Source organism: Lycorma delicatula, chromosome 5 (genome assembly GCF_047948215.1).
Source record: "Lycorma delicatula isolate Av1 chromosome 5, ASM4794821v1, whole genome shotgun sequence".
NCBI lineage: Eukaryota > Metazoa > Arthropoda > Insecta > Hemiptera > Fulgoridae > Lycorma > Lycorma delicatula.
Genome location: NC_134459.1, coordinates 33188780 through 33249727, shown reverse-complemented (window position 1 = coordinate 33249727; position 60948 = coordinate 33188780). Strand labels below are relative to the sequence as shown.

The following is a 60948-nucleotide window of genomic DNA, read 5'->3' as shown; positions in this document are numbered from 1 at the left end:
AAAATGTATAAAAGATATAATTTTAAGATATAATTGAGCTTTGTTAATATTAGTATATCATTTTCAAATAACAATTTAAAAATACTATATTTTGGATTTGTCAAACAAATTTTAAAAAATTTGTAAAAAGAAAATGAATTCAATTTGTAAAATTATTATTATTTTTTTAATAAGTTTTGAACTGTTTAATACTATTTTGTAATCACCGAACATCGGTGTAGAGTGGTAACGTTCCTTTAATCTGGAAGTCGCCGTTTCGAATCTCGGTCAGAAATGACATTTTTAATAAGCTAAAAAATTTCTATTTCACGCATGTATGGCATAGAACTGTGGGGTACGACGAGAAAGAGTAACATTGAGATTATACAACGTTTCCAGAATGAGTTTGGCGAGATCCATTGCAGAGGCGCCGTGATTTGCTACGCGTGAAGAGATTCACAACTACATATAATTAACTTATATTCACAGAGTTCAAACGGTTCGGTTAAAATTATAGACAGAGGTTAGATAATCATGTGAACTTTCTAGCAGTTAATCTCTTAGACAAAAGCGTTTCTAGACTGAAACGCCTACATGTGCTGGACTTTCGTTTTCTGTTTAGCCTCCGGAACTACCGTAAGGTATTACTTTAGATGATGAAAGAGTTTATGAATGTAAATGAAGTGTATAGCCTTGTACAGTGTCAGAACGACCATTCCTGAGATGTGTGGTTAATTGAAACCCAACCAACAAAAACAGGTATCCACGATCTAATATTCAAATCCGTATAAAAGAAACTGCCTTTACTAGGATTTGAACCTTAGAACTCTCGACTTCGAAATCAGCTGATTTGCGATAATGAACTACCACTAGACCATCCCGGTAGGTTACATGTGTTGGGGGGATCTAAGTGACACTTAAGCTGGTTCAATATCAGATATTTGATGAGCGTTTTTCTATCCCTTGTTGAGGAATCTAGCCTCTTTCTATTTATCTCCATAAGCTTGTATGGATATAAATATTACTTATTTGTTTGTCTTTGTCTACTATATATATATATATATATATATATATTCATATGTTCTTTTTGAGCCTCATAACAAATTGTGGATATTTTTTACAATCGAAAGCCCTAAACGACAATTGAATATGGGATTTTTATACGAAGACAGGCCCATTTGTAGATCCACTCCCCGCTACTTAACCAACATTTAGCAATATTATACCACAAAAATAATTTGTTGCTGAAAAATAAATTTTGAGAACATTCAGTGTCACTATGAATTTTATTGTTTCTATGTATTCCACTACCTATGTTCGGATTCGAAAAAATTATTAAATGTCATCTCACAGTATTTTAATTTTTTACTTAAAAATGTTACCTTTGTGTGTGTGTGTGTGTGTGTGTGTGTGTGTGTGTGTGTGTGTGTGTGTGTGTGTGTGTGTGTGTGTGTATATATATATATATATATATACATATGTCTATAGTAAACAATAAAAATTTATACTACGTTTTCCTCGTAGATGGAAGGGGATAGTCCAACAAAATTTCATCGGGTTACCGAGATTGTTGTCAGATAAACAAACAAAGCTAAAATATCAAACACCACAGTTGAAACGTAAATTTTACTTCGTTCAGTTAATAATAATAAATGATAATGATGATGGTGGTGGTAGTGGTGATAATTAAACAACAGGAGAGCATAATATTAATAGTAACACTGGAAATAAAAAGTTTTATTATCCCCGTCTCTCTCTGAGTTCAACCTTTCTCATTCTTTCACAATCTGTTTAGCACTAACGCAGACGGGATTGGTTTAACTGTTCACCAATAAGATGCAAAGGGGCGCGGCTAGCAGCGACAGAACGGCGTCGTTCCGCTCACTATAGATCCGCGGGTCAGATAAGGTAGGACTCTGCCGGTTAGAGCACGTACGCACATGCACGCACATATGTACGCACGCACATTACATACGCATTGACTGACGTCAACGTCCGTTCTTTTCGTTCGAGCACGCCGTTTTTCCGATAAAGTTTCACCGTTTATCATTTACTTCATCCAATTAGAGGTATTAGTTTTCACTTAAAAGTCAACGACCTGAAGAAGCTCGGCTAGTACGAAAAATATATATCATCAAGGTAAAATTTTTTATTATTATTATTATTATTATCAAAACAATTTTCATCGCTTAATAATAATATCTAATTATCACGTTTAATAGTTAATAAACTAAGAGGTTCTTTATTCAAAAACAAATAATATTTTATACAGATTACGTAAAAGATGTGGCATAATGCAGCGTAACTGTAATCTTAATTTATTTTTCGTTATTGTAGCTACCTAATAGTTTATTAAGTACAATAACAATAATTTTATTATTGTATCTTAAATAGATTGTATTCATTATCCTGTAGTCTTATTTATAAAATTATACGTCTGAAGTAACTGTAGAAAATTACTTCAAATTTATTAAGGTAAAACATAAAACATATAATCTATATAACGTTTATTATAAAATTATAACAATACAATCTATATTTGATAATGTACCTTAAAAAAATAATTTTTAATGTATAAAATATTATAAACTATAAAAAATTTGTTAAATTTAGAACACAGAAAAATATATTCTAGAACATTACTGAATCGATTAAAATGAATTAATGCTGTGTTGCCGATGAGAACCATCATGGTATTATGTAATCCAACCAGTATAATTTAACAAAAAAAAAAAAAAATCATGTTTTCTATGTTCATGTCTAGTACTGTTATCTGTCTGCTTGTAATAGTTAAAATAATGCAGAGTGTGGAAATGTGTAAGAGTACAGAATGATTCGATGAGTATTCAGTATTATGATTTATATTCTGTAAAAATTTATTGTAACTGCAATGTCAATGATATATATTACTTCTTGTCATATATTAGACATTCCGGGATGTTTTTGTAGGCAGTTTATATGATATATTATGTCATTTTTTTTTAAGAAGCGGAACTTCTTAAAATGGTTAAATAGATTATTTATTTTTATGATTATCTATGCAAAAAATGTTTATAGTTTAAAAAATAATTTACGATAGTTTTTTTTCATATAATAATCTAAGGCCGTCATTAATTAATAATTATTTAATATAAGCTTTTTGTTTAATTGTTCTGAAATAGTCGTCTATATTTAAAATTAGGGCACTAGCATCCATCATTTATGAATCATTTATAAAACAGATTACTACACAAAATAAATTTTATAAAGTTCGCAAAATTAAATTAAATTAAACTTTATAAATTAAACAAAATAATAGAAAAAAATAAAGAAGAATAAATTGTTAATTACTATCTACGTAGGCCTTCACAGAAAAAAAAACTTATGAATTATGTTTGTTTTGAAGAAATCCACTGATGCCCATTTCCCTATCGAGTTAATCTTTTAGGCTAGATAGAGTTAAATAAAATAAAAATATGTACGTTTCTTTTTAAAAAAATAATGATTAAACGTTTTTAATATTTATTTATTTAAATGGATCTTCTTCATTACCGTTGAACATTTATATAATTATTTTATATTTATTAGTTATATTTACTAGTTTACTTGATATTTTTAACTGTTTTTACGTTATCTGATAAAATTTTAATAAATAATATATATATATATATATATATATATGTTATTTTAATTATTTAAGATTATGTATAAGCTTTTTCTGTATAAACTGTAATTTTTTTAAAAAATGTTTCCATTATGGAAAATAAAGATTATGAATCTCTCAGCAAGTATGAAATTTGGAAGAATAATGATCTAAAGTTTCTCTGTTAAAGTCTATAAACAGTACAGACTGTAGACTATTAGATAATTGGTTACCAAGTGAAATTCATGAGATAACTTACCGTAGCGATCTAAGAAAAATTGAGATCCACCCTAAATAGGTAGTTAACATCTGAAAAAAATAACACAAGAGTATCAAAATTTATAGAAATTTTTTTTAAATTATTTAATTAATATGAATAATTTTATAAAAAAATATTGACGGTTAATAAAAATCTGTTTAATCTATTTGTAATTGTAACTACCGTCTGATGGCCAATTGTAATTAATTACATGGTTATCGCTTAGAAATTTTTTTTCAGTTTCAATGCATTAGCATCAGAAGGCATAAGTTACTTATTTAAAAAATTTTTTTTTAATAGTAATTTTATTTCGTAATTTAATAATAACTTTGTAAGCGTAAAACTATGATAGAATCTTGGAAAATAATAACCGATATATAAAGTAATACGATAGTTAGTTTATAGAAGAAAGTCATTATTTAATCTTATTCTGATCAAATTAATTTTTTTCTTTACACCATTCTCCTTGTTTAAAATATTTCCTACTGAATTAGGTAGTTGTCTTGCGTTGAATAGTTTTGTGTAGATTTTGCTTGCTTCGGTAAGTAAAGGTAAAGATTCTATCATCTAATATAGATGTTATTTCGAAAGTATAACAAAGTTTCCGTAAATACAAATATTTTATATTTGTTTACTTTTGTTTGAATTTTACTTTTATAAGGAAAATATTTGTAAGTATCTTCGATGAAATAGTACAAGTAGAAATTATAATAATTAATTTTTAGAATCATTTTTTCAGAAATAATTTTTTGGTGTTGCTTAAATAAATACAAAATAATTTTTTGTTTTTAATTTTGAAGTATTATTGTCTTTTTGCAAACGCCAGTCAAGTTTCTTAGTGTAATAATACAAAAATACAACAGCAAGGCTGATTAGTATAATTAGGCTTAACTTAATTACGAGTATTTAACTTACTTATGAATAATTATTCGAACTAATTATTTATAAGGTTAATTTATATTAAAGAAAAATAATGAACTTGAGTCTAAGAACATTACTTCTGAACTGCCGAACCGAATTTGATGAAACTTCCAAATGTGATTCTATCTAGACCTCGGATGGGTTTAATGCCATTAAACACTTTGAAAATATGCCCTGGGGTCCCAAAAAAGGAGAAACAAAATAACAAAATTTTTTTGTATAACTATGACAAAAATTGTTGATTCTTACATTTTGAACCCATCAAATTCTCTGGGTCAAAGATTTAGAGAGCAGGATTTACTTTAAATAAAAAAAAAAAACTACTGGTTGGCTCTGAAATAGTCGTCTGGCGTATGGAATAGTTTAATAAAATATTACCCGAATTAAATTTATCGTTAAAACGCGGAAAAATTTCAAATCATAATTTTCTTGTCGGCAAATTGATTCAGACATTTCAAATTTTTTTTATGCGAGTTATGTCAGTTGTTACTTGGCTTTCTAACTGTGCAAACATATTCAAATTTGTTATTTTAATGTGATTTGATTATTCTTATTGAGCGTATTAAGGAAGGCTTTAACTCAGTCCAGTTTAACGAGAAAACTTTTAAGAATTCATAACAATATTTGATTTAAAGTGAGGGTCAATGCGAGTGAAACCATGTTTGAGCTGGTTATTTATAAATCTCGGAGGCGTTTAAAATAAATAATATACAATAGGGTAAATCGAAATACAGTAATGTTTTTGCCCTCTAAGTCGATCAGTATGCTATAATTTCCTTTCCTTTCTGTTTTTGTAATAAGTTGTGACTTCCGTAAAGCTGTAATTCTTTTCAAAAAAATCTGATGTGGACACTACATGACTTCCTTGTACGCCTATTAAATTACGTACCGTATACACATTTTCGTAAAATGAAAAGTGGGCTACATAAAATTTAATTTCATTAATAATTCTGATATTTTTCATTTTTTTTTTATTCTTATTGAATTTATCGTAAAACCTTTTTTACAATCAGAGGTTAATAATTATTAATAAACCAATATATTTAAATAAAAAACCAAAAAGGTAAAAATAGAAAAGAAGATGAAGTCTTATTCAAACCGATGTGCCTTCCCCTTGTAAGATCGAAATATTTCATTAATTAAAGTTTTATTTGGCTATAACTATTGAACCGATGAAAATAAGTACCACTTATGATATTTCGTTAAAAGCTCTCAATGAGGGCTTATTACTGCAGTTAAAAAAAAAAAAAATCCAATATTTATTGTTGTTTTTTGGATACTTTTGGTTCAGTCAATCGCAATCAAAAGGGGAGGTGCACAACCAGATGTTACAACAGTCCTAAATCAAAAATTTCAACATCCTACGGCTAATCGTTTTTGAGTTATGCGAGATACACGCGTACGTACAGACGTCACGCTGAAACTAGTCAAAATTGATTCAGGGATGATGAAAATGGATATTTCTGTTGAAACCCGGAAACCGACATTTTTCGCGATCACAATACTTCCTTTACTTCGTACAAGGAAGTAAAAATAATAAGGAAAACAACGAAAGGGCTAATTTCACGATTTTAAAATTTTTAAATGTTACAATCAATACTAAATTTTTACTGTTTTATAATTATACAAAAAAATTACTACTACTTTTGTTTTCCAGAAAAGTTTATAGAAATCTTTTTCGAAATTCTAAAACATTTTTTTATCGTTAATTCCAAAACAAGTATCGCTGTGATTACAATTAACTAATGGATTTAATTCATAACTGGCCATTTTTTTTCTCACTACTGCTTTTATCGTAGTATTTGTAGTGGTTCCAGAGAAAAGCCCAAATACTTTCTTTCGCCTGAGATGTTAGCATTAATCAGCATTTTTATTATTTATTTCAAGGAACAATCAAAACACGAACAAAAGTTTTTTTGACAAATAATCCATTAACCATTCGACATAAATATTTTGTTTTTTTGTTTTATGAGGGGGAGAACTAACTCACGGAATTTAACTGATAAGTAATTGGCGAAAAATAACCATAATGACATCAATATGGGATACTATGATTGGCTTCCACTTCTACGTCATTTACAGAATCGGTTGGCTGTACCGTTTATCTGAGGGAATATTATCTTGCCCTAATTTTGCCTAACCAACTTCGTAATATAAGGAAACCGTGTGATATCTGCTCTGATAACCCACATCGGCTGATTCAATTATAGTGCGTTTGGAAAGTCGCTTTGCAGTTTGCTTTCTGTGGTGTATTCTATTCTTTCGGTGTTAGGTTGGTTGCCCTGTGGATTCGTTATAAGAGCAAGATATCGGACTTGCTACTTCACATAAAGGTGTAAGAAAAGAACTGAAACTTTTCTCCTACAAAGTAATGTGTGTTCAAAAACTGAAACCTACAGATCATGCCAAAAGACTAGATAATTGGCATAATGGTTTAAACGTTTTATTGAACAAAATTTCGTAGGTATCCTCTACATTACTTTTTTTACAGATGAAGCATGACTTCATCTGGAAGGGTATATTAATTGGCAAAATACACGACTGTGGTCGAAAACTAACGTCCATGAATTAACACGAACAATCTTTACACGAAGCGAAAATTGGAGTCTGGGTCGGTGTAAGTAGAACACGCATTGTGGGTCCAGTCTTTTCGAAAATACAATTAATAGTGATCGTTATTGTGCTGTTCTAGCAAACTTCATTATTCAATTAACAAAAGTGGAAATCAATCACGGTTGGTTCCAACAAAATGGCACCACAGCGCACACAGCTAACAGGTTAATGACTTTTTACGAAGTGTCTTTGGTAGACGAATCATTTCGAAGGGTTTGTGACCTGTACGATCACCCGATCCGACTATCACAGATTACTTTCAATGGTGGCAGCGAAAAAAACAGTGTATCGAAACAGACAACGCACGATTGACCAATTAAAAACCTCAATAACGGCATACGTACGATCAGCGGCGGTTCGTAGCTAAAATTAATGGGGCTGCTGCTCCAGAAAGTTTTTTCTGGGACTTTTCAAGGCCATGGTTTAAGTTACCTGTAAAATAAAAGAACCGAAAAAAATGAATCAAATAGAATATCTGGAAGCAGGATAATAATCTAACTCTACCCTTTATCTCACATTCAAGAATACGGTACACGGTTTTTAAGCACAATGTGCTTAAAAACCGTATTCGGTTTAACCGAATAAATAATAAAATGTCAATACAGATAATATTTTTTAGAATTATTAGATAATAACTTAATAAAATTTCCGCTTAAAAACACTGCAGTCCAATGGTGTTTAATTTAAATTTCTATATAGACAAAAACAAATATATAATTCGTTTTTACTAATTACCTTCTCTTTCGCCTTTCCAGCGTGTTTTTGGGCAGATTTGGCGATCAAAGAGCCATTGCTTTCCACCATCTTGTGATCACTACTGAAAAAACAACTAAACCACTTTCATATTCCTTCCACCGACTAAACTAGAAAAGGGAATTAACAAGGAACGTTCCATCACACGCGGAATAAAAAAAGAAAAACTACCTTCCACCAGCACAGTTTACATAAACTGGGGGATGGATATTGACATTAAGCTTAAGGATTATATATTGTACAAGTATAAAGAAAGAATTAAAGAAAAAAAGGATTCATTATATTAAATGCTATCGATAGTAGAAGTAGGGGTGCTACAGTTCCACAGTGCCTATACGTGAGCCGTCACTGCGTACGATACATTCCAATACATCAGTTGGTTAAAGTGTTTGAAAACAAATTGAAATGTGTGCAGTGTTATATTGATGTTGGGGGAGGTTAACACCTTTTATAAACTATTCTAGTTATTATAATATCCGTTTCTATAAAATAATGGAATAATAATTCAAAGTAATAATTAAAAAAGTTTTGTCATTACACTTCCATAATACTTGTGCACAGCAGCTTTCCGAACTCGCTGTATTAGTTATGCTGTATTACTCTGAAAAGTAATTAATGCGTTTAAGGTGGCAACTGTACCAAGTCTATAGCTTATTAGTGACAAAAAAATATAAAAAATTATTAATATTTGCTTTTTAACACCTTAAACGCTAAGTTTATCATCGTTATTAAATATTTTGTTAGGCTTTCTTACATTCCCGCTTGAAATATATATTTTTTTGGGACTCCCTTAAAAACGTCAAGACGCATTTTTAAAATACAAAACAAGTTGTGAGATCATTGCGTGTGTGGTGCCCATAACTAAGAATCATCTGAAACCATTTTTAGAAAATTGTAAGTGTAAACTTATTTCATGAATGTGCAATTTTTTTTTAAAAACAATAGTCAATTATTATTTAAAAATATGAATATCCACCTTTATCAAACCAGACAATAGAACTATTTTCGTGTAATTCATCACTATACTTTGGCTTAGGAGAAAGGGCCTTATTATGCTTCCGTTGTCATTTTAAATTACCGAACCATTTAAAAAATCTTTCTATTAATTTATTTAAAACACTAGTTAAATACTTATTTTATTTAAAATACTATTAAAAGAGTTTCTTTTATGGAAAAATTCATTTTCTTTCGAATTTTCGCTGAATTTTTAAATAATACTAATTGGAATGTTAAAAAAAAAAAAATTGAATTTTCTGCATCTCTTTCAAAATGTACATAAATATGAAATTTTTTGACATTTTCTTAATGTGGTTTATTTTTTTTAATATTTAGTATCTTCATCTTTTATATTCTTTAATTTTTTATATTATAATTAATTGTGGGTTTTGTGATGCTTCTCTAATCAAGGTTTTTCCATGGTTTCCTTTAATCCATTCAAGTAAGGTTTGGGGCTGTTATATTTTATCCTGATGTAGCATATCTACCCATTCTTGATGTAAACTGAATAATATTTATTATACTGCGATCAGAAATAAAAGGTTTATTTTATGGAAACGTATTACATTTAAACTAAAGTAAGACTGGTTTTTCTGAAGAAAACAAAATTGGGTAGAGGAGAAGAGAATAAAAAGAAATGAATACAACTCGCTTTTAAAAGCAGAAAGTAATTTCTTTTTATATTTGCTTGATGATATCGCTACGTAAGCTTGAAGCTTGTGCGTGGATATGAAAAATGAATTTTGTAGCGTATGAAAAATGCCATGCTTGACCGGGATTCGACCCCGGACCTCCGGATGAAAGGCCGAGAAGCTACCACTTAGCCACGGAGATCGGCATTATTATTGTGATAAATGTAAGCTTAATTACTATTTCTCTGGTAGCTACAGATTGCCTACCTCTCATTAAAGTTAACATACTCCTTTTTACAATAAGATAAATTCTGTAGCAAGCGCTAAAATAATGCCATGACTGACATGTCTTGGCATGTTTCTGCCTTGTCGCCTGGAAGGTCAGCGGAATAGTTAAATATTTGATAGAAAATAAAATGTAAGTATATAATTAAACATTTAGTACCTTCTAATTATATAAAGTACCTATAAATATGTAGGTGTGTCATACTTTAAACGTCATACTTTATACAGATTTGAAATGTTTTAATAAAATTCGGTGTTTGCGTTTAAAATAATATTCTCTGTGAAAAATATGCATGTTAATTATTACTATTATTGTATAAATTTACTTCGATAATTTTAATTAGTTAAAATTTAAATATTGTATTGTGAATTAAATTATTTTTTTTCAAGTATGATTTCAAATAAAGAAATTTTTGGCAAAGGTCGTTAAAGAGATTAAACGTTTAAATTCAAAAACGAAGAAATAATTTTATATAAATAAATAATATTTTACTAGTTTTCGTTTACTCCAAAAGAAACAAATATTACTTTTACAGCTGTTATCAAAATCGTATTTAGTATTATAATATAATTTATAAAAAAAACTGACTGTCCAATTGTAGGACTTTCCCGGAATGCACAATTGTTTCTGATACACGGTTTACACATACAACTTAGTTTAAAATATTTATCATTTTATTTAAATATATTTTTTCATTTATTTAAACGAATGATTCTAACTAAAGCGTGCGCGCATACGGTATTTAATTCGCGCGGGTGTGACAGTACTAGCCGTGACGGTCAGTACTAAATAATTTAATTTCACAACTTACATGGAACAAATTTTTCTTGTACGGTCGGCAACTGGTGTAACCGGGAGGCTTAACGCACCAATTACCGAGTAACCGGGCGATCGAGTTCGAGATCCAGCCAGATCGAGTTATTTTTTTACACTTTAAATATTATTTATTCATTTATTTAATTCTACCGCTCATCTGTGACATCACAACATAGCAGTAGTTTGAGCATTTTTTATTTTGTGGGGTGCAATTTTACAAAATTTGTTTGTGCAAATATTGCTATTTTTTAATTTTTAACAAATGTGCTTAAGAAAACTATGACCTTAGTTAGGCGAAATCTCGAGATACTGATGGTAACATTGCTCTATAGCCTCACCCCCTTCACCTTTTATGTTAAAAATTTATTAGCATCAATATATAGAAGTAATCTGACCAAGTTTAGTCAAAATCGGTTCAGTAGTTCTAGAGATGTAAGGTGATTTAGAAGCCAACACCGAACACACACGTACATTCGAACATTAACATCCGGAAAATTTCCATCCGGTTTTTTGGGTTCCTTAGGTGACAAAACATCAAGATCCGGTGAAAATCGCGTATGTCCTAATTTGATCGACTGCAATACTTTCCCTTTAAGAGCTATAGCGCTATCTAGACGAGAAATTAAAAAACAATCTGTATTTACTTTTCACACATACAACGAAGTTACATGACATCAGTTATGTTAAATTTCTTTCTTTCTCGAGCAGCCAGATATGACTTAGATAGTTACTACTTAGACGAAGACAGATACTAATGCTAGTAACATTTTAATGGTGTATTATTGCAAAGCTGCACATATCTTGTAAAAAGTTATTAAAACAGATAAAAACCAAATCACAACAATTTTATGGTTTTATTATTTTTTTTATTAAACTCATTTATGTAATCAAAGAAAGCAAATGGAAATTAAACAAATTATTGATTCAGAAAACAGTATCAATGTTGGATGGGTACTGATGAATTCGATTCCTAGCCAGAATCGAGTTGTTTTCCTTATAATTTTGTAGTCATCATCATTAAGAAAAGTATAAATTATGAGTTTTGTAATCGGGCATACGAATTCTTGCACACAAAATGAATGCTTTGTATAAGATCTTAGAGTCAGTAAACAAAAACTGGCATCAGTTTTACAAGTAATTCGAATGAGTATTTGGAGAATATTTCATTGATAGTGTGAGTGAAGGAAATTGGATCTTCCGGATACTAATATTGGACATTCCAGTACTAGTTAGTTGTAGTTTGTTTTATCAGAAAACTGGAAATCTTGCGTTTATCAAATCACTGACTTTTTTTCTGATGAAGGTAGTTTTAACAAAATGGTTTAGCCAATTTTCAAAAGCAACATCAGTGATAGATAGTATTTTCAATGTACACTTAAAATTAGATACCAGCAAAAATATAAATCATGTGATTCGGTATTGTACGTAGATGACTGTTCGTAGGTTGCCGTGTTCTATTTGGTAGATTTAATTGTAACATATACTTGATTTTCTCGTGAAAATGGGTAGATACTCCTTAACGATCCTAGTTAAGAAAAAAACCTTCTTCACGGATTTGTCGATCCTGTCTTAATGTGAATTTATACGTTTTCCAGCCTTCTTGTTCCGGGAGAAACTATATATCCATTCTACCTGTTCTTAACCTAATCCTATATGTTTTCTTTTCGGGGTAGACAGAGCTATGAAGCCTCGTGGACGGAGATTTATCTAGGGGCGTAACCTAACAAATCCTGAAGGTTTTGAAATAATTCGGTAGCAGCCCTACACGAGATTTATTGGGTTGTATCGGTAGGTGAACTATGGTATTTCTCATATTATTAAAAGTTCATGAAGGAAAAAGCTGGAGGGATTAGCGTATAATTTTCTTGCAAGTCTTCAAATGAAGTAAACAGTGAAAATTTTGGTTTCTATATTAGAAGATAATTTTTATACAACACTATCTATGTATGAACAAGGCTTACTAAATTATTTATTTTGATGACGTATGATGATGACTAAAATTGAATAACTCTCTTGTTTACATTTTATCTTGTTATATTTTTATAAATATTAATTAGGCTTTTCTTTCTTAATATTAATTTTCTATTACCCTCTGTTTTTTTATCGTTAAATTTATATTATAAAAAGATTTAAGTACTGTAAAAATCAAATTTGGCTGTTTTTTAGAAATGGGGGGGACTGTTATTAATCAACAAAATGTCATTAATATTCGTCATTCAGGATCAGAATTATACGAGTAAAAATAAATAATTTTTTAAACATATATTTATAGTAGTGAGAGTAATGCATTTATTTGTTTATAAAAATTACCTGTCATTACAATGTTAATAAATTAACTTTCTTAAATTTTAGGAAAACAATCAAAAATTTCAAGCTCCTTACATCTTTATAAATATATTAGCATCCCTTTCGCGGTTTCTCCCTCGCTATATAGTTTCCTTCCTATAGTTTCGCTCCGTTTCCTGTCGTGGTCAGGGGAAGCTTAAAAATGTTTAACCAGGGTGCTCTCCCCCCTGGATCCCACCTTTTTCATTAAATCCATGTTGTGAGAATAATAATGATAAATAAAAATTAATTGCTGGCCTCAGTGGTGCGAGTGGTAATGTCTCGCCTTACATCCGGAGGTCCCGGATTCGAATCCCGGTCAGGCATGGCATTTTCACACACGCTACAAAATCGTTCATCTCATTCTCTGATGCAATACCTAACGGTGATCCCGGAGGTTAAACAGGAAAAAAGAAATTAAAGGCTGTTCAATTTCTGTGTATCGTAATTTCTTAGAGCAACAGTTTGGTCAGTGGAGGATACTGATTGGTTTTTAGATTTTTCATCGCGGCTTCGCTCGCGAAATATGTAATTAGAATTATAAACGTAAATTACCGTAACAATCTCATAAAGATTGATTCAATAGTGGTAGCACAGAACGGCTAAAATGTAAAAAACATCAATTTATGTTTTTTACCCTTAAAATATTAAAATTCAAAAAAAGAAAATAGTTTTCAGGTATTTATATAAAGAGTATTTGCAAGCCCAAATCAAGTGAATATTTCGTTTAGTTTAATCCGAAATGGGGAAAGTTTGCAATCATAATTTGGAATTTTTTTTGCCTTTCTTCACTTCTTGCAAGGTCGAATTTAAAAAATGTAGAAAATGAGTTTTAGATATTTATATGAAGACTACATAATCAAAAATCAAATTGATATCTTCATTTGTTACAGATAAATTCAAAAAATAGTAAAATAATGTTATCCCATTTTAACCCTTTAAATTCGATATTTCAAAAAATCTAAAATTAGGTTTTTAGATACTTACATGAAGATTACACACTAAAACTCAAGTTGATATCTTCATCTGTTACTGAGAAATTAAAATAAAGGTAAATTTCAATGCTATTTTTAACCCTTTAAACTAGGAATTTCAAAAAATCCTTTCTTAGTGTGTACTTACACCGTAAGAACATACAAATTTTCAAAAATTTATCTTTAGTAGTTCTTACGGGACGTTGATGAATCAGTCGGTCAGGACAAATTGCTTTATAGGTATATATACATACATTTATATATATATATATATATATTAAAATAAAATATACTCTGTATTATTTTTATTTCTTAAAGGAAGAAATGAAAACAACTATTTCTTTACATAGAATTAATTTATCCGTTTTTAACTTGCATATTTATTCACGATTTATTTAACAGTTTTCTATATTATTCGGTTATTTATTAAGTAAATCATAGTATCATTCTATACTAAGTGAAAAAAAACCAACAGTTACCAAGATATTGATTGATTAAATAATTAACATGACAGCCATTTTGAAATTTTGATACAGAATACATCCATATATATTTTTTTCTTAGAGAATGCTGATTTAATTATGTAATACTGAATTTAATAATAAAATTTCCCTTAGTTCTTGAAAAAAAAATATATCCACAAAAAACGCAAAAGACAGACAGTAAAAGTTGCTCTTTTTTATAGGATTTTTTTTATACTCAATTTTATATAAGGAATCCATTCCCACATTTTTCAGTGTATTTCAGGGATATTTATTTATAAACTAAAGAAATATTTTTTAAATAATTGACGTTACAACATTTTTAATGTATCTTTTTATTGTTGTACATTAATACACATGTATATATAAGATGTATTACTATTAAAGTAAAAACAAGAACAATTTGATAAAAAGACTACGAAAGGCCTTTATTTGAAACAAAAAAAAATAAAAAAATAAAAATGACGTGTATATCACTATAAAACCCCGTCCCGTTCTTCAAAAAACAAAAAAAAAAAAAAAAAACAAAATAACTCAAAAATATATTTTTATGCTTTCATTAAAAAAAAAAATGTTTTAATTTTGTCCATCAAAATTTTCTATACATTATATTGAGTTTAACAATGTCTACGAAACATTTTTACTAAATGTGTAATTTTACTAAATTACGTTTAAAAGATTATTATTTTAAAGTTAATTTTAGATTAAGTTTTTACTTAAAATGCGGCTAAGACTACTAAAACGCTGTTCCCTTGAGAAAAAAACGCTTTTAAAAATATCCAACTAAGAAACTTCACCGTCAGGTATTACTTCAGAGGATGATACGTAAGAGTGTAAGTGAAGTGTAGTCTTTTACAGTCTCTGGTCGACCATTTCTGAGATGTGTGGTTAATTGAAACACATCCACAAAAGAACACCGGTATCCCCTATCTAGTATTCAAATCTGTATAAAACTGCCTTTAACAGGATTTGAAGTTTGAATTCTCGACTTCGAAATCAACTGATTTGCGAAGACACGTTCACCACTAGATAAACCCGGTGGGTGATGGCTTATTACTGCGGTTAAGAAACACTTAAAAATTAATTTTTTTGAATTTTTGGCTTTTTGGACACTTCTGGTCCAGTTAATTGCAATCAATAGGGGAGGTGCACAACTAGATGTTACAACAGTCCTAAATCCAAAATTTCAACATCCTACAGCTAATCGTTTTTGATTTATGCGAGATACATACGCACGTGCGTACGTACGTGTAGACGTCACGCCGAAACTAGTTAAAATGGTTTTAGGGATGTCAAAATAGATATTTCCGTTGAAATCTGTAAACCAAAATTTTTCGCGATCACAATACTTCCTTTACTTTGTAATAAGAGGTAAAAAGGAAAGGAATATGGCCTTTGAACTCGGTTGTGTCAGAGTGATTGTGAAAAATGAGTTCTTCAGTGTATTCATTTAGTCGTGAAAAAATCAATTCCAGCATCAGCTCAAGATAAGAATGCCCCCTTACTGTGTTTTCCTCAAAAAAAGGCCATACATTTTTGTAAACGAAACCGCATCAAAATCATTAATTTTCGGTGAATCTCGCTCTTGCTGTATAATCTTGTATGGATTCTTATTTCCCATTTGTGAACATTGTGACGTGAAACATAACCGCTAAAATAAGATGTTTCTTTATTAAAAATTAACCGCGGTAAGAACCTACGGTCTTCCATATCAACTAATAGGATATCACAGAAATTTTTTCATTTTCTTTTCTAGCTTACACGAAGAGACTCTGTAATACATACCAAACAGTCATATCGCTAGTTTTTGTCTAGTGATACGAGTGGACTTTTCCGGGTTTCGCTGAAAACCTGTTAATTCGTTGTACATTTTACTCTGAAATGAGTGGTCGCCCTGGTTTCTACCCGTTACATAAACATCCCGATTTTCTAATTGTTTATACTGGGACGAATGTTTTTAACAGATAGTGGATTGAGCCTGAAACGGTATCGAAACGTATGCTGAACCGTATAATGCCTCTGTCTTGTTAAATTGTAAAATAAAAAATTCCTTCTGTTGCACAGATGACAAGTTGTTTACGATTGAGGTTAGCGTACTTTTGAGCACTAGAATTACAGTAAGGGGCCAGGACGCGCACTTTCAAACGGTGCAATTTCATTCACTAATCGTGCGTGGTTGTACAGGTATATAGTTTTGAAATCGGATCGTTCTTTTTTACACGCTGAATAATAATCTTATACTAAATTATGATGGTGGGGAAAAAGGGAAAAAATAATCGGAAAAAATCATCTATGAAGACAGTGTCTTTCTTTATAAAATATTTTTCAATAAGTTATGTTGTAAATATCTGTAACGGAACATCGGAGGACTTTTTTCTACAAAAAAAAAAAAAAACTAATAATCAAAATCATTTGATCAAATGCAAGGCTTGAATAATGATGCAAATAAAAATTTATTCCTGATAACTTGAATTGACAATTTTTTACTTTTGTCTAAAATCGGTTCTAATAATAAGAATTAAAAGTTATAAATTATTTAATTATAAGTTATAAAAAATTTTGAGGTTATCCACTGAACGTTCAAGTATTATTAATAATACTCTAAGCTAGTCATGATTATTAAATATTTATTAAGCTCACATATATGTACGTTTGAAGTGTATCATCTCTTTGGGCTTTCAAAAATCAGAACGGTTTACAAAATACACAGTTTGGCTATCATAACTATGGACCAAGTTAACCGATATTTAGAAAATTAGAAATGTTAACCTAGCCTTGTGTTTGTATTTATGAACGAAAAATTTTTAGTAAAAAGAATACTCAATTATTCTTAAAAAAATAGTAATAATATCCACCTGTATAAATTTCATAAAACTGTTTTTGTGTAATTTAATTTTACAAGTAAGGACTTATGCTTCCGTTGCCTATTTTCATAATTTATCGAATCGTTTAAAATACAGTCTCATTAATTCATCTCACTATTATATAGAGAACATCTTTTTCGTTTGTTCCCGATAATCGCGAAAACTACTGAACCAGTCATTATGAAATTTCAACTGTACCTTTTTACTTATGAATCTCAGAATGTTTACCACAATTCAAACCTCACCAATTTCACTATTATATAAATCATAATTTAAAAAAAAAACATAAAAAAACGTATAAATAAATAACGTAGAACTTCTATTAAGTTTTTTAAGTCGATACCTTGATATTGACTATATGCATTTTATAGTTATTCAAATACGTAACATAATTAATCAATGCAATGCAAAATATGGAATTTCTGGACTTTGCTGTGGTAGGAAAAGAAGATAAGAGAAGGGAATTTCATGCCTACTTTTAAAATATAGGGCTAAGTTTGTCATTTGATTGGCGGTTTACTTTCTGAATCTGAGAATATTACCCTATTCTAACACTTTGTTTTATGTTTGAAACTGATCAAATATCAGCCTGATCAAATATAAATTCCACTTTGAAAAGGGAACTCATTGAATTATTGTAAAAGTTTCTGCAAAATAATAACGATTTCAGAAAGTTTCAAGTATAATCTTGAGTCGAGATTTATTATTGAATTAAAGAGTTTGAAATTGATTATTCATACAGACTAGATTCCGGTAGGTGAACATAGAGGTCGATATAATGCACCTTCAATTGATGAAGTAACTGCATTATTGGACGGTGGTCCAAAGGATATTTTTTTACGTGATCGTAATGGTCGATTACAATGTGTTTCTTAGCTTCAGTTCTAATGATCACTTATAGTAAAATAATAATATAATACTAGTGGCCCTTATTGCTTCGCAGCATTATTATAAAGTAATGTTATATATTTAAAATATCAACTAAAAATCTTCAAATTTACTCAATACGGTTGCATGTGAACAAGTTTCACGTGTTTAGCATACGACAAGCCCCATCTTACAATTCCAGCAACATTTTGGTCATCCCTTGCCCGAAAGGGTTGGTCATATCAAAAATTGTTTCAGCCAAACTTTTTAGGTAGTGTTTAGAGTATTAACGACCACTTTAACCGATTCGATACTTTGCCTATTAAGGAAGGTATAACTTTTTTGTCTTCAAAACCCCATTTTTCACCTCCTGGGCCAATGATTGGTAATATAAAAACAAATTTACTTATATAAGTTTTAGACCCTTATCCAAAGAATAGTAGGAAGTTTAAACGAATTTTATATTGTAGTTAATAAGAAAGTTATAGCGATGTTTTTTTTTGTTTTTACTGTTTTTTTTTTATTTGATCATCCCTTGCTGTAAGGGTTGATTATATCAAAAATTGTTTCAGACAAACTTTTTAGGTAATGCTTAGTGGACTAACGACCACTTTAAACCGATTCGATACTCTGCCTATTAAGGGAGGTATGACTTTTTTGTCTTCAAAACCCCACTTTTCCACCTCGTGAGCCAATAGTTAGTGATATCAAAAAACCTTAATTACATAAGTTTAAGGTCCTTATCCAAAAAATAGTAGAAAATTTAAGTGAACTCAATATTTTACTTAATAAGAAAGTTATAGCGATATTTTGTTTTTTCGAAAAAAAACACCCCCCATTCCCTCCCTATGGTCCGATTTTGGCCATTAACGAACTCGACCGAGATTTTGGGACGAGTTATTTTTAAAGAAAAATTTGAAAGTGATTGGTGTAAAATTACGGCAGTTATCGTGTCCACAAGAAAGTAAAATATATATATATATATATATATATATATATATATATATATACTGTCTATATAAATAGACAGTTTTGAGCTGACGGTGATTTTTGGGTCTGGGGGATGTGAAACGCGAAGATATATCAAAATTTTACGGAAGTCGAATTATGGTACCCATTACAATAGGCAGCTTTCTTATGAAATCTACATAAAAATCCACTAAAAACCTATTCCATTTACGTCTCACTCCCAACCTCCTTTTTTCTATGATAAATAGAATATGCTTACTCAAAACCACAGATAAAATGCGTGCTCAAAACCTATTTCTAGTCCCAATAATAAAATACCATACCAATATTAAAACCGAATTACTTACAATTACAATTTTTAATTTAAAACTTTTGACTTTGATTTTTGAGTAAAAAATCCAAAAAAAATGAGAAAGGGAGATTGTTTCTTTCTTTTTATCTATGCATTTCAGTTATATTTAATCCCTTCTTCCCCACAGTTTTCTATGGCGAATGTGCTACGCTAACTGGACGTGGTAGTAATGATGTGGAGATCTGAACAGTTAATTCATTCTTAATATTTGTGTTAATTTGAGAACTGCTTTATCGATGGTACTGTCCGAAGACAATTTTTGCTACGTTTATTTTGACGGTTGTACAAAAAACATGAACATTCCTACCATACAGCATCTGCTGTGAAAATATTATTTTATCTTAAAGATGATTTTAAATGTTTTAAGTTTTAAATTTTAGTTCGTTCGCATAATACTAAATTACGAATTGATGAGCCAATCATTTCCGATTATAGCCTTTCAGAGGCGAATTAGCTACCCTAAACAAATTGTGAGCCTCTATCTTTTATATTGTCATGTTTCTGAGTATCGGTTAACAGTCTAAATTTACGGTTGTAGACCGTAAGTACTACCTGACGTGAGATATAAGATACACGTCATTCCCGAAAATAACTATTTTAAAATAATTACCATCATCCCATGCCAGGCTTACTAGAAAAAGTGAAGACAGAAGTCGTTTCCCAGTTTTCTTCTTCACTAAGGTGAATGTAGCTTTACATAAGCCCATCGGGTCCAGCAATCATATTTAACCCTATAAATCTGTAATATAAGAATTGGTTGGATTAACGAACATTATTCCTGATAAAAAAAACAAATGTAATTAGTCTTTCTTGTTTTGAGATGCTTTTACATCATAGTCGTAAGGAATTCTAGGACAACATTAAGAAAGAAAAAATGAAAAAAAAAAAACATATGTACCTCATTCTGTTGAGAAACAATACTTTTGTAGAGTACTCTACAAAGAAGAAGATTCATTACCTTATAAATGTGAAAAGAAACACACGTCGATTTCTGTATTAATTAGCAGTTATTTGTAAATTCCTGATTCTAACAGGAATCTATGAGTGTAGCAGGGGCAGTTAATTTTTATTTAACAACAAGGCTATTTGTTTTGTAATCTTGTAAACTATTATTTTTTGCTTAGACTGAATGATTTAATTTTAAAAACGATTCACTATTGTAGGCTGCAATATGAGGCGCAGTTTTAGTGGAAAATATTTCATGTTTCAGAAAGGAGGTATCCCAGCAACAATTACCATGTGACTGTCAACAAATTCCTGCGTGTGTCGGTCAGGAGGCTGTTGGGGACGCATCGCTAGGATGTCATAATGGAGGCTAGGTTGATCCATACCGGATCGACGACGACTGATGAAAAGCCGGCTGTGTTTCCTAGGCCGTTTTCTATCGAGTCGCTGATCGGACCGCCGACCGAGGTCGTCGATCGAAGAGGCAGAAATACGACCGCCTCCGTCGAAGAAGAGGAAACCGATCCGGATCCGCCTTTATGCAGGTGGCCGCCTGTATCTGTAGGAGGACAGGCGGCACCCCTTCCGTTACCCTTTTTGTACGGCTGTTCCTGGTTACCTTTGATGCCACCGGCACCGCACCTTCTGGCGCTTGCTCCTCCCGGTCCGCCCAGCGATGACTCCCGTTCAGATTCTTCCAGATCGCCGCTTACGCCTCACGACCTCACCATTACCTCCGCCAAGAGTGGTTCGGCCACAGGTATGTTCATACTCCTATATATTTATAAAATAACTAGAAAAAATTTATAGGCATTGCAGGCCTTAGATCCATAATAATTAATGCGAAAAATTCCATTATTTGAGAGTAAATATTTTTTGGATTGCTATTTTCATTTTAGAGCTTTTAGAAAATATTGATCTGGATATGGGAATTTCCTGTTGAAATTGTTTGGGTATTGCGCACGTTCCTGTTTTTTATCGTAATATTAAAGTAGTCGTAAGATTATTTATTTTCTTGGATGTTTAAAGTACGGTTTAGTTTGCGGCAGTCCTTTATTCAGCCCTCGTTTTTGTTTTTCTTTCTATTTTAACAAAGGTTATGCAAAAAATGTGCGATAAACTAAAAGAATTTAATCGGAAGACGGTTCCGAATTAAAAACCAAGTTTACCAAACCTTAATTTGGCGCTGACATCAGAAAGTTGATATTAAAAAATAAACGCCAAAATGATCATTTTTCTTATTTTAAGGCAATTTTTTTAAAGTTTATTAAATAACATCTTATCAAAAAACTTCTACCATATGAAAAAAAACACTCGAAAGAAACAGGAAAAGAAAAAAAAACAGAAGTGATATAAAAAGGCTGGTATAGTACATGAGATAAGATATTATGGTATTCAAAGAAACAGCGTAAAGAGAATTTTATATAAAAAACGAGGGTCTATGGAAAACGGGAATGTTTTTTTTTAACTCACAAGTTTTTCTTTTTTTCATGAAAATACTTATTATAACAGAATGACATCACATTATATAGTATTACATTATAACTATTCAAAAATAAGCAATGATGAAAAAAAATAAAAATATTTTAAATCATCAATGTAAATAATGACAAAATGTAAGTAAGTAGTCTTCCTCTAAGGTTATGTGAAAAATGTAACGGAACCATCAGAATAAATAAATCTGTAAAACAAAACAAAATTTTCAAAATCAGTTCATTTTCTGAAGAATAAGTCTTGAAAAATACATTATAAAATACTCACGGGTCAAATTGAAAACGTCCATCTTTTAGTAAATCTGTTAAAAATATTTATTATAAAATTTAATTAAATTACTATAAACAGATTATCTTCGAAATATTGGAAAGTTTTATTTGTGCAAAAATAGCTTTTTTCGGTTTTATTTTTTTGATATTTACCTAACACGTTTGGTTTCTGATCTATTATAATATCGTTAGTAACATGATATTCCCCGATGAATGATTATAATTAAATTATAATTATTATCTCTTTTGGACAAAGAGATAAAGCTTACACACAGAAATCCACCGTAAAAGAAAACATTCATTTAAGTGGAATTTGGATAAGGATAGTTACATAGGTTAATATACGCGTACGCGTGGGAGTGTGCATATGCGCGCAAGCAGGGGTAGGAAAAAGAACATTAATTATTACGAAGACTATTGATTAGCAATATTACTTGAACATCTGATATTTCATTTCATGCAATTTAAACGTAATTATTAGAATAATTTATTAACACAGTTATTGTCGATTAGTAAATATTCCTACCTAATGTTATCGGTGTAATTTAAATTTATTTCTGTTAATTCATGAATAATTTATTTATCGGTAGACTTATGAATTATTAAGATAATAATTATCAAACCTGTATACATCTAAATAATGTATAAACACAACAATTATATTATACTTGTATTTTTATTAATCATTATAGATTAGAAAAACGGGAACTGGAGATTTTAAAGAATTGTAATAGTAGTTAAAATTATTTTAAATGTTTTTCCCAGTGTTTATTTTCTTTTCATAAAACAAATTAGAAAAAAAAAATTCTGAGTGGGAGATCCATTTCTCGTTGATTAAAAATAATGTCTTCTGGTAATATAACATTTTACCAGAACATTAGGAAAAAATTATTTAAGTCCATTTTATTTTCGACAATGGAACTTTTCCATACCGTAGTGTTTTTACTTTCACGGCGAATGTATTTATAATAGCTATATTAACCCTTTTAAATCTGATGTGTACTATTGTACACGCAATATACAGAGTTGAAATGATAAAATCAGATGATACTTTCGGTTCAAGAGTAACTAGTTACATTTGAACACATGTTCTTAGTTCACATTCATGATAGCAGGGCTCTCTGGTAACCCACCTGGTTGGTCTAGTGGTGAACTCGTCATCGCAAATCAGTTGATTTCGAAGTCGAGAGTTTGGGACTTTTGGATTTGAATACCAGATCGTGGATACCGGTGTTCTTTGGTGGTTGGGTTTCAATTAACCACTCATCTAACGAATGGTCGACCTGAGACTGTACAAGACTACACTTCATTTACATTCATACATATCATCCTCATTTATCCGCTTTGAAGTAATACCTTACGGTGGTTCCGGGGGCTAAACAGAAAAGAAAGAAAGGGCTTTCTGGGAAGAATTATGCAGAAGTATGCTATACTGCATTTTGTGAAGTAAGGATATGTTTACGGTTTTGTTGACTCGTTGATCTTGGTTTATTTTTCGTTCTTATTTGTTAATGAATTAACTTTAAAAAAATATTAGCATATTCTTAGAAGATTGTTGTTTCAATAAGAATAATAAGTCGTTTTGCAGTTTCTATTGAGCGTAATAGTTGGTGTGTACAATTATAGATATTGGGTTTCTATTATCTTTGATAGATAATCTTTTAACCGATAGACTGATTTCTCTGTTTTATTTATTTATAGTTAGAAAAGTATAAATTAAAAATTAAATTGTGGAAATTATTTTTATTTAAAATTTAAATAACTATAAAGCTATTTAAACCATTTTTTAAATAACAATTTGATATACTCTTCTATTATGATCTAGAAAACTTTAATGGATTTCGTAATACGGATCATCGAATTTATTTTTTTTAAATGTGTATAGTTTTATTAATTTCTAAAAAAAATATTTTTTTTAAATTTAGGAATTCAGTTTCTGAAAAATTCATATCATTTAAATTGAAATTTTAAAAGGTAAGCGAAGTGTAGCAGTTTTTTTTGGGGAAACATATTAAATTTGACGCTGAAAGAAATTTTAAAATTTAATAGATAATTTTAATTGCATAAAAATATTTTGAAACTGATCAATCCATGTGATATTCTAGATATTTCTGATATCTTTTGCAGCTTTCTTAAGTCCGTTCCTGAAACTAACTGCATTTGAGCTTTGAGTACTCTTGTAACTTGTTACGTTAAATCAGGAAGTGCTATTATAACCCAAAAACAGAATAATGGGATGTAGGGAAGGAGAGAGAGAGATTGAGAGAGATAGCTAGATAGATAGATAGATAGAGAGAGAGAGAGAGAGTGAGAGAGAGAGAGAGAGAGAGAGAGAGAGAGAGAGAGAGAGAGAGTGAGAGGGGTGAGGGAGACGAATATTTTTATATTAAAAAGTAGTGAACAGAAAGAAATTGAAAAATGAATCAAAGCCAGTCAACTGATGTCAAATAGTAATACAAACTATCGAAAACGACTGCACGTCCGCATTCTATCGCGATTTGGTCCAGGGTGTGGCCAGAAACAATCATTTCATATAATAAGGTAGGGTAGTATTAAACAGAGTGAAGAAACGTAGTAAATTTAGCGGAGTCCGTACCGAAAGCGCAGGAAGATAAGAGGACGATTACCGCTGTCTGTTGCAGACCAGTAAAACGAATCGAATGCCTCGCCCCGTAATACGTTTGTCTCACTTTTGATAAATAGTCTATCGGTGAACTACCGGTGGCATGAATCTTGTGTTCACGCGTACGTAAAACGACTCGTTTCGCGTTAAATAATTGGTATAGTAGCCGTCGTCGACGGACAATGCTATAAAAATAATAAATAGACCCGAAAACACTGCTACAAATAACATCTTATCGATCGGACATACGTTTACACACCCCGGTCGTGTAAACATACACACAACTTGTTTCAGCTATAATCGTTTTTTTTTTCAATTCCATTTTTCTATTGACGAAATTAATTTCGGATTTTCTATTTATAAAAATGTTTCAATCGTGTTGCAATAAGTTAAATTACTAACTTGTATTGTTATTATGTATAAAAAAACTAATTAAAACCTACCCGGTTGGTCTAGTGGTAAACTCTGATTTCGAAGTCGAAGTTCTCAGTTCAAATCCTAATAATGGTAATTATTTTTATTCGGATCTGAATACTAGATCGTGGATACCGGTGTTCTTTGGTGGTGGGTTCCAATTAATTACCGTCTCAGGAGTAGTCACCTGAGTTTATTCAAGACTACAAATTTACCGGTACAGTTACATTACACTGATAAGTCGCTAATGACTTTAATTGTTGATGCGATTATAAATAAAAGTATTAAAGAAGAAAAAACCAATTATATGACTAATTTTTAACGTATTGGTAAATAATCCTTTATGTGTTGTTTTTTCTTACAATAAATTAACTTGGAAAGATAAAATTTGATTATATTGTAATTAATTTTGTGTTTATAAGTTTTGCTTTCACTCCGAACGTGATTTTATATTTTGCTTTTATAACAGGAACTTTTAATAGAACATTTTGAGCGATTAAACATGGCGTATTTATAATTTCTGACCTGACAAAAGAGTTCCAAGGGGTAAGAGGAAAGAGATCGAACAAGCAATACTATTTATAATTAAAATTTACAGTAAAATTTTATCTTCTGTAACCAGATGGAAAAAAAGTGTTTTTAAAGAAAAATTCTTTATACTGATAGTTACATAATAATACATTATATAGATGAAAAAAGTAATAAATAGAAATTACAACACGAAAAGGAAGGCAGCAAATTCAGTTGTTTTACATTTTTTATTTACTATTTTTAAATAATCATCTTCAGAGTAATATTGTTTGTATAAAAGAAAATCTTGTAATTGTATTTTAAATAAATTGACTGGAAGATTCTTTAAATGGGCTCAGTATTAAAACTGGTAGTACAAGCATAATAAGGTTAAAATATTGCTTTGTATTACACGAAAACAGTTATTTGTCAGATTTAATAGAGGTGGATACTGTTATTTTTTATTTATTCTTGTTAACAATAAGTGACTATTCTTTTAAGGGAAGCAATTTTAGGCCTGAGATTAATAGCAGAAGGAAGATTAAAGAAAAAAAAAACAACATACTTGGCATTTATAGACCTAAAAAGGCATTCGATAACGTAGACTGGAATAAAATGTTCAGCATTTTAAAAAAAATTAGGGTTCAAATTCAGAGATAGAAGAACAATTGCTAACATTTACAGGAACCAAACAGCAACAGTAATAATTGAAGAACATAAGAAAAAAGCCGTAATAAGAAAGGGAGTCTGACAGGATGTTCCCTATCCCCGTTACTTTTTAATCTTTACATGGAACTAGGAGTTAATGATGTTAAAGAACAATTTAGATTCGGAGTAACAGCACAAGGTGAAAAGATAAAGATGCTACGATTTGCTAATGATATAGTAATTCTAGCCGATAGTAAAAAGGATTTAGAAGAAACAATGAACGGCATGGATGAAGTCCTACGAAAGAACTATCGCATGAAAATAAACAAGAACAAAACGAAAGTAATGAAATGTAGTAGAAATAACAAAGATGGACCACTACTGAATGTGAAAATAGGAGGAGAAAAAATTATGAAGGTAGAAGAATTTTGTTATTTGGGAAGTACAATTACTAAAGATGGACGAAGCAGGAGAGATGTGAAATGCCGAATAGCACAGGCGAAACGAGCCTTCAGTCAGAAATATAATTTGTTTACATCAAAAATTAATTTAAACGTCAGGAAAATATTTTTGAAAGTATATGTTTGGAGTATCGCTTTATATGGAAGTGAAATTTGGACGATCGGAGTATCTGAGAAGAAAAGATTAGAAGTTTTTGAAATGTGATGCTACAGGAGAATGTTAAAAATCAGATGGGTGGATAAAGTGACAAATGAAGAGGTGTTGCGGCAAATAGATGAAGAAAGAAGCATTTGGAAAAATATAGCTAAACGAAGAGACCGACTTATAGGCCACATTTTAAGGCATCCTAGAATAGTCGCTTTAATATTGGAAGGCCAGGTAGAAGGAAAAAATTGTGTAGGCAGGCCACGTTTGGAATATGTAAAACAAATTTTTAGGGATGTAGGATGTAAGGGTATACCGAAGTGAAACGACTAGCACTCGATAGGGAATCTTGGAGAGCTGCATCAAACCAGTCAAATGACTGAAGACATAAAAAAATTTAAATACTGCTTAAATTTTGTTATAAGCATATTTCATACCGTTCTTGTAAATAATAACTTTTAAAAATTTTTTTTGAAAACAGATTTTCAAAAAATTTGCTCGGTCTCTGTTTAGAAACAAGGAGGAATTTTGGGATCGATTAGGACGAATCATGTTGAAAGTACTTCAGCAAAAGGAAAGGACAGTGATTTCATGAAGAACAATGATAATAATAAATAAGATATTGTAAGATTTATTTTTTTATAGATTTCATCAGAAAGGATGAGCCCAAAGGAAAGTTTATTCCTTACTATCCTATAGAACCTCGAACACGCTGTGAAATTTTATATTAAAAACAAGTACTGAAAAAAAAACAAAAATATTTGAAATTTTAACTTTAGTTGTGGTTTTATAACCACATCTTTATCTTAACCATTTTGTTGAGAATTAAATTCTTTAAAAGTTTTGTTTAAAAGCGTTATATGTTTATTAATCATTTAACAAATTTATTGTACATTAAACATAAAAAAAAACAGGGAATTTTACCCCAATTTATTGGTTTTCACCCAATATTTCTCAAAAACTACGGTTCTGGCATTTATTTTATTTCATTTTTCAGGTCAAAATCCATAAGAAATCACTAATTCTTCCCTTTAACTAATGTCCTAAAAACTTCTGTAAGCCTTCATTTCATTGGGGTAATTGAAATCCGGGCGAAATTTTTTACCAGCCGTAACTCACAAACGAAGCATTTTAGGACATACGTTTATAGTACTTTATCATTATTTTCAGTAGTAGAATAGGTCATGAAATTCCCGGTAGAACTTGGTGATACATTTGAATATATTGGGGCTTATAATATTTAGAGCCCCACATATTGATTTGACTGCTTATTTCTGTATTTTCAAATGTCTTTCTGACTTAAACTATGATCTAAATTTGAAATTAACAGAAAGTAAAAAATAACTAAAAAAGAATGTTATCTTAAACTGAAATTTATTATTTTCATAGAAGTCCGATCGATCATAAAATATAATTGTCTAACCGAGAGATTCTGTTGTATAGATATTGGAGATTTTATATTGCATGCCAGTTTTATTGACATTAAAAATTTTTTTAGTTTTAAATAAAATATTAAACTTCTTTTTTAATCGATACATTTAAAATCAATAAATAACTGTGTGATTGATATATTTTTAAGTAGATCTAACAGAAAAAAAATTATATATAAGTTTATAGCAGCTCCTCGCAAAATTTTATAAATATCGTTAACGTAAATGGGGTGTAATGTGAAATATAAAAAATTCAAAATATTGAAGATTTAAAAATTATTTTTTTATAGTGTAGTAATTTGTAAAATTATTTTTTATATTATAAAATAATTAATAAAAAATATATTTTTTTAATATAAAACATGAAAAGAATTTATCAGTCGTTACGGAAGTACTATTTTTTTGCTAATGCAATGCATATTATAAATTGTACGTTACTTCTTCCATTATTGTCTTTCTCTAAAAGGTTGAGTTTGAATCACAATTAGGCTTAGTGTTTTTCATTTGCAGAAAATTTCAAATCTCGATTTAAATAGAGAATAACACAGATTGGACATCAGCCGTTGTTGCCATTCTTAATAAATAAATAACTAAAATAACTACATTAATATGTTTATATATATAAAAAGAAAAAAAAAAAAAAATATATATATATATATAATTTTTTTTTCTTTTTGGAGTACAAATGTAACATTTTGGAGTAAAAATGAATAAAAAAAAGAAAACTGAATGATGGGGAAGAAAATTTTGATGATCTAAATTATGGTGTTGGGATGCATTAGAAAGGTATGAAAAACTTTAAGTTAAACTTTCCGTAAATTATTTTTTTAAATAATTATGTATACTTTTCTCTAAAACTATAGCAAGAATTAAATGAAATTATTTATGGGTGTTTACTAGGTAAAGATGTATTTACACCTTTTTTTTTAGTTTTCTGTCTGTAACGAACAAATTTTAATAAAGTTTTTTATTGCCGGAAATTTTCATAAAAAAGTACTTATTTAAAAAATGTGGAAAAAAGATCTCGTTAAAAAAACAAATAAAGAGAAAAAGGTGTATATTTAAAACAAAATTTCCTTTAAAATGATATAAGATTCATGTTTCTATGACAACTAGTCCTTTAGAAAATGAACCTAAATATCACTAATATTACATTGCCGAGATACAAGGTACCATCTCCCCTTAAGTATAGATCTGTAATAAACTGTTAAAAAATATGAGTTCTTTCGAATTGTTAAAATCAATATCTTGGTAGATTACAAGTTATTTCTAAAATTAGTCAACAAATCAACTGCTTAGTCACTTTTTTGACTAATTTGGGAAAGACCTAGGTCTTTATAATTTGAAAATACACTTTATTAATAATACTGTTCAATTTATTTTTACTTTTAGTAACTATTTACAACTGATATTGAGGGTACTCCAGTATTAAAGGATGAATTCCTTAAGGATAAATTATTAAATAAATTCTCATAGTACAATTAAATTAATTTAGTTGAAATTAATTAATATATCTTGATTTGAATACTAGATCGTGGTTACTGGTGTTCTTTGGTGGTCAATTAATCACACATTTCAGGAGTGGTTGACCATTGACGTACAAGACTAAACTTCATTTTGATTCATACATATCATCCTCATTTATCCTCTGAAGTAATACCTTACGGCGGTTCACGAAGCTAAACTGAAAAAGAAAAGATCTAAATATATTATTTAATATTTCTTTTACTTACGTATAATTTCATCTAAAATACCGTATAAAGCTCCTTCAAAAGGATTTCAGGATGCCAAAAAAATGCGCTGTTACATCATAGTTTAGCTTCAGAAAATAATTTTAATCTAGTAGTTTCGGTATTTAGAAATTTGAAATTCTATCTGTTCGATCATATATATTTTTGCATGTATAACTTCCTTAAAAAAAAGAAACAAAAAATTCTCATTTATTTCTAGAAAAAAACAAAACACAATTCACTTTCATTAAACCATGCTATAAAACTACTATTTGTAAATCTTCGGTTGCTAATGTTTAAAAAATTCTCTCCCTGTTTGAAAAAGATTTTTATCTAATCCATTTAAAATCACATGATCTACTGCTACCTAAAATGAGTTAATGATTTTTTAAATTACTTTGCGTGTTTGAATAACTATTTAATTTCTTTCCTTTTTTTACAAATATTTTATTTTATGATGCTGTTGGATCAAGTTCTTTTTTTGTCCCTCCAGTCAATGGTATAATAATTCCATGAATTACTCGTAGAGTAGCTTACCTACTCTTTTTTGAAGTGAACTAAAATTTGTATAATTATTTATTGGTGTGAATAAAATATTTAGTTATTTGTTACTATTAAAATGTTACAAATCCTAATCTCGCTGCATACTGTAATCTCATGCTGTCCGTAAGTGACAACGGAATTAGTATTGAAATATGATGAACTACGATGATGAATTGTCATACTTTGAATTGTGCGCTTTGCTGTTATAATTTCAAGTTTTTTGATACGTAGTAGATCGAGGTAACCCTCCGAGTTCTTATCACGCAACCGGACCTTTAACGGCGACAGAGCGTTTAAATTTTTAACGAATGAAATATCGAACTGAACAGCAGGGTCGTCAGGTAAAACTAGGATGAGGGTAAAACTGTCGAACCTTTCTCTTTTTTTAATATCCGGTGAGCAACCTAATATTTCTTTCTCATAAAGGCCTACTGTTTTATTTCTACCGATTTATTAAGTGTCACATATTTTTATGTGGCACTTAATTCGACTCCGGAACAAAGTCGAATTTTCCATTCTTTAATTAATAAAATAATAGTTAGAAAATAATGAATTAGAATTTTTTTCGGTAGCAGTCCAAAAGAAAATTCAATGAATTTATTGTGATAAATCTAAATACGAATAAATCATCTATCTGAAAATCACAGTTGATTTTCAGATAGATGTATGCCTATCACACTAATAATCTCAAGAATAGCAATGCCATTAATAACGATGGTAACATATCTATTGTCCATAGTAAAATGGGATATTATCTTTTAAATATTTTTATCTATATTGTGTCTAAAATATAAGCCTATCTTCGGACTACATGAAAAAGACTGTACCAGTTTTAAGGATACAGAAATTATCTACAAGATCTTTTTTTGGTTCCGGTAAAAAAGATTCCACGAAAACTTCGAAACTTTTATTCAGTTATGCAACGTTTATAAATACGAGTACAAAAATATTCAAAGTTTAATCATAAAAGAAAAAATGGGAAATTACTCCTAGAAAATTCACCATCAAGCTAGACAACACAATTATTTTCGTATTACACCGCATAACACTTCCGTATACGAGAAGAAACCTTATTAGATTACAGTTTTTTTCTTAATGAATTTCCTAGCAATTTATAACATATAGCTATCAATATATTAAAAATTAAATTAAAAAATTTCGTTTCACAGAAACAGTATTACTCTGTTAACAAATTTTTTTAAAATACTAGTTAATTACATAAATTCGGATTTATTTGCATGTTTTGTTCGTGAGCTTACAAATATGCAGATGATTTACCTTTAAAAAGTATAGACCGAGACCCGGTCTCAGGGGAGGGGCCCAGGAACAACATAGTTGTTCCTTTTCTCGGAGATTAGAGGCAGGCGATAAAAAAGATACACCGGGGGGGCTGAACCGCCATGCTGGTAGGTGGGGCGGTCCTCTTAGAGTGCTCTTTTGGGCTGAGCTTTACTTGATTGTATGTCCGGCCCAGAGGAGTAAAAGATAATGAAAAAAAAAGATGATTTACCTAATGGCAGTTACTTTGATTTGATCGAATACGGGTGTTCTTTGGTGGTTGGGTTTCAATTAACCACACATCTCAAGAATATTCGACCTCTCTTTTTCCTGTTTAGCTTCCGGTAATTACCGTTCAGATAATACTTCAGAGGATGAATGAGGATGATGTGTATGAGTGTAAATGAAGTGTAGTCTTGTACAGTCTCACTTCGACTATTTATGAGATGTGGGGTTAATTGAAACCCAACCACTAAAGAACACGATCTAGTATTCAAATCTGTATAAAAGTAACTGTAATTACTAGGACTTGAACGCTGGAACTCTCGATTTCCATATCAGCTGATTTGGGAAGATGTGTTCATCATTAGACCAACCCGGTGGGTTTATTGTTATATAATTACCGTAATTATAATTTACATGTCCTATTTCGACTTCTTATCTAATGAAACTTGTTAACTACCAACATAAGTTATACATATGGTGTGTGTGTGTGTAGGCGTTTTATATATTTTTATATATATAAAACTGTATAGATTTAATTTGTCATATATTTCTCATTACTTATTTAGATTTATTGAGATTAATGATTATAAATAAATTAACGCTTTCTAATTTCATGATTACCACAAATTTATATAATTTTTTTCCTATGTGATTAGAGCAAACATTTTTCATGTAATTCTTTTAAATTAAAAAAAAAACTTTCACTATTTTTTTTTTGTACAGAGAAGGAGCGGTTCTATTCTTCTATCACCTTGTTGAAACAAGGGTGGTCTCAATTAACTTATACTGACAAGAACATTTCTGGCAGCGGCAACCGTTTATGTGTAAATGTGCGCCACTATTAGTCGTATAATCTTGAAATAGAAGAGGCATCCTAATAGCCTAAACTCTCCTCTCTGTTTCAATTTATCTTTCTCTCTACCATACTGACAAACATACACTCACACATACACACACCACATGCGAGTATGTTTATATATGTAGACTGTTGCACAAACCACTCTAAAGAGATGTTCCACGGTGAACATCAGTTTAAGTGGCCGTGCGTAGCTTTAGTGAGTTAACAGTCGTCGTAATTCATTCGGAAAATTTAAATACGCTGCTGTAAACACACCGGGTAATGTAATAATGTGCAGAAGAAGGAGGAGAGCGGTGAGCTATTTCGGAAGACTATTTGTTCGGTCGATCTCCGCTGATACGCCTCATCGCCTCTCGTCGTCATCGCAGTGCTTTATACCGGTAATTTCCATCGACTCTCTTTTATTTAACACCGATTTCGACGCGCACAATTAATAATAAGGCACCTGAGATATCGTCACAGACTTACCCGCATATTTAAATGCGAGTCACACTTAAGTTAAGCTCCCTCGCGCGTGTGAGTACGTGTGGGTGCGGACGCACACTCCTCTGCATTAGATTAATATTGTTGCTGTCTGATTCGACAAAAATAACCGACAGCCGCATTAAAATTATATTAGGCTAATGAAAATTGTAGCTAATAGTCTAAATTATTCTAAAATTTATTATTATTTTTATTATAATTACTATCATCACCACTTCACCATCATTTTCACCATCTATTATTACTATATTAAATACAATTCAACATCCCGAAAAATTTACTAGAAAAATTAGAACGTCATAATTTTGGATAATCGATTTTTTCTTGGTAGATCATCTCGATTAATTACAAATAAAAATTACATTGTTGTTTTCTCTTACTAGTTTTTCAACTACTGCCGGGTCTGGCTGTATATGTGTTGTGTGTGATGTGTGTGTGTATACCAGCTAGCCAGGCCTAACGTAGCTGAAGTGTAAATGTAAATGTAAATGTGACGGTAAACATGTTGTCTGGATTAGACTCTGGTCGATTAGTCCTGAGACGAGTGGTTAATTGAAACCCAAACACCGAGGAAAAAACCAGTATCCACAGTCTAGCATTCAAACCCATATAAGAACAATTGCCTTTACAAATACTCGAACCTTAGAACATTGTAATAAAATAAATTACATTATAATCTTAACATTTTTCACTTCAAACATAACAAGTTTTTCGTCATCAGTAACTTGTCTGTTTAGTGCATTTTTCTATATTTTGTTTTACATATATTAAAAGATAATCTATACATAATTTTATATATATATATATCCCGACTAAGCGAATGGTATTTTCGTACTTCTCATTTCTCAAAACGAAAAGAAAAGTTATTTTTATTCCCCACTACCACTCTGAGACCAAAAGTAAAACCGTACGTTTCTTCAGAAAGTCAGTAAAAAGGTGATGACTACTTGACTACTTGGCCGGTCAAGTAAATTTTGCGCCAATCACTTTTAATTGATACATAAAATATAACGACCCAAAATCTCGGTCGAGTTCGTTAATGGGCAAAATCATGGGATCATGGGAGTGGAAATTGGGGGGGGGGGGGGCTAAAAAAATCGCTATAACTTTCTTATTAAGTAAAATATTGAATTTTTTTAAAGTTCCAACTATTCTTTGGATAAGGGCCTAAAACTTATGTAAGTAAAGTTTTTAGATAAAGGGGTGCAAAAATGGGGTTTCGAAGACAAAAAAATCATACCACCCTTATAGGCATAGTATCGAATTGGTTTAAAGTGGTCGTTAGCCCTCTAAACATTACCTGCAACTTTTGTTTAAGAGAATTTTTGATATGATCAACCCTTACGGCAAGGGATGACCAAAATGTTGCTGGAATTGTAAGAAGAGCTTGTCGTATGCTAAACATATGAAACTTTTTTCACATGCAATCAACTCGTATTGAGTAATTTTTAAGTTTTTCCTAACATTAAGGTGGAAAAATTTTTTTCCCCCTCTTAGCATCGGTGAAACCTACCTTCGCCTTCCGATGTGCCGAAAGGGATTTTTTTATTACCTTTTAATATATGATTAATTGTTAGTTCTACTTTCCATCTGATCCACCATGCCATTAAAAGATACTTCTACTTAAAATTACTCCTAAATCTATATTAAATTCCCTAGCAATGGACTTAAATGGATTAAAGAACAATTAAAAATATTATCGATTAATTTATTAAATGTTATACTATGTTTTACCATTAAACACAATTAATTCTAAATGATTAGTAATCCCTACTTTGTATTCTGTCGTGTTTGTATTTTAGAATAGATTATGCGTATCCTGATAGGAACTTCTGTCTGTGTATATTTTTTTTTATTATGCGACAGAGTTACCTGACAGGTTCACAAATAGCTGCTCACTATCACATTTTAATGAGCAGTTCTCGGCCTCCTCAGTATGGATATAATGGGAATCTAAACTAAACTCAAAATGGGATCAAAATTTGTAAAAAGGGATTTGATGAGATCTGCTTACTGAGAAACCGAAGATCAAGACAAATATAAGATCCTTTTTTAGAAAGGGCATCTATTTTGCCCACAGTTTTTTTACAGGATGGAACATATTGACCAAGGATGAAAAAGTGAAATCGTTGATTAGTTTGCTGAAATATACAGTCTAGTATTTAATATAGCCTAAATACATAATAAAAAACTAAACTTTTTTCTTCCAGAAATTAAAAGAACCAAAAAATAGATTCAGGATTCGTATATATATATATATATCAGTAGAATTATGTGATCTGTAATAGAATTAAATTGAAATATAAATTCTCCCCAGAAGATAATTGCTTAATTTGATTTTTTATGTATGTTTGTGCAAGCGCGCGTTTATTGGAACAAGATATATTTAATGTTGTTAATTTGCGTTGTTCTAAATAAATTTAGGCTTAAAAGAATGTAATAAATTAAAGGTATAATTAAATAAAACATCTAACGGATAGTTAAATTGGCTTGGCTGTTGGGTACTTTAGCTACAGCAGAGGTAGATAATTGTTTTGTATTTTGCTGTTAGGCAGCACATTATTGTTATTATTATTATTGTTATAGCGTCATTATTATTTCTGTTGATGGCTCAATAGTTATGTTTCGTCGGCCATCACAATTATTATACACCTGATTTAATGTGTGTGTGTGTGTGTATTTATTTTGTTTGTATATGCGTGTCTGTGTGATCGCTGCGGAAACCAGTAAACGAACTCTGCATATTTGATTAGACCGCGTACCTTTACACAAACACACACACATACATACATACGCGCGAGCAAACACACAAATATATATACATACACAAACTATGTTGGGAATTCCAATTTTACTAACGATTCAAATACACATATTCGTATTGACTACAGTGACTTCTATTCACAACGCACACAAATACACGCGCGCACCCATATACGTATATAAACACCCGAAGTCACACGGTTACGATATAATTCTTTTTTAATACCGAAATCACATTTTTTATGTTTAAGTGTGAGGGAACGCGGCTTGAGTTAATCAAGCGAGTTCCTTACAAGAGTTTCGATCTTTTAGTTTAGACTAAACTGTGTGTGCAAAGTTGGCAACGGCTACCGATCGCAGAGTAAACGATTTCATTATTATTCGTGAAGTAAAAGACGTTCTTGTCACAAATTTATTGCAGTTTACAATGTATGATGACAGCCGTCACAACCATTAAATGGAACGAATCATAATATAACAAAAAAAAAAGAAGTACATTTATAATAATAATAGGTTTAATAATAATAATAATAATTTAACTTGTACAAAAAAAACGTAGTGACGGCTTTTCTATGAACTATTCTCTGATGTAAGTAAATAAACTACTTGACTCGAACGCTGATGTCACGTACGTTTGGCACCGGGATGGTTTTTTTTTATAAATCAAGAGGTCCTAAATCAATTTGATGTGAAAACATCAAAAAAGAGCTTTGTTGTTCAAACATAGTACGGTATTATCGAATACTTTTGAGGAGTTTACCTTTATGACACTATTTATTTAAATTAATCTTGTTTTTTGAAAAGAATTCATGGATTCAACAGAGTAAATAATCAAGTAAACATATATTTAGTGATTCTTTAAATGGATTTAAATTCTTAAATCATTCACTTTTTCATTTTGTTTTATCAGTCGTTCGACTGGTAGAAAAATGCACTTTTCTATTCCTTTCTATTATGCGTTAATTTCTTAATCTTAAAACACTTCCTGAATCGTAATCACTTATCTTTATCCTATATTCTAATATTTTACTTCTTCTACCTTTTTACTCTCTAAATTTCCGTCTATAATGAAATTTACTTACTCTGGATGACCGAATGTACGGCCAGCCAACCTATTTCATATCATTGATTATAACATGTAAGGGATATCTTATTTAAAATTAAAATAAAATGATTCGGAAATTTATATTTGGTATTATTTATTATAGTGTACAATTTATTTTAAACCAAACACGTTAATAAAAGAAAGTAATTTAATTAATTGTCCTCCGTTAAGTTTTTTCTACGGTTAGAAATTTTACAGGTAAAATTAAATAAGTTTAAAAGAGAATAGCCATATTTATGAATTTGAATTGGTGGTTAGAAAAGAATTAAAGTGGAGAATAAAAGAAAGTACGGCTACCAGATACAAGTATTCAGTGGCGGTTCGTAGCTAAAATTAATGTGGGGATGCTGCTCCAGAAAACTTTTTTTCTGGGCCTTTTAAGGCCATGGTTAAAGTTTTTTGTAAAATAAAAAACTAAAAAATGAATGAAATAGAATAACTGGAAACAAGATAATAATAATCTAATTTTATACTTTATCACATTCAAGAATATGGTACACGTTTTTTAAGCACAAAACACGCAGAGTAAAAAAACCTTCCACCAGCACACCAGTATTGACACTGCGGGAGCGACAGTATTCTCTCTCCCTCACAGCCTCACGTACAGCTTCCTATATGCGCATGCGCACAACAGCCAAACACTATGACTATGGAACTGTGCGCTTCACAGTTCCATACAAAGATTTTTGTATCTTTTTCATAAACTGGGGGATGACTGCTGACATTAAGCTTTAGGATTATATATTGTACAAGTATAAAGAAAGAATTAAAGAAAAAAGGGCTCATTATATTAAATGTTATCGATAACATCAAGTGGAAATAGGGAGTGCTGCAGTTCCACAGTGCCTACACGCGAGCCGCCACTGCAAGTACTGTCAGTATAATATTATTATTATTTTTCCTAATGGGTATATTGCAATCTGTTCAACTAGTGAACTATAAGCAACCCACCTCATGAGCCAATGAGATGAGGATGATGTGTATGAAATATAAATGAGGTGTAGTTTTGTACAGACTCAGGCCAACCATTCCTGAGACGTATGGTTAATTGAATCCCAACCACCAAAGTACACCGGTATCCACCGTCAAGTATTCAAATCCATATAAAAGCAACTAACGTTTTTTGGGGATTTGAATCTCACAACCTTCGACTTCGAAAATCAACTGTTAAACAGATGATTTGCGACAAGTTTACCACTAGATCAGCCCGGTGGGCCCAATCTGATATAAAGTAAAAAATATATTCCTAGACAGTTGATTTTAAACGTGGTCATGTCTTTTTAAAAAGATTTTATCACTAAGTATTTATTTTTAAGGTAACAAACGTACCATTTATCTAGACGAGAGAGAAATATCTAGTCTGTTTATCTTGTGTTATATAATATTTTAACTTGAGCTATATATATATATATATATATATACTCAGTAGGAGTATACTCAGTGGGAGTATATATATATATATATATATATATACTCCCACTAAAAATAAAAAGTTCTTGCGCAGAATTGCGCAAGAAGACCGACCTCTCCTTAATTTAATTTTTGTTATCCGAGAATGGGCCCTTTACATCCATCTCGGACTTTGTTAAATTCTATTCACTTTCGGTTTTATTTTAGATTTTATGTGTGATATTAGTTGTAAGTTTTATTCATCTTTTAGATTAGCTTTATTTTCTTTTATTTTTTATAAAAAAAAAAAAAATTCCGGGCGATGAAACGCGCAGGCGTTTTTCGCCCCCTCCCCAAAAAAATTAATTTGGTTTTAATATTTCTTTAATTTGGTTTAATATTGCTAACGATAGATACCGCAGGTAAAGAAAAGTGAACGTTCCAACTTTCAGGATTATAACGATTCACGCTTCTAACTTGCCCCATCAAATCTTTTCGATTTTAAATTGAGCGAGCGTAATTAAAGAACGACTAAACCAATCTTTATCAAATTTTCACTTGCACAACTTCAAATACACTATTACAGAATAACAAAATTTCAATGAAATTGATTAAGTAGTTTTGGATATTTTCTAACCACAAAACGTTTATACATTGGCCTATATATATATATATATATATATATATATATATATAAGAAATTCGATTTTAAGTGAATGGTATTTTCGAACTCCTCATATATCAAAGTAGAGAAAAATTATTTTCACCCCCTCAACTCACACCATATAACCAAATGTAATACGTACATTTCTTCGAAAATCAGTAAAAATAAACTTTAGGGCAGTTGGTCACTTGCTGTTATAGTATTAAATGACCTTTATCAATCAAGTGAAATAATAATAATACATAGAACTTTACGATAGAATTGAAAAATTTCTTCCTTCTTTTATTAGAAAGAAGTATTCTTTCTTTTAAATTATTATTATTTCTTCTAAATAGTAATAATATATTCATTTAATATTATTTCTTCTAAATTATTATAAAGAAATACTCTTCTTTTATTAGAATAAAAAAAAATTAAATAAAAGAAAAGAAGTTACATGTAGTCAATAATTCCAGCTACCGATTGCACTGTTGAATTTAGTATGACGCATAGTTCTAAGAATTCTAACTATATAAAAGGCGCGCTTACATTTTCAGAAATAGAAAATGCCACCACGGAAGGTATAACTGATTTATATGCTATACTGATTCGTTTTAATTTTATATATATATATATATATATATATATATATATATATATATATATAAGTAGAAAGATTTTAAAATAAATGGAGTAATAAAGGTGACATTTAAAAATAGAATAAATCAAACTATTCTTGATTAATACTTGGTATTTATGAAAATAACTGTAAATATTGCATAATGTGGAATAAATTATATTTGAAATTGTTAACACAATGAAAGACATTACAAAATTTCTGTAGTAGTTCATTTATTATATGAAGATATTGTAATAGTATAGTCAGATTAATTAAAAACAAGTCCACCAAATAGCTAATTCATTAAATGACGTTCATCATCATCATTTCCTGCACGGGTTAGGTCATTGACCTGTTCCGACTATGTTTTTCTCGATCTGCCTTATCACGTCTTCCACAAGAAGCATAAACTAGAGATCGTTTCGAAATTCGATCTTCTTCCATAAAATTTAAGTGTTCTGTCCATTTACTTCTACATAAGTTAATAATTTCATTGAAGAAGAAAATATTTAAATCTGCCCCCGAATATCTTCATTTCTTAATTTATCCGTACGACGATCCCTGCAATCCTCTAAAAAAAAAATCCATATCTGCTTCTTGCATCTTACAGTAATTTCGAGATCTCATCACCCACGCTTGATTTTCATAAAGTAAAATTGTCAATGCCATTATTTTTTATACTTTCAACTGACTTTCGATGTTAATCTTATTTCTAAGATTTTTCCGAATAGTTCTACACATTATCGGAAATTTATTCAACTTGTTATCTATACTATTGCCTTGATCGAAAATTAAACAACAGCCCAGGTAATTAAAGTATCGAACCTGTTCAAGGATTATCTCATTTAATATTATCTTACTATTTTTTTCTTTGAATTCCATTATTTTCCTTTTACTGGCAGGAACTTTACAGTTAAAATCCACAGCGGTCTTACTAAATCTAAACAAATTCATTTGTAATTCGTCTTTAGTTTCAGCAAAGATAGCCACATCATCAGATAATAATAAGTGATTCAAAAAGGTCATACCTAGTGGAGTTTTTCTTTTTTGCATATAAAAATGAATTTTTATTAAAATCTATTTAATTAATCTATTAATTTTTATTACATTTTAGATGAATGTCTCCCGCATATAAACAAATTAATAAATGTAAATAAGTATTACATTTCTAAAAAAAATTCTAAATAAGTACAGTTCTATTGTACGGTTGATTAAACTTTTGAATTTCTATTGTAAAACTAATTATTACAGTGAAAAGGTTTTTTCCCTCCGATATCTAGTAAAATAGATAAATATTATTTTGAAAGGATTACCAATAAAGAAATTAAAGACCAAATTGGAGACCTCCTTTTCGGAATGACATCAAAAGTTCATTTCTCATTAGTGGCTGTAATTTGGCGTTTGCGTGATTAGTTACTTTAAAAAAAAAAAAAAAAAGATTAAAATTTTTTATGTTTTAACATACATCGTCTATGTATTTTTCGGAATTGAATACTTGTAACAAAAAAGGCCGTAATAGGATTATTTCAGGTTTTTTCTAAATTAGATTAATTTTTCTGTTTAAATGATTTATTAATAAATCATATAGAAAGAACAGAATTATCAATTTTGTATTTAAAAGAATTTTTTAAAACTGTTTCTTTAAAAAAAAAAATTACAGTAGTTTTAAGTGAGCTGTTTTCTTTTATATGGCAAATATAGCTAATTATTATTTATACATACGTTAAAGTTATGTTTTTGTTTATTACATTTACTTATAATAGAATTTTAAAATTCAAATATGAGGGCCTCTTAAATAATTAGTATATACCCTTGTTCTCCCCCTCTATGAATCATGAAACCTTGTCGACGGTGATGGGGCTTGAGTGCTCAGTGATACAGAGTAGCTGGACCTAAGGTCAACCATATCGGAGTAGTATCTGTTGAGAGGCAGACTAAGGAATGATTCCTGAAAGAGGGCAGCAGCTCTTTCAGTAGCTGTTAAGGGCGTAGGTCAGGAAGACATATTAACATAACTCAATCTTCTTAGTACTGCGCAGCTGAAAGCAATGGAAAACCACAGCCTTTTATTTCAAGACAATGTAGCTCTCTGCATTTTCATGTAACAAAGATGGAGGCGCCTTCCTTGGTAAAATAATCCGGAGGTAAACTAGTCCCCAGTTCGGATCTCCGGGTGGGGACTGCTAGAAAATTAAAAAATAATATTCTACGAGTCGGAGCGTGGAATGTTAGAAGCCTAAAAAAGGTTGTTAGGTCAGAAAATTTAAAGAGAGAAATGGGTAGGTTAAATGTAAATGTAATAGGAATTAGCGAGGTTCGGTGGGAAGAGAAAAACGACTTTTGGTAAGGAGATTTTAGAATAATTAACTCAGCGTCAAATAAAGGGCAGACAAGAGTAGGTTTCGTGACCCACCGAGTTGGTCTAGTGGCGTACGCGACTTTGCAAATCAGCTGATTTTGAAGTCGAGAGTTTCAAAGTTCAAATACTAGTAAAGGCAGTTACTTTTATACGGATTTGAATACGAGATTGTGGATACCGGTGTTCTTTGGTGAGACGAGGATGTTCCCTATCCCCGTTAATTTTTAATATTTACATAAAACTAGCAGTTAATGATGTTAAAGAACAGTTTAGATCCGGAGTAACAGAGCAAGGTGAAAAGAAAACTATGCTACAATTTGCTGATGATTAGTTATTCTAGCTGAGAGTAAAAAAGATTTAGAAGAAACAATGAATGGCATGGATGAAGTCCTACGCAAGAACTACCGCATGAAAATAAACAAGAACAAAACGAAATTAATGAAATTAATTAAAAATAAAGCAGATGGACCACTGAATGTAAAAGTAGAACAAGAAAAGATTATGGAGGTAGGAGAATTTTGTTGTTTGGGAAGTAGAATTACTAAAGATGGACGAAGCAGGAGCGATATGAAATGCAGAATAACGCAGGCAAAACGAGCTTTCCGTCAGAAATATAATTTGTTTACATCAAAAATCAATTTAAACGTCAGGAAAAAATTTTTGAAAGTATATGTTTGGAGCATAGCTTTATATGGAAGTGAAGCTTGGACGATCGGAGTACCTGAGAAGAAAAAATTAGACGCTTTTGAAATGTGCTGCTATAGGAGAATGCTAAAAGTCAGATGGGTGGATAAAGTAACAAATGAAGAGGTATTGCGGCAAATTGATGAAGAAAGAAGCATTTGGAAAAATATGGCTTAAATTAGTGACAGACCTATAGGCCACAACCTAAGGCATCCTGGAATAGTCGCTTTGATATTGGAGGTACAGGTAGATGGGAAAAATTGTGCTGGCAGGCAACATTTGAAATATACAAAACAAATTCTTAAGGAAGTAGGTTGTAGGGGATAAACCGTAATGAAACGACTGGCACTAGAAAGGGAATCTTGGAGAGCTGCATCACACCAGTCAAACGTCTGAAGACAAAAAACCCTTTTTGTTGAATAAGACTTTATTTCACGATTATTCAATTTCTATTGATTTAATTCAAAATCGTTTTCTACAATGGTGTACTTCGTAGATATATACGTGATAATTTTGTGAACTAAAGGAGATTTATATTAGAATTGATGTCTTCATGTTATTTGGTTATAAAATTTTTTATACAGCATAATCTAGTACTGTGAACATAGTATAAGGAAAACTGTGGCTACGCGGTCGCGTTATTTACAAAACTACTCATAATGACAATTATTATCAAATCGTACAGGCTGTTCGGTTGAAAAGCAAACAAATATCTACTTGAATACCGTACGTTTAGTCCAGACCACTACTTACTGTACACGGTCGTTAGACTAACGTTCGTAAGCGCAGTTGTCGAGTCTTCGAGGAGGGTTGCGCGAGGGGGTGTGTCTGTTGAGGTCCCTTGTCCTTGTCCCCGCTTCGTTTGTTATGATTTATATCGATGTCTCCTCCCTTCTCTCCGCATCCATGTTTCCATTAATGCCGCCAAATAGGAAACACATTTGCTACCGCACCACGGTGAGATGAAACGCCATAGTTCTCTTACTCTTCGACTCCTTCTCCCCTTGTCGTTCTATTTAATTTCTTTTCATTCTTTCTTCTATTCTTAAAATACGTTTCCTTTTCGTTATTTGTTATATGGATTAATCTATTTCATAATGCATTGATTTCCACCGGTTTATTGTTTATTTATAACAACAGTGGAGTTTTCGTAGTACAAATTTGTGTGATCAAATTTGAGCGGTAAGATGTTCTTCAAAATAAAGATAAAAATACTACAATAACTAATTTTAAAATAAAATACTATTTGGTTAAAAGTATTCTTAATCCTTTAATAAATAAATATCAAATAATTTATTTCACAGAGTTGTTTAAATCGTCTCCCACTTCTCGTAGACGATAACAATAAATGACTTATGATTTGGTTGGTGTTCATTACCAATGACTTTGTATTTTGTACGATACAACTATTTTTTTTTATTTTCATTCTGTTCATAGAGGTCTCAATGTTTTAAGCTGAACAAATACATTTTTTTTTTATATACAAACAAATAAGTTTTATATTTTATTTCTTGAATTTTCCAGCAGGAGGGCTGCTGGAAAATTTAGTTGATATGTATTTCTAGTTAGTTTATGACCCTGGAACCCCAGAACGGCTGGATTATTTCTCATGTAATGGGTGTCAAACGTTTCGTCTTAACTGTGAAATTCACATGAGCGCATTGATTTGAATAATATGACCTACAGTAGAGTCAGTCTATAAAATGAAAAGCCAAACTTATTTGAAATTCATCAAAGATATCAAATAAAAGTATTTTTACACGCACACACACACACACACACACACACACACACACACACACACACACACACACACACACACACACACACACACACACACACACACAAACATACATACATACATACACACACACATACATACATACATACATACATACATACATACACACACACACACACAAATATATATTTATATACATATATATAGTACAATATTGTAATACAGTACAATTATTGTGTGGCTAGCCACATAATAAAAAAAAAATTAATTTTTTAATTTTATATTTTTTAATATTTATGACTGCATATTTTTATATGTTATGATTTTAATGGCTTGAATTTAATGTGTGATTTGGAAGAAAAAGTTTAACTGATGATGAGGGAAAACCTCAAAAGCGCTATTAGAAAAAAATAATAAGCATAAAATAAGAAGCATTATCGAATTCTGTACTCTTGGTGGTAAACAGTTTTTATACTTTTGTCTTTGAGATTAGTGCAGAGGGGAATATGAACTAATACAATAACAAAAGAATTGTTTTTGCTACGTTTATATACATTTATATATATATATATATATATATATATATATATATATCGAAGATAAAATTTTTTACTGACGATGATTGTAAAAAATAAATGAAGTACATGTTAATAGTAAATTAAAATATAAAAGATTTAATGAATAATTTGTTTTTAATTTTTTTAAGTTTTTAAAAATTTATTTTTATTAATTCATTAATTACATAAAAAGAAACATATTTTTCGTTTATTCTAGATAACAACGAAAATTATTGAACCAATCATTAGGAAATTTCAACTGTAGCTTTCTTATTACTCCCTGCAACGTTCACCAAAGTTCAAACTTAAATAATCTCACTATTTTATAAATCATAAATAAATATAAAAAAAGTAAATAACCTAAAACTTCCTTTACTAAATTTAATATCATTCTCTATAAACGATCAATTTGTATTATTATCGTAATATACATAAAAAGAAATTGGTTTCAAAATAAAATTAAAGAGAATAAGATTATTTTCATATTTACCAAAGTTAAAGTTTTGATGATTTAAAGAATATTGATGAAAAATTTCAATAACTATATCGATATCTTTAGAAAGATACTTACTATTTTTTGTTTACTAAATTTCATTTCGATTATCTGGTGGCAATCCGCGAGAACTCATCCTCATCCGAGTAAAATAGCATCATAGATTTTTATATCCAGAACTAAGAAGTTCCATCAGGGTAAGAAACACAAATAATTGACATAAATTCGACTTACAATGTGGTGGTATTACTGTTTTCATAATGTGTAAATCGGCTAGGTCACAGATAAGAAGAAGAATTCCTAGGGTTACTAGAATTTATAATCGTGGATAACGTGAATCTACGTCAAGCGTTCTTAGAGACTTGAAGAACAACTTATACGTGCGGCTCAAAATCGAGTTCAATCTTCAAGAAATTTATTAGGTTTCAAATCGCCTTTTGATTATCACCCCCCTAAAATTGATCATCTGAATTTGAAAGATCATCTGAAATATTCAAACAGATAACATGATTAAAATATGTAATGCTAAAAACGGAATGATGAAACTTCTGGACTTTACTGCGTCGGGGAAAAATAATTCTTTAACAAAGTCAAAACAATATTTTGGGAGCACATCTTTTATCTAAATCAAATATTAACTTGACTTTGAAAAGCAAACTCGTTGAACCATTGCGAAAAGTTTTACAAGGTAATACTGGTTTCACAGAGAGTTTCATGTATTCTTGAACCGAGATCTATAATGAATTTAACAATTGGGAATTGATTATTCATACCCACTGGATTCCAGTAGATGAACATAGAGGTCGATATAATGCACCCTCAATTGATGAAGAAGCTATATTTATTAGTGTACAAAGAAAAAGGTCAAAGGAAATTGTGTTCATATGGTCGATTACAACGGGTTTCTGAGCTTCATCGCTCTTAAGATCGGTTATGATAATATAATATAATATTAACAAGAAATAAAATTTACCCAGAAGTTTTATTTTACCGTGTTTTATGAAATTTTATTTTACTGAAAAGTTGTTATTCATTCAAATTAATCTATTTTATTAGGTAACTTCTGAATAACTCACCGGGTTGGTCTAGTCGTGACGCGTCTTCCCTAATCCGCTGATTTGGATGTCGAGAGTTCCAGCGTTCAAGTCCTAGTAAAGCCAGTTATTTTACATAGATTTGAATACTAGATCGTGGATACCGGTGTTCTTTAGTGGTTGGGTTTCAATTAACCACACATCTCAGGAATGGTCGAACTAAGAATGTGCAAGACTACACTTCATTTACACTCATACATATCATCCTCTGAGGAATTATCTAAACGGTAGTTACCGGAGGCTAAATAGGAAAAAGAAAGAAACTTGTGAATAACTCATAATTACTAAAAAAATTATTTCCAATTTTTGAAGTTCTGTACGCATATAGGACGGGCTCGGCGCAACAGAGGCTGCTAGTATGTTACAAAAACATTTTTAAATTCGTATCTAATTAAATAATTTCTACTCTCTGTAAACGATTCTATTAAATAGCTTCTTTATTATTTTTATTTAAATAACGTATTTATCAGATTATAATATGTAAAATACTATAAACTAGATATTTATATTCTTGATAATAGTAAAAAAATTGTATGTAGGTATATCTTTGATCAGTGAAGCTGAATCTAAAATTCACAATTTCATTCCATTCTAATATAAATAAATAATTATTTTGTCCATAACTTGTTTTTCTTTGATACTTATATGTAAATCTTTGTCGACGTATACGTTTCATGAGTGTCAACGATAAATGAAAGAAAAAAATTACATTGTTTCTAGGTCACAGCGGGTGTTCAGATGGAGGTGACGCAGAAGAATGTTCTGGTACTGGTCCTTTGGGTTCACAAAGCAGAGGTTCGTCCGCGGGAAGCGATGGAGGGGGCGGTGGTAACGCCAAGACCAGAAGAAGGAGAACGGCTTTCACCAGCGAGCAACTTTTGGAATTGGAAAGAGAATTTCACGCAAAGAAATATCTCAGTCTTACCGAGCGATCCCAGATCGCCACCGCCCTGAAACTTAGTGAAGTACAGGTGAGTGACATTGCCGACGTTTTTTTTATAAAAGTATAAGTACACACACGTTTTCACTAATACCAATTATGTCAGTGTTGGAAAGCGCATCCGGTTTCCATATAATATTGATGTTATTTTAATACAAAAAACACACACATACACACACACACACACACACACACACACACACACACACACACACACACACACACACACACACACACACACATATATATATATATATATATACGCACGAACACATTTTTAAATTGTTTTGTAATTGCTTGGTCTATTATGCTTTAATAAATTTTATTTATTTCTGGGTTAAGTATGATAAATAACCAGGCAGAGTAGAAGAATATACTTTACACCATTATGTATATAATGAGTGTTTTACCACAGAAAAAAAATTATAGTCTTTCCCAGCATTTCTTATATCTGTACGTAAATCATCTATGGCACAGGCCGTTCGGAAAGTTGCTGTGCAGTATGTTTTAGAATTACGTGGTGCATTCTGTTCTTTCAGCGTTAGGTCGGTTGCCCTATGGGTTCATTGGGCGTTCCTCAGTAATAAACCGAAACGTCAATCGTTGAGTTGTGATTAACCGTGCTTCGTTTCGTGCTGTTTCCTCGTGAACTACACGAAAGTTTTTATGCAAAGCGAAAATTGTCGATGTGAGTAGAACGCGTATTGTGAGTCTATTTTGTGATGTATTGAGATGCTGTATTGTGTTATGAGATCGTTATAGTGCTGTTTTAACAAAGGTTATTAGTCAATTAACAAAGTGAAAATCGATCACGGTTGGATCCAACAAGATGGCTTCACAGCGCTCACAACTAACTGCCCAATGACCTTTTTTACAAAATGAATCATTTCGTGTGGTTTGCGGCCTGCACCACTTCCCGGTTTAACTCCTCCAGATTACTTTCCATTGGGGGCAGCGAAACAAGCAGTGTTTCGCAACAGATCACGCACGATTGATGAACTAAGAACAAATGCTAAATAGCTAAACTAAGAACAAGAATAATGGTATATATAGGAGACCTTCCAGTATATCAGCTGTTAAAGTATTTGAAAACAAATTGAAACATGTTGTATTGATATTTGGAGGTCATTTTCAATAATACCTTTTGTAAACTATTCCAGTTATTGCAATATCCGCTTTTATAAAATAATGTAATAAAGATACGAAATAATAATTAAGAAAGTTTCGTCTTTACACTTAAATAATTCCAGTGCACAGTAACTTTCCGAACGCACTATATGATAAAAAACGATGAAAGTTGCATTCTCTGATAAAAATGATGTTCACTGCACCCATTTCCTTTGGTAATAGAGTGAAAGTAACACTTGTAAATTAAATATAATTTGCATTTCGATGGTTTTGGGATGTCGGTATGTGACAGTGTATCGGTACAGTGTAGATGATAATAATAAACCATTTCACTTCTTATTTTTCTCTGTAAACCTGGCATGGATATTGTGTTGTTATTGTTTTTCAGAGTGGTTAACCATTATAAGGAATGAATTATTTCTATTATAACATCATTCACAATAGTTTGGTTTACGGCGTCTTAATAAATATATAAATGGAAAAGTATCTATGTATACAAAGGTTTAAAAAAAAAATTAAGAATTTAAAAGATAAATTAAATAAGAAAAACTTCTATTATGTTTTATATACATCTCTGATTTATTTACACTAACATTATCTATTTTACGGACTCTTTATTTCAATTGATGCTTGTTGGCTTTATTTGGCAGCTTGCCATCCACTATTCGTTCTACAAAGGCTTTGTATTTTTCTTTTAGTTCCTGGTAAATATTCTGTTGACCAAACTTTTTCATTAAAATTAAATTTCTTTATCTTTTGATTGATATAGTAAATCTCATCTACCTGTATCACGTTGAATGAACTCTAGCTCTTAGCTACACATCAGAGCCGCACCCAATATCAATCATTTCATGAAAGTAAACTGTTGTGTTTTCAATTTTTTTTTTAATGCATAATTTATTTTTTTAAATATTTCGCAAAGTGAAATACTGTATTAAAATCTATATCTTTACGTACATCTTAAGGACAAAATTTGATTACGATAAATTTTGTACGCGCTAGAGAAGTAGAAAAAGCTATTTCTTTCCTAAAAAAATCTAAACTAATATGAAATAGTGTAATTCTATGTCGAATTTAATATAATTTCTTCCCAGTATAGTTTTCTGATGCTAAGAAAATTTTTTTTCATTAAGTTCCTAAGTCTAATATATAAACCTTTTAATGCTCTTTTCAAGTCGGTTAAGTGAATTTTTTTCGTTTGATATTAATTTGATTTTAATTTAAATGAATGAATCGGCAGAAGTGATAAGTGTGAAATATTATTTTTGTACACGGCAGGAAGAATTTAAAGCGGTAAAGATAGTGAGTATGTAGATGCCCTGAAAAATAAACGATTAATTTTCAAGATAATTCACCTGGAAATAATAAGATCCTTAATTGCTCATTTTTTTGGTTACAGGTTAAAATATGGTTCCAGAACCGCAGAGCTAAATGGAAAAGAGTGAAAGCCGGTTTAACGTCGTCATCAGGGGCATCCGGACAGAGAGGTGGAACGGGGGGAGGGACGCCGGGCTGTAAAATTGTTGTACCGATACCGGTACACGTCAACAGATTCGCAGTACGAAGTCAACATCAACAACTAGAAAAGTGCGCGGCGCTCAGAACACATCATCATAACGTCACATTATAGACCGTCAGAAGATGGGAAAAATACTGTAAACTGTTAATGATAGTGTGAACGATTTGGTGAAGGTGCTTTTTAAAAAAAAACTACGTTGACCATCGTTATGCTTTGTGTACTTAGCTGAGTAAGAAATGTGAATGACCTATAGCGTTAACCACTCTTGTAAATATTAGTATAGTTTTGTTTTTTAATAAGATTTAATTCCTTCCGATAATTGTATAGGGACTAGTGTATAGAATAGATTATTTATATCGTGGAAATAAGACTCATGACTGTCACAAACATGACACACAACACACACACACACACACACACACACACACACACACACACACACACACACACACATTTTATTTTATTTAGAATCGTTTAGGCTATGTATACTAAGTTCGCAGTTTTTAACTCGTATATTAGAATGATACACGCTTGATTCTAGATAAAATAGAATAAAATATTAACCTATAAAATTGATTAAAACCAGTTCAAATCAATGACGATGAAAATCAACTATGATTTTAACTTACCGATGGGGATTTTAATCACTCTAGGCCACGGTGATTTCTATTCTGATATAGTTCCAGAATAGAATTTTCTGCCTGCTCTAAGAATCTATAAGGTAAATATATAATAACTATTTACTTTGAAAAATATATTGGCATTGATCAATATTTTGGCAAGATAAAGAGATGTATATCGATGACAATGTTATAGATGTTGCTATTGATAATATATTGACCTACCTACACGTTTGTCATCGACCGCTCATATCGATATCATATCTAATTTGAAGTCTTTAGCGGTAAAGTAAGAAAATATTTATTCGTAAAACAATTAATCAGCGGCATAAATTAGACGTCTATTTGATGTCAGACCCGATAATTACTATATTTTAACGGTTACATATATTGTTAGCGATTTATGTAACCGGCACTACTAATATCCATTCACATGTTTAGTCATCGAATATCAATCGTAAGGGCTATTGTACATTATATGAGTAAGGGCTAAACGGTACATATTATGAATACTAAATACGGGCTATTGTTTCTTTCATTCACAGCGTGCCGGTATATACACTGGGCTATGTTATACGCATGCTGAGAATTGAATTTTTTATATCTTCGTAACTTATGTTACTTTATAAATCGTTCATTTCTGTTATGCGAATAAATAAGGGCTATTTCACATAACATCTGCATTAACAGATTGACGTAAATATCATCAATATATAAAGTAATATTACGTTAAATTGTGAACGGTGAGATAATTCACTATTTGCTATTATTAGGGACTATACAACGCTAATAATAGGTTTGTTTAACAACAAGAAATAATTATTTGTGAAAGTTGAACAGATCGAGTAAAAGCTGCATCGTATATTCCAGTGTTTTCTGGATTACCATATAGCTTGCTAGAATTGTAGCTACCGATTTTGACAGTTTCCCGATTGTGACATAACATTAATAACTACGTAAAAATAAAACTGGTTTTCTTGTAAGACGAAACAAAGAAGCGGTTTAATAAACGGAATATCCTTTTATCGTATATTAATTACGAATTAAACGGTTAACGAGTAGAAAAATCGTCTGCTTTCGGGCTCGATACGATTAGTCTGGATGTCGATTCGTACGACAAAGTAAGTTAACGATCGCGAACTACAGTAAAAGGTTGACATAAAATGATCGGTGATCTCTTAAAATTGTTAATGTATTACCCTTATGTAATATTTTAAAATTTTAACGTGACATAGGAAGATATTATATCTGTTTTACTAGTAGCCGATCTAATAAACAGTTCTGGATTAAAAATTAAGGAAGAAAAGATCTTTTCTAGCTGAATTTATTAAAAGTAAATATTAAAAAAAAAAAAAGTTAATTAAAATATGGTCCACGAAGCGGTTACAAAATGGTAGCGGTTCAAATAACGCTACTATGTGAAAAAAAAAAATTATTAATCTTTTCTAAGTACATTCTACAATAATTTGTGTCCTTTTTTTTACAACAAAGTTTATAGTTAAGTTTATTACTTATTCTACAACGAGAGGTGAACGTCCAGTAATAATTAAATATCTTATTTTATATCAATAATGAGAATTATATAATTTAAAAAAATATCAAAATCCATACCACAAATGTTTTACAATATCGTCAATCATTTGTCATGTATCATACATATAACTTTATTTCTTTTCCTTTTCTTTAAAGGAATTATGAGCTATCATCAACTACGGTGAATTTATAAATAATAATTCATATTTTCATTCAATCAGAATTACGAAGTAGTGTGGTCAGGACCAATAAATGATGCAGGAAAAGCAACATAAACATCATTTCAACGATATGAAGCACTTATCATTGACGATATTACACATTAATTTATAATTAATTCATTTTTATCCGACTTCAAAAAAGAAGGTTATAAATTCGACCCGCATATTTTTTCTTATGTTTGTTCGCTCAATAACTTTTTCCTTGAAATAAATTTTGTTGTAATCGACGCACCTGCGTTTTACGGTGGTACCTTGATGTTAAAAAAATTTTTTTGACGCAAAAAATCGGTCTGAAAATTGACAAAAAAATTTTTTCGTCGTTCGGCGGGTAGGTACGGACAGCTGAAATCCTGATATTCTATATGTATGCGTCACGTTAGGTGATGTTATATGGTCTTCTACAGGATAGGTAATGTGAGTTTCTGCACAAGATATGTTGCAACGTTAATAAAATTATCAAATACTGAGATATCTCGTTAAACTATTCAGATACAATATATATTATACATAATATAAAGCATCGGTACGGGTGCTTTTTTTTTTTAAATAATTATTTTTTTATAGAAATAACAAATATGAACGACAATCAAATCGTTTTTAAAAAAAGAAATCGATATTATTGTTGCTTCATCGATGCAAGATTTTTCTTTCTTGTTCTTTTATATGACGATTGCAGGATTTTTTCAAGGTTAATGAAAGAAAGATTATTTCTTCTCGTTATGGTTCAATTAACCTAAGAGGATTTAATTTAGAAAAAGATAAATCTACCTTCTCTAAAACATATCAACACATGAATTGAGTTAATTCATAAACAATATGTGAATAAGAATTTATTGATAACAAAAATTCCATAAATTTATCAGTTTATGTAAGAAAATTTATCGATAGTCGACTTTCCATTTAATTTATCAAAAATAAAAATATTTTCCTTTTACAATTATCCATAATATTTCACGTTCTAAAAAACATTAAAATAAAATTTATAAAAATAAAAAGAGAATTCTACCCGATAATGCTTTAGAACAAAGGTTGATTTTAATTGTATCGTATATAACAAAGTTATCAACTTTTAAAATCAATATTCCAAGTTTTCTTCTGCTTAAACTTTATCTTGCATTGTATCTCTATAGCCGATCTACATAAAAATCGGAGAACCAACTTTTTGGCCCAATTATTTTGAATAATCTGTCATAATGTAAGCGAATAAAAACCCTAAATTGTTTTTATCGCAAAAACATATTTACATTAATTTTGAGACACCAGGAAAAAAGGAGAATGTCGGATTTGCGGTTATTTTTTTTTTCAAGAATTTCACGTAAATCGATATTTGTAATTTCTTTTACCCGTTTAATGTATTATAAAACCAAAGTTTCCATGAGCGGAATGACTAAGAAAACTCAAATTATAATGTTAACCTTTTTTTTAATTTTAAAGTGCTTTAAAGTGTTCTGAAAGCTCTTCTACCAACATATGTGATTGCCTGCCTTAATGCTGTAGGTGCTAATTACGGTGTACAGAATAAAATATTCTACGGTAATTTTTTTGTTATAGATAAAATTTGATCTAATTATCCCTGTTGTGTAAATTTTTTAAATTATTTAGAAAAAATCTATAACATTTTTCCCAAAAATTACAGAATGTTATTAATTATATTACTAATTTCAAGAAGAACAAGGTATTATTTAATTATTATGCTGGAGTACACCTCTTTTTGTATTATATTATTTTGTAATATCGACTGTTAATTTTATTAAAATAAATGTTAGAAAATATTTTTAAAAATTTGTAAATATATCACAAGCTATTTGTACGATCGAATAATAATGGGAAAATTAATATCATTATTATTATTTGTTATTATGTAATAATATAATTATTGTAAAATAAATTGTGTACAATAAAATTTGTGTTTCTCATTAATGTCATTACTAGATTGTTTCGTTGAAAAAAAAAACGGAAAAGAATATTCTCTCAAGGACTGAAATACACTTAAAATTTGAAATCCAAGTAATTTATTCGGAATGATTTTGAGACTTTGTGAAACATAGTACGAATAAATTTAGGTTCCAAGTGTTTTACTTCTTTTAAAGAAAATTTGGTGACAATTTAGATAAATTTTATAAAGAAATAGGAATGTTCTCAAATGAATCACTTAATTTTTTCATTTGTCTTTGTCATAGTTTTTTTATTTACATGACAGAAATAATTAAAAATGAATTTATTATGGTAGATTCTTCAATTAAATAAATGTTTTAAACAACTTCTAAAAAACAGGTACTCAATTTGACCTGCATTTATATATATTTATTTTTCACAACCAAATGCACCGATTTCGATGGATATATTTTTTATTTGTTGGTGCTACAGTAAGTTTAATCCTGATAAATCAGTAAAAATTGAACAAAAAATGCTTTTAATTTTTCAAATTTGAAGAGTATTACTTCGTAAAGCGTGTTTTTTAAGATTATGAATAGATTACTACAATAATAGAAGTTCTTAATGAGTTAGTTACAATTTTTTTTACTGGTGACACATGAAAATGACTAAACCGATAAATATGTTTAGTATTTTATTTATTAATCTGATGAAAAGGCAGAAACTAAAAAAAAATTAAATATAAAACAAAAAAATCTGACGTGAACACCACACGATTTCCTTGTACGCCTATTACATTACATATGCAAATTTTTTAAAATGAAAAGTACATAAAATTTTATTTCATTAATAATTTCTCATATTTCTTCATATTTTCTTCTTTTTTTTGTTATTATTGAATTATTATTTATTGTAAAATTTTTATACAATCTGAGGTTAATAATTATTAATATCATCAATATATTTAAATTAAAAAAAAGGAGATGAAGTCGGATTTGAACCGATGTGCCTTGCCCTTGTAAGATCCAAATATTTAATTAATTAAAATTTTATTTGGCTATAACTTTGGAACTAATGAAAATAAGTACCACTTATGCTATATCGTTGAAAAGCTCTCAATGAGGGCTTATTACTACAGTTAAGAAAAAGTCCAAAATCCATTTTTTTTTTGATTTTGGGCTTTCTTGGACACTTTTGGTCTAGTCGATTGCAATCAAACGGAAAGGTGCGGTGCACAACTAGATATTTCAACAATCCTAAATCCAAAATTTCAACATCCTACGGCTAATTGTTTTTAAGATATGCGAAATATATACGCACGTACGTACAAACGTCACGCTGAAACTAATCAAAATTGATTCAGGGATGGTCAAAATTGATATTTCCGTTAAAATCTGAAAACCGAGATTTTTCGCAATCAAAATACTTCCTTTACTTTGTACAAGGAAGTAAAAAGTATTGTATTTGTTTTTAGATTCTCATCAATGATTAAATAAAAAAAAAACCTACAAAACAAAAGACGATTTAAAAAAAATATATATATAAAACGCTGTAATTTGAATTTGGCGTAAATTATTTCAAATTTATATAAATATCATGGGAAAAATACAAAGGACCTTAAAAATTTTGTGAAATCAATTCGATCTTCTTCAAATAGATCTTTTCTGATTTGATCGAACTGATTTTATCTATGTTGTACGATGAGTAATAGTAACATTGAGATTATAAAACGTTTCCAGAACAAGTTGGCGAGATCCATTGCAGAGGCACCGTGGTTCGCACGGAACGAAGTAAAATAACTTTATGTTCGCGAAGAAATCAAACGGTTAGGTTCAAATTACAGAGAGCGGTTAGATAATCATGTGAACATTCTAGCAGTTCATCTTCAGACAATAGCAAGGATGTCCGGCGACTGAAACGCCTACATGTGCTGGATTTGGGGGAATCTGGGTGACTTAAGCTGGATCAATAACACATATGTGATGCCTTTCAATCTTTCTATGCCTTTCTGAGGAGCCTAGCCTCTTTACTTTTGTCTCCGTGAGCTTCTTATATTACTACATGGTTTTCTTTGTCTATTGTTTAACGATGTCTTATTTGTGTGTTTTACATTTTAGATCTTTTTGAACTCTTTGTGGTCTTATTCACTGCGTGAGTGTGTTTATATATATATATATATATATATATATATATATATATATAATTATATATATATTATAATTATATATATACAATATATAAATATGCAATTATAAATATATAATTATTTACATCTTTATGTGTAAGTATGCTTTATTGAGGTTAATTTTATTATTAATCACGGTCCGTTGTTATTGATATAAATTAATTATATAATAATTTCCACTTACCAACAATTTTTATTATTATGTCCGAGCGCTTTCGGATATTAATCCATCATCAGGAACATTTATGTGTTATGCATTATAATTATTTCCTTCACAAATTAATATATTAAATGAATTTTTAATTTTAAAAACAAAAGTTATAAATACAATAATTGATCGTCAAAAGTTAAAAATAATGTCGACGTTGTCCATCATGTCAGTATCGAATTTGAATTTTTGTATTCAAATTTGATAAATTTTTACTTATTTTGTATTCGAATTACTGTAGAAATACTTTGGAAATGTTGTATTCGAATAAGTGAAATTATTTTATAATTAATTTATTGAGGGTGTTCGTTGGAAACCACTCATCATGTACTTTTTTGTAATACGATTTACTTGTGGTTCCTTACTCCGAACGATTGTAGTTAAACAAATAGTGAGACGAATAAACAATTAAAAAGAATTAATTAAAATAAAACTGAAAAAAATTTGCTTTGTCTAAAAATACTCGTATCTTTCTTCTTTCAAAACAAAATAATAAAAGATTTGGTTCAAAGTTTCTGAATTGTCCTGATATTAGTTTAGTGTTTAAAAATCTCTGAATAAAATAAAAGGTCTTGGATTTGATTCCTGGTTTAGTTTACCATCTTTTCATCTGTAATTTCATTCATATCAACTTTCTAAGATAGTAGTTTATTTATGAAATAAAAAAATAAAAAAAAAATAGAAAAATTTCATTTTTTTAAAGTAGTCATACGTTTTTTTAATGTATCATATAAGGTAGTTAAAAATTTCACAATTAAAAATATTATAAAATATCTGAAAATTATGTAATATTCTAAATGACGTAGTAAGACGTTGAAAAAAAATTATAGAATTATATTTGAGGATGGGAATTTATTGTAACTGTATTAAGGCTTGATTTGCTCCTAAGCTAATAAAGCAAATTTAAATAAAAATAATTCTTAGTAAGAGTTCCTAATGGATAGGTTGAAAATATAAATAATTAAAATATTATTTTTAGGAATGGGGTGTTGTTTTTAATCACAAATAAATAAAAAATAACTATTGTTATTTCCACTCGTTAGACCTATGTATTATTTTTTTAATTTTAATGTAATTATAAATAAAATTTTCATCAAATCCATGTAAACCTGCAAGAAAGAAAAAAATATTGATATCTTATTTTTAAAGAAGTTATTACCCACGATAACCCTAACATTCTAGGAAGAGCATAAAACTACTTTCTATTTATTATATGTAAATTACTTATTTAGAGGAATATTAATACAATTTAAAAAGAAATATTATTGGTTTAACGGCTGAAATTTAGAAAAATTATTTAACTTCAGACAATTTTTTAAACCCATCGGGTTGGTCTAGTGGTGAACGCATCTTCCCAAGTCAGCTGATTTGGAAGTCGAGAGTTCTAGCGTTCAAGTCCTAGTAAAGGCAGTTACTTTTATACGAATTTGATTACTAGATCGTGGATAATAATGTTCTTTGGTGTTTTGGCTTCAATTAACCACACCTCAGGAATGGTCGAACTGAGACTGTACAAGACTATACTTCAATTACACTCATACATATCATCCTCATTTATCCTCTAAAGTAATACCTGAACGGTAATTCCCGGAGGCTAAACAGGAAAAAGAAAGACCATTTTTCAAAACCGAAAACAAAAATTATATTTCAAAACAGAATTGACTTTCAAATTGTTTTTTATGGTAAAAAAACCTTTTGATAAAATAAAATACAGCTCATAAAATCCAACTCCTTCGGAATATAACACACCTTCAATATCTACCAATGCACTTACTCTAATCTTCTGAAAAATTAAATAAAACCAGATTTCATAATTGTAGTTTAACTTGTTCCTTATACATAAAACTAATTATATACAAATAAATATTATACTAACAATGTATGTCAAAGGAAAGGTTGATCCTCGTAGAGGGGAAAAAAATACGACTCTACTACCAATTTTAATAAATATACCAAAATTATAAAGTTATAAAAACCTCCTGAAGGTGATACCATCTTAATAAAAATGGCTTTCTTGTCTCTGTGTTGTTGAAAGAAGCTTTTGAGTAGATCTATTAATTGCAATAATACTTTTAAAAGAATAAAGCCGTTTTTTAAAATAAAAGTTTCTAGTTCTTAAGATCCAGTAGGTACCGCATTCAAATCCGTATTAGATATGACGTTTATCATACGCAACAAAATCATTCCGTATTCCTAAGCGCAAACTTCAAACCTACATTTTAAATTATTCATAAAAAACATAAATAAATAAAATAATTTCACGCATAAAATCGCTTTAACACAAATTACTACTAATTCATATTTTTACTTTCTTGTACGAAGTAAAATAAGTATTGTGATCACGAAAAATTTCGGTTTTCAGATTTCAACGGAAATATCCATTTTGACAATCCCTAAATCCATTTTGACTAGTTTCGGCGTGACATCTGCATGTATAACGATCAGCCATAGGATGTTGAAATTTTGGATTTAGGACTGTTGTAACATCTAGTTGTGCACCTTCTCTTTTGATTGCAATCGACCGAACCAAAAGGGTCCAAAAAAGTCCAAAATCAAAAACATTCTAATTTTGGACTTTTTCTTAACTGCAGTAATAAGCTCTCATTGAGAGTTTTTCAACGATTTATTTTCATTGGTTCCAGTTATAGTCAGATGAAATTTTAATTAATGAAATATTTGGATCTACAGGGTCACATCGCTTCGAATCAGACATCTTGATATCTCCTTTTTTAATTCAAAAAAAATTTAAATACATGATTTATTAATAATTATTAATCTCCGATTGTAAAAAAAGTTTTACGATAAATAATAATTCAATAACAAATATGAAAAAAAAATAAAAAAAATAGAAGTAATTAATGAAATAAAATTTTATGTACTTTTCATTAAAAAAAAGTGTTTACATAATTTAATAGGCGTAAAAAGTAGGCATGTGGTGTCCTAATCAGTGCTTTTATTTCAGATACATTTACAAAGCATAAAAATGGAAAATATATTTTGCTAGTTTTCTAAAATTATGTACTAATTACGTATTCATTTTAAAATTCAATTTTTGCAAATAAAGAGACCGAACTTTACTCGTTTACATTAAGTTTGATTCTTAATTTTTTTAAGAGTTTCAGTAATCATTGAAAATTAGGAAAAAAAAACTTCACCTTTGCTAATTTTTTGCTAAACAGAACCAATTATTGTTGTTTAATGAAATAACAAAAAAAAAAAAAAAAAAATAATAATATAAAAAAATAAAATAAAATTAATTTAAAATCTACAAACTTTAATTCTATTATTTATTTTTTAATATTTACGTTGCTATCTGTTCAACTAATGAAGAATAAGTATATTCCCCCACACGACCCAATGAGATGAGGATGATATGTAAATGAGGGGGTAATCTTGTAAAGACTCAGGTCGATCATTCCTGAGACGTGTAGTTAATTGAACCCACCGGTGGTGGGTTCAATTACAAAGTACACCGGTATACAAATATTCAAATCCATATAAAATC

The 60948-nt window shown here is 30.1% G+C and overlaps 1 protein-coding gene across 1 annotated transcript; it reads left to right on the top strand.

The window, feature by feature from the left end:
• The first annotated feature begins 1855 nt into the window (after window positions 1-1855).
• Window positions 1856-55063, top strand: LOC142324842 (uncharacterized). The gene is made up of 4 exons (XM_075365880.1): window positions 1856-2118; window positions 20921-21415; window positions 47935-48185; window positions 50682-55063. Exons 2-4 carry the CDS (start codon window positions 21019-21021, stop codon window positions 50910-50912), a joined length of 879 nt encoding a protein of 292 aa, XP_075221995.1. The 5' UTR covers window positions 1856-2118; window positions 20921-21018; the 3' UTR covers window positions 50913-55063.
• Window positions 55064-60948: the final 5885 nt, after the last annotated feature.

Excerpts from the sequence above, each read along its gene's own strand:
- LOC142324842 (XM_075365880.1), top strand. The coding sequence starts at position 21,019 with ATGGAGGCTAGGTTGATCCATACCGGATCGACGACGACTGATGAAAAG. Across the intron at positions 21,416-47,934 it reads CAAGAGTGGTTCGGCCACAG|GTCACAGCGGGTGTTCAGAT; the intron begins GTATGTTCATAC and ends CATTGTTTCTAG. Across the intron at positions 48,186-50,681 it reads TGAAACTTAGTGAAGTACAG|GTTAAAATATGGTTCCAGAA; the intron begins GTGAGTGACATT and ends TTTTGGTTACAG.